The 72,089-nt window shown below is 41.3% G+C and overlaps 2 protein-coding genes across 3 annotated transcripts in view; both read left to right on the top strand.

Annotated features, from left to right (window-relative positions):
- Positions 1-9,996, top strand: part of PARVB (parvin beta) — a 25,872-nt gene extending 15,876 nt beyond the window's left edge. The window contains exons 8-13 of one of the 2 annotated variants that reach the window (XM_075275117.1): positions 2,583-2,602; positions 2,754-2,815; positions 2,903-2,971; positions 3,146-3,247; positions 6,192-6,264; positions 8,918-9,996. In XM_075275117.1, the coding sequence (XP_075131218.1) occupies positions 2,583-2,602; positions 2,754-2,815; positions 2,903-2,971; positions 3,146-3,247; positions 6,192-6,264; positions 8,918-8,994 (403 nt within the window). In that variant the 3' untranslated portion in view covers positions 8,995-9,996. The remainder of the gene's footprint in view (positions 1-2,582; positions 2,603-2,753; positions 2,816-2,902; positions 2,972-3,145; positions 3,248-6,191; positions 6,265-8,917) is intronic. The other variant, XM_075275118.1, reaches the window with a different exon arrangement.
- Positions 9,997-15,413: 5,417 nt separating this feature from the next.
- PARVG (parvin gamma) lies at positions 15,414-50,439 on the top strand. The gene is made up of 12 exons (XM_075276462.1): positions 15,414-15,477; positions 16,895-16,959; positions 19,774-19,876; positions 21,249-21,389; positions 26,097-26,212; positions 27,343-27,398; positions 28,923-28,942; positions 29,522-29,583; positions 30,651-30,719; positions 45,879-45,980; positions 49,295-49,367; positions 50,066-50,439. The coding sequence occupies exons 1-12, from the start codon at positions 15,414-15,416 to the stop codon at positions 50,149-50,151; spliced, it is 957 nt and encodes a 318-aa protein (XP_075132563.1). The 3' UTR covers positions 50,152-50,439.
- The last annotated feature ends 21,650 nt before the right edge of the window (positions 50,440-72,089 follow it).

Here is a 72,089-nt window from a genome sequence, read left to right on the forward strand (position 1 = left end):
CACTGAGACATGACTAAAATATAATTGCTTTATAACTAATCTCCAGCCAGCCGAGGCTCCGTAATGATGAGCGGCTGATCCTCAGGTGTGAACTGCGCACGACAGTCACAGGTTGCTGCTGCCGACTTCTATTATTACATAGACATTACTGCCTGCCCTAAAGTTATGGCCCTGATGTCTGCCCTCAGTATGATAGCAACCGGGGCTAGACACACGGAACCTACGGTATTATATACACTGCTTACCCATGTGTGGTGGATCCAGGATATGAGGGCGAGAAGCTGAACTATATAGGTTATATGATGGAGAGAAGCTGAGCTCTGGGATATATAGGGTTATATGATAGAGGAGAGAAGCTGAGCTCTGTGATATATAGGGTTATATGATGGAGAGAAGCTGAGCTCTGTGATATATAGGTTATATGATAGAAGAGAGAAGCTGAGCTCTGTGATATATAGGGTTATATGATAGAGGAGAGAAGCTGAGCTCTGTGATATATAGGGTTATATGATGGAGAGAAGCTGAGCTCTGTGATATATAGGTTATATGATAGAAGAGAGAAGCTGAGCTCTGTGATATATAGGGTTATATGATAGAGGGAGAGAAGCTGAGCTCTGTGATATATAAGGTTATATGATAGAGGAGAGAAGCTGAGCTCTGTGATATATAGGGTTATATGATAGAGGGAGAGAAGCTGAGCTCTGTGATATATAGGGTTATATGATAGAGGAGAGAAGCTGAGCTCTGTGATATATAGGGTTATATGATAGAGGGAGAGAAGCTGAGCTCTGTGATATATAGGGTTATATGATAGAGGAGAGAAGCTGAGCTCTGTGATATATAGGGTTATAGGATAGAGGAGAGAAGCTGAGCTCTGTGATATATAGGGTTATATGATAGAGGGAGAGAAGCTGAGCTCTGTGATATATAGGGTTATAGGATAGAGGAGAGAAGCTGAGCTCTGTGATATATATAGGATTGTATGATAGAGGAGAGAAGCTGAGTTCTGTGATATATAGGGTTATAGGATAGAGGAGAGAAGCTGAGCTTTGTGATATATAGGATTATATGATAGAGGAGAGAAACTGAGCTCTGTGATATATAGGGTTATATGATAGAGGAGAGAAGCTGAGCTCTGTGATATATAGGGTTATAGGATAGAGGAGAGAAGCTGAGCTCTGTGATATATAGGGTTATATGATAGAGGGAGAGAAGCTGAGCTCTGTGATATATAGGGTTATAGGATAGAGGAGAGAAGCTGAGCTCTGTGATATATATAGGATTGTATGATAGAGGAGAGAAGCTGAGTTCTGTGATATATAGGGTTATAGGATAGAGGAGAGAAGCTGAGCTCTGTGATATATATAGGATTGTATGATAGAGGAGAGAAGCTGAGTTCTGTGATATATAGGGTTATAGGATAGAGGAGAGAAGCTGAGCTTTGTGATATATAGGATTATATGATAGAGGAGAGAAACTGAGCTCTGTGATATATAGGGTTATATGATAGAGGAGAGAAGCTGAGCTCTGTGATATATAGGGTTATAGGATAGAGGAGAGAAGCTGAGCTCTGTGATATATAGGGTTATATGATAGAGGGAGAGAAGCTGAGCTCTGTGATATATAGGGTTATAGGATAGAGGAGAGAAGCTGAGCTCTGTGATATATATAGGATTGTATGATAGAGGAGAGAAGCTGAGTTCTGTGATATATAGGGTTATAGGATAGAGGAGAGAAGCTGAGCTTTGTGATATATAGGATTATATGATAGAGGAGAGAAACTGAGCTCTGTGATATATAGGTTATATGATAGAGGAGAGAAGCTGAGCTGTGTGATATATAGGGTTATATGATAAAGGAGAGAAGCTGAGCTCTGTGATATATAGGTTATATGATAGAAGAGAGAAGCTGAGCTCTGTGATATATAGGGTTATATGATAGAGGAGAGAAGCTGAGCTCTGTAATATATAGGTTATATGATAGAAGAGAGAAGCTGAGCTCTGTGATATATAGGTTATATGATAGAGGAGAGAAGCTGAGCTCTGTGATATATAGGGTTATAGGATAGAGGCGAGAAGCTGAGCTCTGTGATATATAGGGTTATATGATAGAGGAGAGAAGCTGAGCTCTGTAATATATAGGTTATATGATAGAAGAGAGAAGCTGAGCTCTGTGATATATAGGGTTATATGATACAGGGAGAGAAGCTGAGCTCTGTGATATATAGGTTATATGATAGAGGAGAGAAGCTGAGCTCTGTGATATATAGGGTTATAGGATAGAGGCGAGAAGCTGAGCTCTGTGATATATAGGGTTATATGATAGAGGAGAGAAGCTGAGCTCTGTAATATATAGGTTATATGATAGAAGAGAGAAGCTGAGCTCTGTGATATATAGGGTTATATGATAGAGGAGAGAAGCTGAGCTCTGTGATATATAGGGTTATATGATAGAGGGAGAGAAGCTGAGCTCTGTGATATATAGGTTATATGATAGAAGAGAGAAGCTGAGCCGTTCTTGCCTTTTTTCATTTATCTTTTTTATTTGAGTTTTTAATTTTTTTCTTTTTCCTTTTTCTATAGGATGATGATGGGAAAATTTGGTGAGTTTTCTGTGTATTTTTATTTGTGAATTACAATGGACTTAATTATTTGGCTCTCCTGGTGTGGAGACACTACTACACTGTCAGGGCATGCTGGGAGTTGTAGTTCTATAACAGCTCATTGGAATATTGCTCTTTTCCCTCCTTCCAGAGCGGGACGCCTTTGACACCCTCTTTGACCACGCTCCTGATAAGCTCAGTGTTGTTAAGAAGGTAAATACTTTATCGTTCCGACTCTGAGACTTTGTTTCCTCTGATGAGATCATGAACAGTTTGATGATGTCATCACTTAATTTGCAGTCGCTGATCACCTTTGTTAATAAACACCTCAACAAGCTGAACCTGGAGGTCACGGAGCTGGAGACGCAGGTGAGGGCTTCACCTTTATTTGAGGTGCAGTACCAGGCATGGTCTATAGTGCAGAGTGGCGCTGTTTCAAGTAAACCGTTACGTTTTTGATTAGAAAATGCCGATTTTGACAAATTTTGACAAAAACATATATAAAATCATGTTCTGATATATACCCTGTAATTTTGCCCACAGTTTGCAGATGGTGTTTACTTAGTCCTCCTTATGGGTCTTCTGGAGAACTATTTTGTCCCCCTACACAACTTCTTCCTGACCCCAGAAGGCTTTGATCAGAAGGTGAGCAGTGTATAGAAGAAACTTACTGTATCATTGTATAATCTTTAGTTGCTAACTTCTGATTTGTAGCCCAGAGCTGGAGGTTACTGCCACCAGAACCAGCATATCACCCCGGCCCTGCAGATAGATAGGTTAGTGTCACCAGAACCAGCATATCACCCCAGCACTGCAGATAGATAGGTTAGTGTCACCAGAACCAGCATATCACCCCAGCCCTGCAGATAGATAGGTTACTGCCACCAGAACCAGCATATCACCCCAGCCCTGCAGATAGATAGGTTACTGCCACCAGAACCAGCATATCACCCCGGCCCTGCAGATAGATAGGTTAGTGTCACCAGAACCAGCATATCACCCCAGCCCTGCAGATAGATAGGTTAGTGTCACCAGAACCAGCATATCACCCCAGTCCTGCAGATAGATAGGTTACTGCCACCAGAACCAGCATATCACCCCAGCCCTGCAGATAGATAGGTTACTGCCACCAGAACCAGCATATCACCCCAGCCCTGCAGATAGGTAGGTTACTGCCACCAGAACCAGCATATCACCCCAGCCCTGCAGATAGATAGGTTAGTGTCACCAGAACCAGCATATCACCCCAGCCCTGCAGATAGATAGGTTACTGCCACCAGAACCAGCATATCACCCCAGCCCTGCAGATAGGTAGGTTACTGCCACCAGAACCAGCATATCACCCCAGCCCTGCAGATAGGTAGGTTACTGCCACCAGAACCAGCATATCACCCCAGCCCTGCAGATAGATAGGTTAGTGTCACCAGAACCAGCATATCACCCCAGCCCTGCAGATAGATAGGTTACTGCCACCAGAACCAGCATATCACCCCAGCCCTGCAGATAGGTAGGTTACTGCCACCAGAACCAGCATATCACCCCAGCCCTGCAGATAGATAGGTTACTGTCACCAGAACCAGCATATCACCCCAGCCCTGCAGATAGATAGGTTACTGCCACCAGAGCCAGCATATCACCCCAGCCCTGCAGATAGATAGGTTAGTGTCACCAGACCCCAGCATATCACCCCAGCCCTGCAGATAGATAGGTTACTGCCACCAGAACCAGCATATCACCCCAGCCCTGCAGATAGGTAGGTTACTGCCACCAGAACCAGCATATCACCCCAGCCCTGCAGATAGATAGGTTACTGTCACCAGAACCAGCATATCACCCCAGCCCTGCAGATAGATAGGTTACTGCCACCAGAACCAGCATATCACCCCAGCCCTGCAGATAGATAGGTTAGTGTCACCAGAACCAGCATATCACCCCAGCCCTGCAGATAGATAGGTTACTGCCACCAGAACCAGCATATCACCCCAGCCCTGCAGATAGGTAGGTTACTGCCACCAGAACCAGCATATCACCCCAGCCCTGCAGATAGATAGGTTACTGTCACCAGAACCAGCATATCACCCCAGCCCTGCAGATAGATAGGTTACTGCCACCAGAACCAGCATATCACCCCAGCCCTGCAGATAGATAGGTTAGTGTCACCAGACCCCAGCATATCACCCCAGCCCTGCAGATAGATAGGTTAGTGTCACCAGAACCAGCATATCACCCCAGCCCTGCAGATAGATAGGTTAGTGTCACCAGAACCAGCATATCACCCCAGCCCTGCAGATAGATAGGTTACTGCCACCAGAACCAGCATATCACCCCAGCCCTGCAGATAGATAGGTTACTGCCACCAGAACCAGCATATCACCCCAGCCCTGCAGATAGATAGGTTAGTGTCACCAGACCCAGCATATCACCCCAGCCCTGCAGATAGATAGGTTAGTGTCACCAGACACAGCATCAAAACCACTGATTCACAAGGGGAAAACCGCATTAGATTCAGGTGACCCTAACCTATGTATCTGTGGGGTAAAATCCAGGGTTTTGGTGACACTACCTTTAACACTGATGTTTGGGCCAGGATAGGGGTAAGGTGACCTCCACCATTGAGCTTTGTGTTTGTTGGTGTAATTTACAGAGTTAAAGGTAATGAAAGGTGGGTTGTCGAGAAATTGCCCGCAATTACCTGTAAAACGTTCTGTACCAAGAGGCCAATTTTCTCGACTTCACATTTTCGCGTCATTTGAAAACACTTATAAAAAATGTAAAACAAATTATAGATGTAAATGAAATATTTGCCGGTAACCGCGGCTCGGAGCTTAGAATTGCGCATCAAACTTTCGTACATCAGAGGGTGACATTTTAATTTGTCAGAGGTGACATTCAGCGTGTGACTACCTAATCAGCACTTCACGCTACGTGCCAGGCGAGGGGGCTGCGTGTCGGGGGCGGGCAGGAAAATAACATGTTTATCTGTAATTAAGGCCAATTTTGAAAGTTTTTTTTCCGAGTTCTGCAATTTTATTTTGTATTATTTTGGCCTGTGTTCTACATAGAAAAGAATCAGTCTGAAGCCTCATTTCTTCAAATGCTATGTTGCGACGTCCCTCAGTTACGCCTCCTGGACATCTGGGCGTTACCATTTCTCTTGCCAAAAGGGGGGTATCTTTACACACCATGACCCTGTCCATTCAGGGCCGGCAGCATGAAAGAAAACGCTATTGACAAAGGGAACCATAAGTTTCAATTGAGTTATGCGTTTCCAGTAGGAATAACAGAGGACCGTTCGAATGTATAGGTTTTTCAGAAGTTTTTATGAACCCAATTCACTTCTATGGATTCGACTGAGTGTGCAGCAATCTTAGTCGGACCTGCAGAAGTCGTTGGCGGGGTGGTCACACATAAGAGCCCTCACTCCATTGTTTCCCGATCCCTAAAGGCTCCAGTGGACGTCTCCTTAGAGATTAGACTCGAGATTCCCGTCTTGATAGAAAAGTCTGTAGGATGTAGAGGAGGGCTGCCCGGGGGGGACAAAGGCGAGGGGTCACATCATGTTCACCATATGCACCGTATCTCACTACAGGTCCACAACGTTGCCTTTTCCTTTGAGTTGATGCAAGATGGAGGTCTCAAGCAGCCAAAAGCAAGGCCAGAAGGTATGGATGTCTTACCAATGGGATTATTAAAGGGATCCTATCATTAAAACTCAATTTTTTCTGCCTACCATGTAGGAATAGCCTTAAGAAGGCCTATTCTTCTCCTACCTTTAGAGGTCTTCTCTGCGCGGCCGTTCGGTATATAATCCAGTTTTCGTCAGTATGCAAATGAGTTCTCTCGCAGCACTGGGGGCGGTTGCCAGCACTCAAACAACACTGGGGCCGTCCCCAATCCTGTGAGAGAACTTTCCAGCGCCGCCTCCATCTTCTTCAGGAACGGGCTCTCTGTGTGTCTTCTTCCGGAGCTGGGTTCAAACTTCTAGGCCTCGGACAGAGCCGACTGCGCATGCCCACAGGCCACAAGAAAATGTCCGCTTACTTACTGTGTAAGAGGGCATGCGCAGTTGGCTCGGCCCAAGGCCTAGAAGTTTGACCACCTGCGCTGGAAGAAGACGTGTGAAGAGCCCGTTCCTGAAGAAGATGGAGGCGGTGCTGGAGAGAGTTCTCTCGCAGCATTGGGGACTCCCCCAGTGCTGTTTGAGCGCTGGTGACCGCCCCCAGTGCTGCGAGAGAACTCATTTGCATACTGATGAAAACCGTGATTTCTACCGAACAGCAGCGCGGAGAAGACACCTAAAGGTAGGAGAAGAATAGCCTTTCTTAAGGCTATTCCTACGTGTGATCGACAAACAATTTGATTTTAATGGTAGAATCCCATATTCTGGATTACTGGATGCAGAGGTGTGACTTGATGCAAAATCTGTAACAAGGGCTTGTCCAAGATTAAAAAAACATGGCTGCCTTCTTCCAAAAACAGCGCCATCTTTGTCCATGGATTGTATGTGGTATTGCTGTCCAGATCTATTTAATAAAAATGCTGCAATACCAGACCCAACCTTTGAGCAACTGTGGCGCTGTTTCTATAAAAAAAAAAACAAAAAAAAAAAACATTCATTTTCTTTATTTAATCCGGTCACTTTAAGCATTGCATTATCTTATAGTAAAACCTGTAAAGAGCGCAATGTAATCCGCCCCGTCTTGGTGTCTCGGTATTCTGTCCCTGTTCTGGCGTCATCTCATTAAATTTGGGTTATTATTCTGATTTTTCAGGTTGCCCTGAGGTGGCGAGGATTATAAATCAATGTGATAATGGACTCCGCTCCTCACAACAAAGCCTGACAATTCCATTTCCATTCTCCCTTGAGAGGCTGAAACGCTAAATTTTACAACAATCTGATTGGTTCAATCTGTTGTCAGGGTTACATAAATATTCCCGCTATAACCTTGGCCTTCTCCAAGTTTGTCAGCAAACCTCAGATGACGTAGTTTTATTACAGCAGTCTTCTCATTAAAGGGATTGTCCTCTTAGGGCCTTTCTTTAAGATCAGCTGATCGACACTTCAGGGAAAGACAGGCCAGGCCATGGCCAACCGTTTTCCCTGCAGCGGCCACTACAGGAGAGAGATGGTATTACATGACATCAGTTCACAAGAATAACAATCCTTGTAATAAAGGATGTCTAGAGCCCCTTTTATGTCATCCATATACCGTAATTGGTATATGGACAGGAGTCATGAAGACCATGGCGCAGGTTTTTTATTTATTTATTTTTTAAACCGGCCTAAAACCGATATGGTTTTAGTTGTCCCTTAGCAACCAATTACAACACCACTTTCATTTTGTTTTCCGCCCCTGAAAAATGAAAGCTGAATTTTGATTGGTTGCTATGAACAACTAAAACCATATTAAAAATTTGCCCCAGCCTCTAATTTTTTTTAAATTTTTTTTTTTTTTGTAATTTGACCCCAACTTTAAATGATCACCTGCTTTTAGTCAAACTTAGAGAACCTTTCACCAACTCCACCTCTCTGCATCCTTTAATAGTCACCGCTCCACTAATTCCAGCGCAGTTGGAATTTTTTCTCTAGCCCCCACCGTTCCTGAGCAATCGCTCTGTTCAGCACCCAGTATGCTAATTAGGCTCTCTACAGTCGGATAGGCAGTCCTGGCCTGGAGTAGATGGTCTTAGACCCGCCCACTGATAGTAGAAGTCCTGATGAGTCTATTGGATGCTGAGGGGAACAAGACAAATTGCTCAGGAATGGTGGGGGCTAGAGAAAAAATTCCAGCTGCACCAGAATCAGTGAAGCGGCGCCTATTGAAACATGGAAGGGGTTGGGGTTGACCAAGGTGGGTTAAAAATCCTCTGTAATAGTATAAACAAATATAATGATCTTTTGTAAGCTATATTTTTTTTAGAGAAATTTTTCTCCACTCTTGTGGGTTTTTCATCCCCTTCCCTCCTAAGTGGTTTACACTTACCTGCTAAGTCAGTCTGTGTCTCCGAAGACAGACTGAATTATCAGATTACATGGTCCTATAGAAGTCTATTAAGAGGAGAGGAGGAGCCTGTGAGACAGGAGGAGGAGAGACACTGGTAAACCAAGGCTGCTGGAGCTAATTGTAAGTTTTCTATCTTACCCCAAGTGATCTTTTCCACAAGGATTCTGAATTATTGAGCGTTAGGGAGCAGAACCTCTTGTTTTCTCAATGTGCTGTCATTGGACAACATTAACCACTTTGCAATGCTTAACGTCACCTGTAGAGGCGCTGCAGGGAAATTAAAATACATTTATTTTCCTTTTATTTACAGACATAGTAAATCTGGATTTGAAGTCCACGATGAGAGTGTTATACAACCTGTTCACAAAGTACAAGAACATTGAATGAGACGCCGGCCGTAGAACGTCCAAAAGCCACTTGCCTGCTGTTTTTTGGGGGGATTTTTTTGTTAATAGGTCTAAATTTTTCACTGTGGGTTTTCCTTCACTGGATTTTTTCCAGATTTATAGATATCACATACTTTAACACTATAGTCTAATGCCAGGCCCAAATCCTGAGAATTGCCAATTTTGTTGAGAAACTTTTTGTATATACGGTAGTTTTTTTTTCTTTTTCAGTTGTTACTGCTTTATGGCGTGCTGGGAACTATATGCCTAAACTATATGTGTAAGGGTTAATGAGATGTCCATGACCGACATCTCCAGGGGCTTCAAGGCTCTTCAAATCTTGCTGGACAATGTCTCCTGAAATTTTTGACTATATACTGTATAAGAAAATGGCCGCTACTCGAGTCTGATGGGTCTTGTAGAAGTTTTCATTGCAGGTCTGCACCTTATTCCAGTCGGCTCGAGTTCTGCACTATTAGGATTCTGAGAGCCTAAAGCCAAAGAGACATTCAGGTCAGATGAATGTCCGTGACGGCTGAATAATTGATCGACCGTCTTAATATTACTTAGTAACATCTGCGGGTAGTGCTGAGTCTTCCTGTCCGACATAAATTTCCTTTTCTTCGTCATGGTGAGCGTAAGCTAGTGTCCTCATTGTGACAAGTGACTACTCCAACGCCACTAGGCCGAATACTTCATTGTGGCATCTTGTAATGTCACGCCCAGGCAGCTGTATCCAAATATGAGGTCATAGTGTCCACTGGAAGCCAGAATGAACAATGGCGGTTTACACTGAGAGTCTAATATATTGCTATGTAAAGTGTATGGTTACCTGAATGTCATCTTACAATTATGTAGAAGTAATCTAATTTACATCCTGTATTATACTCCAGAGCTGCACTCACTATTCTGCTGGTACAGTCACTGTGTACATACATTACTTATCCTGTATTATACTCCAGAGCTGCGCTCACTATTCTGCTGGTACAGTCACTGTGTACATACATTACTTATCCTGTATTATACTCCAGAGCTGCGCTCACTATTCTGCTGGTGCAGTCACTGTGTACATACATTACATTACTTATCCTGTATTATACCCCAGAGCTGCGCTCACTATTCTGCTGGTGCAGTCACTGTGTACATACATTACATTACTTATCCTGAGTTACATCCTGTATTACACTCCAGAGCTGCGCTCACTATTCTGCTGGTACAATCACTGTGTACATACATTACATTACTTATCCTGTATTACACTCCAGAGCTGCACTCACTATTCTGCTGGTACAATCACTGTGTACATACATTACATTACTTATCCTGTATTACACTCCAGAGCTGCGCTCACTATTCTGCTGGTACAATCACTGTGTACATACATTACATTACTTATCCTGTATTACACTCCAGAGCTGCACTCACTATTCTGCTGGTACAATCACTGTGTACATACATTACATTACTTATCCTGTATTATACCCCAGAGCTGCGCTCACTATTCTGCTGGTACAATCACTGTGTACATACATTACATTACTTATCCTGTATTACACTCCAGAGCTGCGCTCACTATTCTGCTGGTACAATCACTGTGTACATACATTACATTACTTATCCTGTATTACACTCCAGAGCTGCACTCACTATTCTGCTGGTACAATCACTGTGTACATACATTACATTACTTATCCTGTATTATACTCCAGAGCTGCGCTCACTATTCTGCTGATTGTTATGGGAAACAGTCAGCAAGCTTATTAAAAAACACACCTCTAGCACCTTCAATAAACCTAGGAGAACAGTTACTACTTTATACATATGATATACTATACAGTGATCTGATTTGTAAAGTCATGTTCTAGAAGAAACAACCCTTTGTAGTCATTGAATGTGAGATTTCAGCTCTGAAGCCATCATTCCAGTAATTGCAGCTCTGGAGTATAATACATACTCAGTACTGTGGTGTATGTACAGCGTGACTGTTGGTAGAGCTTTATCTCCTTTCTGAATTCTTATATGATATTTGCACATGGACATCTTGTACCTTTTAAGGAACATTTTCTACTAAAATCCCCATCAGTAAATTCAAGTCCTTCAGGTCAAAAGCTTACAACCAATATGGCTGCACTTCCTGTTGTCCTAGCAGACCTGGTCATTGCAATTCCACAGGAAACACTAACCTACCGGTATTTCACTAATGAGAACATGATTAGAAAAACAGTGCCACCCTCATCCTCAGGTTGTGTGTGGTATTGCAGGTCATTGTGTTTTACTTCAATAGAGCTGAGCTGCAGTACCACATACAACCTCTAAACAGGCGAGGCAGCCATGTTTGTGTAATCTTATCCAACCTCTTAAAACTGGATTGCTGGGACAGTCCTATTGGTTGTCACCCAATTTTCCCACGTATAGCCGTTACTAAAGAATCCCTTGAATCTGTAAAGGATCAATAAAGCTTGAAGATTAGAAAGAAGAGTCATCTTTTTCCATCAAAATAGCGCCTCTTCAGTACACTGGCTGTGCTTGGTATTACAGCCAGTGAATCAGAGCTGAACTGCATTACCATCTACAGCCCGTGCTGTAACTTGGTGGAGGGGAGGACAGAAGACCCAAAAATAGAACAAAAATCAATTTCAAGATGACTTTTGCTTCTAATACCGGAATTACTGAATATATTAGAATCCGTGTTTTGCTAATTTGTACCAAAGAACCGTGAGCTACTGTATACCTATAATGTATTACTACTATACCTGTGTGCCTGATGGAAACCATAAGGAATCACTCCGGGTCTCTGCTTTGGGTGGACCCACCTTTTATTTCCACTGTTTTGGCTATTTATATCACTGGTTTTGTTTTTTCTTGTCTTTTTGTACTAAGCGTCCATGTATTTATTCACTGGAATTTTAATGGTGACTATAATAAAATATGAAGTTCTAGGAAAAACCTTGTATGCTTTATTTTTTTAAATATTAAATTCTGATGGAAACCATCAGCAATCTGCTTTTGTTAGATCTGCTGTTAAAGGATATAATGGCAGATTACACGTAAGGCCGCACCACGTTGATGTGCCACGTTGACTGGGTGGCGGGTTACCATCTTAGAGGATCTTGGGATCAAAAGCTTAGTGATTGGACCTATCTCCACTGTCAGAGACCAGCCTGATGGTTGCTGCAGGTCTAGTCCATGTAGCCTGATGTTGACCCCCCCCCCCAAATGCTAACTGTTCATGAGGAACGCAAAGTAGCCATGTTCTTTGACTACGTCCTTCAAGGGATCCACGTCGGAATAGCCTTAAGAAAGGATATTCTTCTCCTACCTTTCATTGTCTTCTCCGCGTCGCCGTTCCGTAGGAATCCAGGTTTTTGACGGTATGCAAATGAGTTCCCTCGCAGCACTGGGAGCGGGCCCCAGCGCTCAAACAGCACTGGGGGCGTCCTCAATGCTGTGAGAGAATTCTCTCCAGCGCCGCCTCTATCTTTGTCAGCAACGTCCTCTTCTTCCGGCGCAGTTTTCAGACTTCAGAACAGATTGCGCGTGCCCACAGGCCACGAGAAAATGGCCACTTACAATACTGTGTAAGCGGCCATTTTCTTGTGGCCTGTGGGCAAGCACAGTCTGCTCTGCCCGAGGCCTAAAAGTCTGAAACCTGCACCGGAAGAAGACGGGTGAAGAGGACGTTGCAGAAGAAGATGGAGGCGGTGCTGGAGAGGGTTCTCTAGCAGCATTGGGGACGCCCCCAGTGCTGCGAGAGAACTCATTTGCATACCGACAAAAACTGGGATTCCTACGGAACGGTGGCGCGGTGAAGACAACGAAAGGTAGCAGAAGAATAGCCTTTCTTAAGGCTATTCCGACGTGAAAAACATGAGATGGGATCCCTTTAACGGAATCTTTCAATCTGGTAAGGGTTGCGATTCATGGTTGTAGGCCGCTGACCTCCTCCACCCCCTTACACACGGCACATCGGGGTGGGGAAACCTTCTTTGCGATGTCCTTTGCTCTAAGAGAGGTCTGAGAGAGCAAATCTCCATTTTGTGATGCGAAAGGCTGATCCTGCTTGCTGATGGTCTCTAATTTGGAATTCATTTTTTTATTCTCTACACCTAGACCATCCTTGTAAGTCAGTAAATTTACTTTTACTAACCAATAGGTCTTCCCCGTAAAAAAAAGCGTCTTTCTAGATTAATTTGTGACGTCTTGTAACGCTGGCGGAAATATCTGAAGGAAATGTAAATCTAAATCAATCCGGTAACATCAGTTGGGGAAGAAAATCTAAAGAAAAGACGATGTAGTCAGCAAAACCGCCACAGATGTGAGTTCTGTCGATACATGGAAGATACAGAATGTTCCGCTGCCTCATCAAAATGGCCGCACATCAAGAGGCGCGCTCCGTTTGAGGCTTCAGTCAGTCTTTGACGTAGTCCGCTACTTTGGGGATAATTGACTTATTTAACGCTATTTACGAAGCCGCGCCATGAAAGCGATTTGCTACACTCTGATGTTTATCACTGGGCTTTGGGCCTAGTTAGTTTTCAGCTTGCCTAGCAACTAGTCGGTGACTTGCCGTAATCCCTCCGTGGTTAGGCCCGCCACTTGAGGCGAGATGCATCAGTACTGGAGCCAGGGTGGATTTTAGGTTTTTCTGACCCCCACAAGACGCGTTTTGTGCATATCTCATCTCCTCTCCTTATTTATATCATAACTTGAGAAGGATCCCTTTCCAATATGGCGGCACATCCACTTTTCCTAAAATGGCCGCCACAACACGCCTACATTGTAGGGGGAAATCCCCATTAAACCATATTTGCCACCGCCAAGTGGCTCCCAACCAATGGGGAAGAATTGGTAGATCTGGGATGGCGTGTCCAGATTTCACCCCCCGTCTCCTCAGGGTTGTATGTTCTTCTCCACCATATCCATTGGCTGCCATGATCGGGATGGTCTAAATATGGACACGGATGTGATGATCATGATGTCTAATAGACTTGTCTTACAACTTGAATTTCATGGATTGGGGTAGCCCCCTATATTTCGGTAGCGATAGCCCCTCTATAAGAGCAGTGGTAGACCCTATATGTCCATGTAGTACATGGATGACCGTTCACTTGACCCTTGACATGTAACATGGTCTTCCCGGATTATAATGGCAATAAGTGCCAGGGGTGAGAGAAATCAGACCTATGGTGATCTTTTAGCACTTCAGTTCATCAACAGGTGGCGCTCCACTGCATCTGGCACAGTATGAAATTTTTTCTCTAGCCCCCATCCTTCCTGAGCAATCAATGCTGATTAGACACTCTCAGGTGGGCAGTTCCCAGGCAGTCTGCTCCATCCTAGGACCGCCCACCTGACAGTAGAGCACCTCATTAGCATATTGGGCGCTGGATCTAACAGCACTGATTGCTCAGGAATGGTGGGGGCTAGAGGAAAAATTCCAACTGTTCCAGAATCAGTGTAGCGTCATCTATTAAATGATGTGAAGAGTGGAGGTGGTGAAAGGTCCCCTTTAACAGTGGGTTTTCTTCTGACTATGTTGTGAGGCTGCTCCGAGACTGTATATCTTGTTTCGTCAGATTTGTTCTGCGGATTTCTCATTTACATCTGAATGGGGAAGTCTGAGATCTGGCCTCAACCACAACCTATTTCACTGTCACTTGCAGCACAGGACGAGGAAGTGACGACTTAAAGCCTAAATTCAGGTCACATGTTCATTTCCTAGATATTGCAGCGATATACTAACTACATATCAGCCGACCCCTGGCGTGGACGCAGCAGCTGCTTAAAGGCCTCCATCCGTGATTGATGTAGAGGTTTTGGGCCGTTGAGGTAAGACATTTGCAAAAAAGGTTATAGCCGTTAATAGACTTAACAGTATCTGCTTAAAGGAGGTCTCTAATTTTAGAACTCCTATGAGGGAATTCTTATAGAGGGGTCTGTTCATGTCATATTTATAGCATATACACATGACAGACTTATAGCCATAGTGCCTGCAAAGAGTGTCTCCTGATCTGGAGGACCCAGCTCGTCCGTGCATTGCACAGCCAATCTATTGATTTTAATTGGTAGGCGTAATGCTTTGTTTGACCTGCGGGAGTGCTGTAGGAGGATGAGACACTTGCTAAATCCTCCAGCAGATTATAGATGATTCATGGGATTCTCAGCAATGAGACACCAGTGCGATGTAAAGCCCAGTATCCGTAAATCTCCCTTTCAGTCATTTTTCTTAAAGGGGTTTTCCAGGCTTTATAATTGATGACCTATGTTTAGGAATCAAAAATCGTAAAAATCCAAATAATGTTGCGTAAATATACTGCATATACATTATCACACTGTTTTTTGGCTGCCTACATTTGACCCTTCTGGAGAAGGATTGTAGTTGAGATCATTCTGACCAATTGGACCCTCCCACAGACCAAAATGGATCCAGAATATCAGTCTGGAGACTCCCAGCAAACCTTATTTGATGTCGCAACTGCCACAGGTAACGGCAACTAATCCAATCAATGTCAATTTATTGTATATTAGTATTCTGCATGTGATAATTATTTTGTTTTGCTGATTTTTGGAAAATTAGATGCAAAAAGTCTAGGGGGTGTGTCTATTTGGTAAGAAATAGACACACCCCCTAGACTTTTTGCTCCTACTATTTGGTAACAAATAGCCACACCCCCTAGACTTTTTGCTCCTACTATTTGGTAACAAATAGACACACCCCCTAGACTTTTTGCTCCTACTATTTGGTAACAAATAGCCACACCCCCTAGACTTTTTGCTCCTACTATTTGGTAACAAATAGACACACCCCCTAGATTTTTTGCACCTACAATTTGGCAACAAATAGACACACCCCCTAGATTTTTTGCACCTACTATTTGGCAACAAATAGCCACACCCTCTAGACTTTTTGCACCTACTATTTGGTAACAAATGGACACACCCCCTAGACTTTTTGCACCTAATATTTGGTAACAAATAGACGCACCCCCTAGACTTTTTGCTCCTACTATTTGGTAACAAATAGACGCACCCCCTAGACTTTTTGCTCCTACTATTTGGTAACAAATAGACGCACCCCCTAGACTTTTTGCTCCTACTATTTGGTAACAAATAGACGCACCCCCTAGACTTTTTGCTCCTACTATTTGGTAACAAATAGACGCACCCCCTAGACTTTTTGCTCCTACTATTTGGTAACAAATAGACGCACCCCCTAGACTTTTTGCTCCTACTATTTGGTAACAAATAGACCCACCCCCTAGACTTTCTGCACCTACTATTTGGTAACAAATAGACACACCCCCTAGACTTTCTGCACCTACTATTTGGTAACAAATAGACACACCCCCTAGACTTTCCGCACCTACTATTTGGTAACAAATAGACGCACCCCCTAGACTTTCCGCACCTACTATTTGGTAACAAATAGACGCACCCCCTAGACTTTTTGCACCTACTATTTGGTAACAAATAGACACACCCCCTAGACTTTTTGCACCTACTATTTGGTAACAAATAGACACACCCCCTAGACTTTTTGCACCTACTATTTGGTAACAAATAAACACACCCCCTAGACTTTCTGCACCTACTATTTGGTAACAAATAAACACACCCCCTAGACTTTCTGCACCTACTACTTGGTAACAAATAGACGCACCCCCTAGACTTTTTGCACCTACTATTTGGTAACAAATAGACGCACCCCCTAGACTTTCTGCACCTACTATTTGGTAACAAATAGACGCACCCCCTAGACTTTTTCCTCTCTACATGAGACAACACCAATATTATGGAGAGAACATGTTACACGGGGGCCCCATTACCTATTTTGTATTAGGGGCCCGCACCTCTGGAAGTCACCATGTAAATACAGTCATGTATATGCTCTCTGTGTGCAGGTGATGTGCAAAAGATTTTGCAACCGAGCTCAGAGAATGATCCGAAACTTCAGGAACTGAAGACGGTATGTTGTGTATTCTCTGTATATAATGTTCATTATACTATGTATCCACTTGCCAAAAATATACTGATACGTAAGTCAGTGTCCCTTTAAGGTCCTGAAAGAGTGACACCACATGTCAGCCGGACCACATGTTGCAATCAGAGGAGATCTGAGATGTCTCGGTGTGACAGTGACACTATGGTTTCCGATAGAAGGATCGGCGACTGACATCCATACTAGTTGTGTAATCCTATCATCAGTGTGCGCCTGCAGTGGACCCATGTTGCGACATGCTCCAGTGTATACCACATAGAGGACCATATGGCGGCACACAGACTGCCCACTGGTCCACACATTCAGTCACTGTATAGGATGGATTTGTGACGCCTCTCAGTGTCTTAGGATTCCACCGCCATCTTGTACCCGGGGCCGTGTGCTAATTTCCGATTCATTATCCAGACTTGTGTTTTGCGGTTTTATCAGTACGTGATTTAGAATTGGGACAAAGAAGATGTGGAGGAATGAAATGTAAATGTATCCGGATTATTAAAACACGATCGGCTCTTCATAGTCTCACAATGGCTGGAATGACGACGTGATATCTTCAATGTGACCTTCTGTCATGATCTGCTCGCGGTGCATTCCCTCTCCGGCCATTGTTATACACTATGACGCTCGCTGGCTCTGGATAGACTTGTAAAGGGCTGCACACTACGCCAAGGACATATTACTAGGACATGGCATCTATATGGGATCGGGATCAATCCAAGATTAGTAATTTTTTTGCAAATCTTGTCCCCAATACGACCGCCATCATGTGGTTATACACAGTGCCATCTCAGTACTCCCCTTTACACAGATTTGATAAAATTCTTACTGCCACCAGGGGGAGCTCTCTCCTTAAAGCATACCTCCAAACCATTCCAGTTCCAGTGGGACAGTCCTAGTTTTCAGGTGTGTTCCCACTGTCCAAGGCAGTCCATACACCCGGCCATTCCCATGCTCCATCATCACTGTCTCCTTACCCCTAGCAGCTGAGTATGAGGCAGAAACACTAGTGTAACTAGCTTACAGTGATAAAGATGCAAGCGGGCCTACAAGCCAGGGAGCCTACAGGTCCCCCTCACCTCACTGGGGCATCTTTGATCTCCTTTCTGATTTCCTTTGATGCCTGGCAGTCTGTACATTGTAAATGTATCACCCCTGCTGTCTGGTGCATTGGAGTGAGGCAGGGGAAGAAGATTTATGATGCACAGCCTTCCACTGTCAGAAAGGAGAAATTAACATTTTAATGGAGGAGAAAGAGGAAAAATTACTTTCAACAATAATGGAGAGCTTGTATGTACAGAGGAGTCGTCAACAAGTTATCATGGTGGTCTGGGCCCAGAGAGATAAGGAAAGGGGAATGTGAATGCAGCAAAAATGTGGCGTAGACGGGCCCAAGCCAAAATTTAGCACCTGGGCCTGTGAGCCTATAGAGACACCCCTGGTGTGTCTTCACGCACTTCCCTATGTCCTCTGCCTCAGCCCCAGTTACAGATTTCAAGTAGGGTTGAGCCGTTCTTCACTTTTCAGGATCGATTTTGAAATCCGATTTCCGATCATTTTTAATTCGAACCCGATCTCGATCCCAATTCCGATCCCAATGCAAGTCAATGGGATTTTTTTTTACTAATCGGAGATCAGATTTTAAAAACAATCCTATTCACTGTACAGCATGGAATCTAACCATTGAACGCTTTAATTGTTAGAATCCACGCTGTGTAGTGATTTTTTTTAAAATCCTCTGGCTACTCAGTCCCCCCTGGTGTCTACTTACCTGCAGAGATGGCTGGTCCGGTGCCCAGTGTTCTCGTTCTTCTTCACCTCGCTGGCCCCTGCCTCCCAGGTTAGGAGAGTGTGGGCAGGTACTGGGAGGGGAGATGTCACAAGCCACAAGCCCCGCCTTCTTCCTAGCTCTTTAACACTAACCTGGGAGGCAGAGGCAGCGAGGTGAAGAAGAACGAGAACACCGGGCACCGGACCAGCCATCTCTGCAGGTAAGTAGCTACTAGAGAAGTTAGCTAGTCTCCCAATACAATGAATGGATGCCGCCGGCGCGCATGGGGGTTAAGGCTGTGTGCCGGCTGCTTCCATTCATTCCTATGGAGCTGCAGCGGAGCCTTCACACGGAGTATACACACTGCTCAGAATGAGCGGATGGTATACTCAGTGTGAAGGCTAACATTGTTAGCTTTTCCCACAATGCTTGGCCAGTAGCAAAGCATTGTGGGAAATAATCACCGATCTCGATCCCACCTAAAAACATCGTGTTTGGAATTCCGATTGTGATCGTGAAATTTTCTCGATCACCGATCGGAATCCGATCTTTTCCGAACACGATCGCTCAACCCTAATTTCAGGGCATGCTGGGAGTTGTACCTTTACCAAATTCTTGTGAGCCCATAAACATGTCCCTCTATGCAGATGTATACGGATATTACAGAAGACTTGCCTTCTCCTTCAGAAACTTTGGAGTCTTCCAACCAATCCAGAAGTCAATCCAACATGGACATAGATTCCATACCGTGACCCCTTCCTAAAATTGTAACCAGTGCTGGGCTGACGTTCCTTGGGCCTACCAGATAAAATGATTCTGGGGCCCAACCGCTAGGAAATAACCATAGTATGCTTCGAAATTGGGTGTCTTCTGCTGGACCATTAATGTATTGGATCCTGGGCCAACTGTAGGATCTTCTGGTCCTCTAGTGGGCCAGTCTAACATCGATTGCCGCTCCCCATCACTCTGTGTTGACCTTCTTCATTCCCTGTAGACATTTCTGTTCTTCTCTTCAGTTCCTTATTGACTGGATGAACAATGAGTTAAAGCAGGAGCACATCGTGGTGAAGAGCCTGGAGGAGGACCTCTTCGATGGTTTAATTCTGCACCACCTTTTGCGTAAGATATTTTTACACCCTGTTATTGTCTGCCAGCGCTCAAGCTGTTAGTATAGATTAATGGAGGACTTGGCTGAGATTGCGATCTCTGAGTTGTTTACCGTGTGCGCTCGCTACGTGTGAAGTGCTCTCTCCACTCTGCCTTCCTTTACAACAAAGGGTTCCTCTTTATTTTTCGCTTTCTGTCTGGCACATGCAAGATGTCCTTTTTGAGATTTCTTCCGCACTTTAAGTAACTGTTCATAAAACTACACACAGATGGATTCCGTCCCCGATGGGCTTGGGGCCAATTTCATATCAGAAGTTTTGATCAGAAGTTTTTTTGAGGGACTCAGGGAAATTAAAAGTAAGCTGTGCCACCATCTGAGGTACATGCAGACCTCATAGAGATGGTAGGGCTCAAACTCAGGATCTTGAAGACGACCCCAGGATAGGGGATAAGTCTCTGAGAGCTGAGGGACCCAAGCAATTGTAAAAATGTTGGTCCCATGTACCCATAACTGAAAAGAGCGATGGACATACATGATCACTAGTGGTTCATTCATCTTTATGGCCAAAAAAGGTGGGAAGTTTGGGATGGCCATAGAGAAGTTGGGCATGTACCCCTGTTTGCATGACCATTCATGATGGTACAGGAGTCAGAGGATGCATCTGTCATTTGCTCACCTCTCCTGTCCTTTGCTTTTCCTCTTCTGTCCTTAGCTCTCCTGTCCTCTGCTCACCTCTCCTGTCCTTTGCTCACCTCTACTGTCCTTTGCTCACCTCTCCTGTCCTTAGCTCACCTCTCCTGTAATCTGCTCACCTCTCCTGTCATTTATTCACCTTTCCTGCCCTTTACTCTCCTGTCCTTTACTCACCTCTCCTGTCCTTAGCTCACCTCTCCGGTCCTTTGCTCACCTCTCCGGTCCTTTGCTCACCTCTCCTGTCCTTCTCTCACATCTCCTGTCCTTTGCTTTTCTTCTTCTGTCCTTAGCTCTGCTGACCTTTGCTCACCTCTCCTATCATTTACTCACCTTTCCTGTCCTTAGCTCAACTCACCTATCCTTTGCTCACCTCTCCTATCCTTTACTCACCTCTCCAATCATTTACTTACCTCTCCTGTCCTATCATCTCCTCTCTTGTCCTTTGCTTTCTTCTTCTGTCCTTAGCTCTCCTGTTCTTTGCTGACCTTTCCTCTCATTTGCTCTCTTCTCCTATCCTTTGCCCTCCTCTCTTGGGTTGTCTGGAGTCAGAAAAACATGGCTTATATTTTTTCGCAAACAGCACCACTTGTGTCCATAGGGCTGTGCCTGGTATTGCAGCCCAGCCTCCTTTATAACAGTAGGGGAAGCCTACGAGAAATCTGAAAATTTATATTTCCTTTTCCTTCACAGAAAAAATTGCAAACGTTGTGATAGACGTAGAAGAAATCACACTATCCACCGTCAACCAGAAACGGAAGCTGGGACTGATACTGGAAGCCGTGTCGTCACAGCTGCAACTGGAGCAAAGCCAGCAAAAGTGGGATGTGAACTGTAGGTACCTGGTTTTTTTTCTAGGATGTGCCGATGTCCTAGCAGAAATCCTAGATCGGTCCTTAAAAAGTCTCCTCTTGTCTTTTTTCACACAGTTCTGTCCCAATTAATGAGCCATATTGAGTTCTATTGAAATGTAAATTGGAGGAGAAGTTAGCTACTTCCTCCCTCGCTGTTACTGCCCTACTGCACTTCCGGGGGCCAACCCCTTTAAATACGTTTCTCTATTAAAGGCAATCCATAATGGTGATGTCCCATCCTTAGGCCATTAGTAGCCTGGAGATACAGTGGGGCGTATTTACTAAACTACCATTGTCTGGCACCATAAACTCTACAAATCCTCAAGATCATGCCTTAAAGAGAACCTTTCAATACATCTAATGACTTTTACGTTTGAATAGTCGCAGCTCCACTGATTCTGACGCAGTTGGAATTTTCTCTCTAGCTCCCACCATTCCTGAGTAACTGGTGTTGTCAGTTTCAGCACCTCCTATACTAACTAGGCTCTGTACTGTAAGGTGGGCGGTCCTAGTCTCGACCAGAGACCCAGGGACCGCCCACTTAACAGTTCAGAGCCTAAGTAGCTTTTCAGGTGCTGAAACTAACACTGGGTTGCTCAAGAACGGTAGGGGCTAGAGAAAAAATTCCAACTACACTGGAATCAGTGAAGCGGTGCCTTTTTAAGTATGTAAAGAGTTAGAGTTGGTGAAAGGCCCCTTTAAGTCATGTATGGTTTAACAATTTAAAGCAGAATATCACTATGCTCTTCTCACAACATCTAGCACCCTTTCCCTCACCCTACCCTCAAAGTTCATCAGAACTTTTGGTTATTTTTAAACTTGAAGCAGCAAGCGCACGCCGCCTCCTAGCAAAGTGCCGCCATCGCTGCTTTCTATGGAAATGTCATTGGAAGCGGAGCTGAGAAATGGCTGTAATATGTTATTACAGAGGTAGCACTGTTTGTTCTCTCCTTGAATATCGAGCGGGTAAAAGCAGTAAATGGATGCGGAGTATCAAATGGACATTTTAACCGCCTTTGTTACATCTCCACAATTCTCCATTTACGGAACTTAAGAGCTTCGCTGCAGTAATAATATGTAATATAAACTCCCTGTACATCGGTTGCAGCAGATGCCCACATAAAGTCATGTTAATTGCTGGCGCACACGTATGGCGAGATGGTCCCTGCCAGAAAAAAGCGGTACATTAAAGCCATATTGGATATAAACAGAGACCGGGAGTGGAAATTCTGTATATAACTTGGATTTTAGAACGTACACTAAGTAAATACACTGACGCCCACCGGGCCCTTATATCCTGTCCAACATTTATACAGATTCTAATGAAAGGGGCCCTATGGGTTTAGCTTTTATGTTCAGAATGAACACTAAGGGTTAAGTATTTTTGCAATTTACTTAAATATTCAGTCCCAGAGTCAGGATTACTGAGATCGGCCCCATACGGGCAATGGCTCGTGATAAAAGCCGCCGCACCCCAACTTTTGTGAATGAATCTACTCACATAAAGGTTGATGTACATGGGTCATCTAGATGGGTCAGGGTTCTACAGGTGGTCCTATAGTAAAGTATAAGTTAACCCAAACACACTAATATGGCTGTACAGTTCAATATTCCTGAAACTTTTTAAGCTCGCTGAATCACCTACAGAACCTCATGGGATGATCCACTTTGTCACATATTTGCATAAGCTCCACCCCCGAGGTTCCTTTTCACAAAATAAAGATGTGGCTAGCAAGCACACCCTTACCTCTTGTTTTTTTGTTTCCAATATTAGTGCCACACATGTCTGCAGATTTTATAATGATGCCCACCGGGCCCTTATATACAATGTTTGCACAATGAAATTCTAATTAATCAATCTACTTAAAGGGTCCTTAGGATTTAGCATTTGCTAGTAGTACTGGATACTACGGGTTAAAAAATTTTGCAGTCTACTTAAAAATTCAGGATCACAGAGACTGGACCAATATGGGCAATGGGTCGTGAACATGGCCACTTCACCCCAACTTCTGTGAGGAAGTGACATATATTGATTCCTGTGGGTTGGCCTTATAGTAAAGGTTAAAATTAGGCCCCTTTCTGGTACAACGTGACCCGACCACTCCTATATTGCTTAAAGTTTCAAAGCCTATTTATGTGAGATATTAAACCATGTCCTGAATCACCTTTGAAACACGTACAAAACCTCATAGAAAGATTCACTTTGACTTTCATTTTCTGAAGCTCCACCCCTGAGGTTCCTTTTCTCAAACTCAGGATATGCACCTCTAACTACTTCTTTTCTTTTCTGTCTGCAGGCGGTATGTGGCAATGCAACTATACTTATAGCATTGAGTGGTAAATTCTAACAGACTAAACAAATTTATGCAGCTTTTGGTGGGTTGCAGAAACTTGACAAAGTTTTGTTATGGTGTCTGTTGTGGGAGTTGGCATGTCACCTTTTTTTGTGACCAGGGCTGCTTATTTGTGGGACATTTTAAGCCTTGCCCTGTGTCACCCAGAAATACAGAACTTCATAGGAAGATCTAGTTTGACACTCATTTGCATAAGCTCCACCCCTGAGGTTCCTTTTCACAAAATGGGGATTTGGAGAAGCATGAACAGCCCTAACTTCCTATTTTTTCCCCCCAAATTAGTGCTACACTGCTCTGCAAGTAGTGTGTGGCACCAAAGATCAGTCTTTGTCAGAATTCTGACAAACCACACAAAAATGTCATGGCTGACAGTGGATTTTTTGTAGCATACCTACTATAGAGGTATGCTAAAAAGCTATTGTCCCTGTAGTGGGATACGTATGACACCAAAAAGCTTCCCATTTTTCGTGATTTGGGACAGCCTAAGGGATATACGACGTGTATGGCCACACCATGTTCTAGTGTGCCCTGCCTCTTGACCCTAACACAGTCAAAGTGGCTATCTTCAGCCACCACTAGGGGGAACTCTCCACAGACAGTTTTACACAGCTACTGAGCTACCATAGAGGATAGTACTAGCTGTATCAATCCAAATACAGTGAGCTCCCCCTAGTGGTACCTGCATGCAACTGGTATTATACTTTTGATATCTTTGGGACAATTAAAGGATATATCAAAAATCCTTTGCGACAATCACGTACAATATAACAGAACTCTTCGGAAAAGATTCAGGTCGTAGCAGCAGTCGCAGACGAAACCGGTCGGGCGGCAAACAATTTGTGAAACGTCGGCTGTCAAATCCAGACAAGCCGAAATGAACATGTAACTGTGGAAAGACGGATGAGAGATGAATCAAAATCCAGATCAACAGATGGCTCACTTCACCCAGTAATGTGAACGCTGCGCCGTCATATCACACCGAGCCGGAAAAAAAAGAGCAGGGGATATTATACAATAGAACGGCGGATAATTATAGTTTCCCTGACAACCGAGCAGCCTCGACGTCAGCCCCGAGCAAATTTCAACTCAAAAATATTGTGAAAGAAAGACAAAAATATCGTCTTCTTAGCTAAACAAATACTAAGACATAGTACACAAGACGCTTCCCTCCGTCTCACAAGCCTCAATGCACAATCTGTAACAGGCCTTTCCACTATCAAGTCATTTCTATTCAGTTTTATTCTATCCATGGCTTAGTCTGTGTATGTGTCAGTCTAAACTGCAGCTCTGGTATTCTATTCATGAAGCAGGAAACTCAGGATAAGCAATGTTATGCATGCTACCAGTCTTCAGCTATGATGCAGCAATGTCTGGAGAAGACAGATAGGTGGCAGCAGAGTAGCGATTCTGGAGTAATGACTAGAATTACTACTTATGTAGCAGAGCTGAAGTGGGCGTTGCTGGTGTAGCAGAGCTGAAGTGGTCAATGCCACTGGCAAATCTACTACATCATCTTATATAAAGTTCACTGCTAGATCATGCTCGAGATGATTTTTAGTCCTCAAACAGTTACACAGAGGAACTCCGGGAAATAGCATTCCTACTGAACACATGGCTTCTTAAAGAGGACCTCCACCTCTCCTGACATGTCTATTTTGGTGAATTCTTGTATTCTGCATAAAATAAGAATTTAAAAACATTTTTTATTAGACATTTGCATCATTCCTCTATTATTCCTCCTGGAAATTCATGAACAAATTGACAGCTGGGTGTTATCAGTTAGGGGTGTGTCTCTACACACATTGGCATTTTCCAATCAGTGCAAAGACAACCGCTTTGACTAAAGAAATGATAATCAATATTTTTCCAGGAGGAATAACAGAGGGGAATTGGGGAATACAAGTATTAAGTATAACAGAGATGTGGGGGCGCCACTCCACCGATTCTGGAGCAGTTGGAATTTTTTCTCTAGCCCCTACCATTCCTGAACAATCGGTTTAGTTAGTTTTGGTACCTGATATGTTAACTAGACTCCCTAATGTCAAGTGGGTGATATCAGGCAGGAGCAGGCGGAGGATGCATCCTCTACCACCACTCACTTGTCCTTAGGGAGTCTAGATACTGATGGTTCGGCAACGGTAGGGGCTAGAGAAAAAATTCCAACTGTGCCGGAATCAGTGGAACGGGCTCTATTAAAGGATGCAAAGAACTGGAGGTTGTGAATGGTCGCTTTAATCTGTGTCTTCCGCACATAAAATTTAACCCCTAGAACTCTCTTGCTGTGAGACCTGGACATTACAGACATGTGATCCACATATATTTCTTTCTTCCAGTGATCCACAGTAAGGACCTTCTTGCTACATTACACCTCCTGGTTGCCCTTGCCCTTCATTTTAAGCCTGACCTAGCGCTTCCTCAGAATGTGTCTGTAGAAGTGATCATTGTGGAGGTAAGAGTACTCCTTTAATAAGATACTAGTATCTACCTCATTGCCGGGGTGCCAGGCCTTGAGGTGGGGGGTGGGGTATCCAGCACTGAATTGACTTCTTGTCTTCACCCCATCATTAAAGAGATCCACCAACTTATTGTATCTGTTCTAGAAGATACTTATATTCTCCATGGAATTACAATTCAGAAGCAGCTTTTCCTAAAATTCGTCATTGTGCTGTTCCTCTGTTGTTCCTCCTGGAAATGCCTGAATAAAATGCATGAATTAAGAGGTGCTTGATTAAGATGGCACTGATTGGACAATATCTGCATATCTCCAACTAACAAAAACCCAATTGTAAATGTATATCTAAATTTCCAGGTGGAATTATAGAGGAGTGACACAAGAAGTGGTGGGGGCTAGAGAGAAAATGCCAACGGCGCTGAAATCAGAGGAACGGAGCAGATTGAAAGATGCAAAGAGTTGGAGTTGGCAGAGGTGATGAAAGGCCCCCTTTAAAACTCTGTGTGTTACCATTCCTCTGTTATTCCGCCTGGAAATATACAGTAGTTCCTCTGTAATATAAAATGCTCTGGAACTGTAATGTCATAGGGGATACATTTATTATGTCAGAATAGGGGCGGGTAGCAATTCTTTTCACCCACCATTAGAGGGGGCACTTTACATACATATCTATGCTACACGCTTGTCATGTCAGTATGACCCTTACCTAGTCATCGTAAGGGGAAATCTACAGAGATTCAAATGCAGCTCTTCATGTGACTAGAGTAGAAGACTGTATTAGAGTCTAGGAAAGTTGGGTGGGTGACAACCCCTTTGGACCTGAAAAGGCGGTCATAATAATGTCACCCATCTTTCCCATAAGCAGGACTGGTAGATAGAACTGCTATCCCTGATATATCTATACCTCGCTCACCCACAATGCACAGAACCTGAGTGTCTATGGAGGTTTAGGGCGTTATACACACTGGTGAGTCCATGTGCAGATAGTTAGCCGGTCCTGTAAAGGTCATGTGTTAGTGCGGATCCCGCGTGTCACTGGCGATGGCGTTTTCTTCCTCTGCCAATTACATTTGACATTTTCTTTGGCTGACACTGAGCGGACTCATGTTCTCTGTCCAATATCATAGCCAACAAAAGCTGGGATGAAAACCGGAAAAGCCATAGAATTTATTACCCGAAGCAGGTGAGAATCTATCTATCTATCTATCTATCTATCTATCTATCTATCTATCTATCTATCTAATATCTATCTATCTATCTATCTATCTCCTATCTATCTATCTATCTATCTATCTATCTATCTATCTATCTATCTATCTATCTATCATCTATCTCCTATCTATCTATCTATCTATCTATCTATCTATCTATCTATCTATCTCCTATCTATCTATCTATCTATCTATCTCCTATCTATCTATCTATCTATCTATCTATCTATCTATCTATCATCTATCTCCTATCTATCTATCTATCTATCTATCTATCTATCTATCTATCTCCTATCTATCTATCTATCTATCTATCTATCTATCTATCTATCTATCTATCTATCATCTATCTCCTATCTATCTATCTATCTATCTATCTATCTATCTATCTATCTATCTATCTATCTATCTATCATCTATCTCCTATCTATCTCCTATCTATCTATCTAATATCTATCTATCTATCTATCTATCTATCTATCTATCTATCTATCTCCTATCTATCTCCTATCTATCTATCTATCTATCTATCTATCTATCTATCTATCTATCTATCTATCTATCTTCTATCTCCTATCTATCTATCTATCTATCTATCTCCTATCTATCTATCTATCTATCTATCTATCTATCTATCTATCTATCATCTATCTATCTATCTATCTATCTATCTATCTATCTCCTATCTATCTATCTATCTATCTATCTATCTATCTATCTATCTATCTCCTATCTATCTATCTATCTATCTATCTATCTATCTATCTCCTATCTATCTATCTATCTATCTATCTATCTATCTCCTATCTATCTATCTATCTATCTATCTATCTATCTATCTATCTATCTATCTATCTTCTATGATGGTTTCCCTGCAAATACAGGGGCTATTAGGAGTAAGGGTATGTTCACACAGAGTTTTTTGAAGACTGAATAAATCTTTTTCAGGATCTAGGAAACCTTTTTTGCCACCGCATTGTGTTTTTTCCGTCCCCAGTGATTTCAGTGGGTTTTTCAAGGCACCTGATCATAGGTCATGTCGTCTTTTTTTCCCTATAGCTGAAAAATCAGAGAAAAAAATCTGCTACTGACTCCTGTTGAGTTGAATGGAAGGCAGATTCCGTCTCAAAATCAGCCTGCAAAAAAGCTCTGTGTGAACATGCCCTAAGAGATCTGTCAACAGCAACTTGTTGATGGTTTCCTTGTAAATCCAGGAGCTATACCATACGTATATAGTAACATTGTTACATTTTATCTCAATCAACAACAACTTGTTGATGGTTTCCTTGCCAAGCCAGGAACTCTACGATACAAATATTGCAACATTGTTACATTTCACTTTAAAAACATCTCCCCGGCCCCCCGCCCGCCCTTGTTTTCGTGACACCTGTATCTGTAGGATATTTATTCCTTTTGACCCTTTGACTGATATTTTCCACCTTGTTCTTCTCATTAAATTGCGTTTTGCATGCGAATGGTTCCGGCGGTTGTTTCAGCGAGGAGGACGCGGCTCCCAGTAAGTGATATTATGTTTAATTCATGGCCCCTTACATGCAGCCCGATTGGATAGAGCTAAATGCATTGACCCTGCAGGAAGGAGCGGAGTCTCATTGTGAGACGCCGGACCGGTCCACGGTTGCCTTGGCAACGGTACGGGATGCTGAAAAGGCGGTTTAGGGTGCAGCGGGACGGAGCGGAGCAGACAATAATCGACACAGATGTGAGAAATGGCCGAGAACATATTTAACCTGTCAGGCTGCCATGTCTCTGCTTTTAGAGCAAGTCTGGCTGTGGGAGACGACAAGAATTTAGAGAACGGGTACGGATACGAAGAGGCGGAGAGATGTAGCAGAGCCGATCGTGTCGTTTAAAGGGGCACTCTAGTTTTATGTCAATTAAAGGGGTTATGACTTGGTGAGGGGTGGGGGTCCAACTCCGAAGACCCCCGTCACTCCTGAGAACTGGGAACCCCACTCCGATTCACTATAGGGGCAAGGCACCCCCTGTTCTCAATCTCAGTGGTGGGACCCCTAGTCTTTCCTAGGCTTCACATCCGTGTTGCCATTTATACACTTTCTTATCTCTTCTTTTCTAGAGAAGGATGGATTCGATCAACTTTTTGAACTCAATCCAGAAAAAGTAAATGATGTAAAACAGGTAAAATAAATTCAACAAAAATAGGAGCATTTCGTTATAGTTTTTACAGCGAATTTTCACCCTTTTAAGTCACTTTTTACTAAATCTAAATCCCGTTCTGATTCATTTCCTAGGATATCAAAGCAAGATAATACTGGTAAATGATAAATTCTGGCTACTTGTGACCACCACTAGGGGGAGCTTAGGAGTTTACTGCCTACTGAGTTCATACCACTAGCTCCCTCTAGTGGTGGCGGCTGGTAGACAAAATTTGATCAGAACAGATTTTCCAAGAGTAAAATATTGATGACCTATCCTTAATATTATATTTGCAGGGGTTCGATACCCAGGACCCCCACAAATCAGCTCTTTAAGCAGCAGCAACTTTCTGCTTCCACTTCACAGGCTGTGTAATGTCGCGTTCATTGGTTACATGGTGTGTCAATTGAATAGGGCTGAGCTGCAATACCAAACACAGCCACTATAGAACCTACGGCGCTGTGCTTAGTACGCAGTGAAGAGGTCAGAGAGCTGTGACTGAGTGACCAGTCCGAGGGGATTACAATGGTCCGATATAGTCCGATAATTTATAGAACATGTCTTATCGAGATCCGTGAATATATATTGGAACTACCCATTGAAGTCCTTGAAGGCACTCAGATAGATGTGACTTATGTCTTCTCTTATTTGCCTCCTCCTGCCAGTAATCAAATCAATACAATAGAAGTCTATGGAGAGGGGAGGGGAAGGAAGTAGAGATACATCTGCACTATAAGGAGACAATTCTCGTTCACAATACAGCTGGAGTATCAGGAATTATTATCCAGTCTTCTCTTGATAGAAATGACTCATTTAATTCTGTAGATGGCCTAATATATCGTCCTCCTCCCCCTCCCCTCTCCGTAGACTTTACTATAAACTGAACTGCTTGTGTACAGAGTATGGACTGAAATCACCAGACCAATACTCAGACACAGGCACCTTCCTTTAGTGAAGTACATTGTTCCCTTCACTTGCACTTTAGATTTCTGAAAAAATTACATTGATTTTTGCTTACACTTTTAGTCATGTGACCTTCTTGCTTTCAGGCAATGCTGAATTTTGTGAATAAGCAGTTGTTCAATTTGAGCCTCACGGTGACCGATCTGGATACCCAGGTAGGGTGGTAATGCATTGTCATTGACTTAGATCATTGTGAAACCCTTAAAGGGGTCCTCCAACTACACTAGTTTAAGGAAAAATCTGATTAATACTGGAACACGAGCTGGAAAATGGCATCAAGTGACTGCAACAATCTGCTTTCCCCTATACTTGCCTACTGGGTGGGAGTAGCCCGAATTTACATTCACTTGAATAGGGCTGCAATACCAGACACAGACCACGGGCCAGAGTGGCGCTGTTTCTAGAAATAAAGCTGACCCTTATTTTAATATCTTACACAACCCCAACATTATTTATTTCTGTTTCATCTACCCATTCTGGGAAGCTTCTGTATGAAATATAGATGAGCGTCTTTGGAGAAGCTTTGTGCCGACATCAAAGTGTATTAGGAGTCGGTAAACAATTTTATCTTTAATGTATGTAATGCATTAAAATTACCAACAATTTCTATTCAAAGTGAGGCCAAGTCCCCGGCAGACGAGATCTCAGTAAATTACAAATTAATTCAGAGAAGGGAGAAATTCATCAATTATACAAGATTTCCTGAAGGACCTTTCAGGAAATATTTAAAATTCATTGATCAAACCAAAATGTATATAATAGACAGCACAAGGAACGCAACGGAGGTTTATCATATCTTATAAAGTGGCGAAGTTTTGTATCATGTAGTGAGGATGACAATATAAAGTATAGCGAAGTTGTGGACAAGTACTATAATACTGCCCCCTATGTACAAGAATATAACTACTATAATACTGCTCCTATGTACAAGAATATAACTACTATAATACTACTCCTATGTAGAAGAATATAACTACTATAATACTGCTCCTATGTACAAGAATATAACTACTATAATACTGCCCCCTATGTACAAGAATATAACTACTATAATACTGCTCCTATGTACAAGAATATAACTACTATAATACTGCCCCCTATGTACAAGAATATAACTACTATAATACTGCTCCTATGTAGAAGAATATAACTACTATAATACTACTCCTATGTACAAGAATATAACTGCTATAATACTACCTCCTATGTACAAGAATATAACTACTATAATACTGCTCCTATGTACAAGAATATAACTACTATAATACTGCTCCTATGTAGAAGAATATAACTACTATAATACTACCTCCTATGTACAAGAATATAACTACTATAATACTACTCCTATGTACAAGAATATAACTACTATAATACTGCTCCTATGTAGAAGAATATAACTACTATAATACTACTCCTATGTACAAGAATATAACTACTATAATACTACCTCCTATGTACAAGAATATAACTACTATAATACTGCTCCTATGTACAAGAATATAACTACTATAATACTGCTCCTATATACAAGAATATAACTACTATAATACTGCTCCTATGGACAAGAATATAACTACTATAATACTACTCCTATGTACAAGAATATAACTACTATAATACTACTCCTATGTACAAGAATATAACTACTATAATACTGCCCCTATGTACAAGAATATAACTACTATAATACTGCCCCTATGTACAAGAATATAACTACTATAATACTACCCCTATGTACAAGAATATAACTACTATAATACTGCTCCTATGTACAAGAATATAACTACTATAATACTACCTCCTATGTACAAGAATATAACTACTATAATACTGCTCCTATGTACAAGAATATAACTACTATAATACTGCTCCTATGTACAAGAATATAACTACTATAATACTGCTACTATGTACAAGAATATACCTACTATAATACTACCTCCTATGTACAAGAATATAACTACTATAATACTGCCCCTATGTACAAGAATATAACTACTATAATACTACCCCTATGTACAAGAATATAACTACTATAATACTGCTCCTATGTACAAGAATATAACTACTATAATACTACCTCCTATGTACAAGAATATAACTACTATAATACTGCTCCTATATACAAGAATATAACTACTATAATACTGCCCCCTATGTACAAGAATATAACTACTATAATACTACTCCTATGTACAAGAATATAACTACTATAATACTGCCCCTACGTACAAGAATATAACTACTATAATACTGCTCCTATATACAAGAATTTAACTACTATAATACTGCTCCTATGTACAAGAATATAACTACTATAATACTACTCCTATGTACAAGAATATAACTACTATAATACTACTCCTATGTACAAGAATATAACTACTATAATACTACCTCCTATGTACAAGAATATAACTACTATAATACTACTCCTATGTACAAGAATATAACTACTATAATACTGCCCCTATGTACAAGAATATAACTACTATAATACTGCCCCTATGTACAAGAATATAACTACTATAATACTACCCCTATGTACAAGAATATAACTACTATAATACTGCCCCCTATGTACAAGAATATAACTACTATAATACTGCCCCTATGTACAAGAATATAACTACTATAATACTACCCCTATGTACAAGAATATAACTACTATAATACTGCTCCTATGTACAAGAATATAACTACTATAATACTACCTCCTATGTACAAGAATATAACTACTATAATACTGCTCCTATGTACAAGAATATAACTACTATAATACTGCTCCTATGTACAAGAATATAACTACTATAATACTGCTACTATGTACAAGAATATACCTACTATAATACTACCTCCTATGTACAAGAATATAACTACTATAATACTACCTCCTATGTACAAGAATATAACTACTATAATACTGCCCCTATGTACAAGAATATAACTACTATAATACTACCCCTATGTACAAGAATATAACTACTATAATACTGCTCCTATGTACAAGAATATAACTACTATAATACTACCTCCTATGTACAAGAATATAACTACTATAATACTGCTCCTATATACAAGAATATAACTACTATAATACTGCCCCCTATGTACAAGAATATAACTACTATAATACTACTCCTATGTACAAGAATATAACTACTATAATACTACTCCTATGTACAAGAATATAACTACTATAATACTGCTCCTATATACAAGAATATAACTACTATAACACTGCTCCTATGTACAAGAATATAACTACTATAATACTGCTCCTATGTACAAGAATATAACTACTATAATACTACTCCTATGTACAAGAATATTACTACTATAATACTACTCCTATGTACAAGAATATAACTACTATAATACCTCCCCTACGTACAAGAATATAACTACTATAATACTGCTCCTATATACAAGAATTTAACTACTATAATACTGCTCCTATGTACAAGAATATAACTACTATAATACTACTCCTATGTACAAGAATATAACTACTATAATACTGCTCCTATGTACAAGAATATAACTACTATAATACTACCTCCTATGTACAAGAATATAACTACTATAATACTGCTCCTATATACAAGAATATAACTACTATAATACTGCCCCCTATGTACAAGAATATAACTACTATAATACTACTCCTATGTACAAGAATATAACTACTATAATACTACTCCTATGTACAAGAATATAACTACTATAATACTGCTCCTATATACAAGAATATAACTACTATAACACTGCTCCTATGTACAAGAATATAACTACTATAATACTGCTCCTATGTGCAAGAATATAACTACTATAATACTACTCCTATGTACAAGAATATTACTACTATAATACTACTCCTATGTACAAGAATATAACTACTATAATACCTCCCCTACGTACAAGAATATAACTACTATAATACTGCTCCTATATACAAGAATTTAACTACTATAATACTGCTCCTATGTACAAGAATATAACTACTATAATACTACTCCTATGTACAAGAATATAACTACTATAATACTGCTCCTATGTACAAGAATATAACTACTATAATACTACTCCTATGTACAAGAATATAACTACTATAATACTACTACTATGTACAAGAATTTAACTACTATAATACTGCTCCTATGTACAAGAATATAACTACTATAATACTGCTCCTATATACAAGAATTTAACTACTATAATACTGCTCCTATGTACAAGAATATAACTACTATAATACTACTCCTATGTACAAGAATATAACTACTATATTACTGCTCCTATGTACAAGAATATAACTACTATAATACTACTACTATGTACAAGAATTTAACTACTATAATACTGCTCCTATGTACAAGAATATAACTACTATAATACTGCTCCTATGTACAAGAATATAACTACTATAATACTCCTCCTATGTACAAGAATATAACTACTATAATACTACTCCTATGTACAAGAATATAACTACTATAATACTACTCCTATGTACAAGAATATAACTACTATAATACTACTCCTATGTACAAGAATATAACTACTATAATACTACTACTATGTACAAGAATATAACTACTATAATACTGCTCCTATGTACAGGAATATAACTACTATAATACTACTCCTATGTACAAGAATATAACTACTATAATACCTCCCCTACGTACAAGAATATAACTACTATAATACTGCTCCTATATACAAGAATTTAACTACTATAACACTGCTCCTATGTACAAGAATATAACTACTATAATACTGCTCCTATATACAAGAATTTAACTACTATAATACTGCTCCTATGTACAAGAATATAACTACTATAATACTACTCCTATGTACAAGAATATAACTACTATAATACTGCTCCTATGTACAAGAATATAACTACTATAATACTACTCCTATGTACAAGAATATAACTACTATAATACTACTACTATGTACAAGAATTTAACTACTATAATACTGCTCCTATGTACAAGAATATAACTACTATAATACTGCTCCTATGTACAAGAATATAACTACTATAATACTCCTCCTATGTACAAGAATATAACTACTATAATACTACTCCTATGTACAAGAATATAACTACTATAATACTACTCCTATGTACAAGAATATAACTACTATAATACCTCCCCTACGTACAAGAATATAACTACTATAATACTGCTCCTATATACAAGAATATAACTACTATAACACTGCTCCTATGTACAAGAATATAACTACTATAATACTGCTCCTATGTGCAAGAATATAACTACTATAATACTACTCCTATGTACAAGAATATTACTACTATAATACTACTCCTATGTACAAGAATATAACTACTATAATACCTCCCCTACGTACAAGAATATAACTACTATAATACTGCTCCTATATACAAGAATTTAACTACTATAATACTGCTCCTATGTACAAGAATATAACTACTATAATACTACTCCTATGTACAAGAATATAACTACTATAATACTGCTCCTATGTACAAGAATATAACTACTATAATACTACTCCTATGTACAAGAATATAACTACTATAATACTACTACTATGTACAAGAATTTAACTACTATAATACTGCTCCTATGTACAAGAATATAACTACTATAATACTGCTCCTATATACAAGAATTTAACTACTATAATACTGCTCCTATGTACAAGAATATAACTACTATAATACTACTCCTATGTACAAGAATATAACTACTATATTACTGCTCCTATGTACAAGAATATAACTACTATAATACTACTACTATGTACAAGAATTTAACTACTATAATACTGCTCCTATGTACAAGAATATAACTACTATAATACTGCTCCTATGTACAAGAATATAACTACTATAATACTCCTCCTATGTACAAGAATATAACTACTATAATACTACTCCTATGTACAAGAATATAACTACTATAATACTACTCCTATGTACAAGAATATAACTACTATAATACTACTCCTATGTACAAGAATATAACTACTATAATACTACTACTATGTACAAGAATATAACTACTATAATACTGCTCCTATGTACAGGAATATAACTACTATAATACTACTCCTATGTACAAGAATATAACTACTATAATACCTCCCCTACGTACAAGAATATAACTACTATAATACTGCTCCTATATACAAGAATTTAACTACTATAATACTGCTCCTATGTACAAGAATATAACTACTATAATACTACTCCTATGTACAAGAATATAACTACTATAATACTGCTCCTATGTACAAGAATATAACTACTATAATACTACTCCTATGTACAAGAATATAACTACTATAATACTACTACTATGTACAAGAATTTAACTACTATAATACTGCTCCTATGTACAAGAATATAACTACTATAATACTGCTCCTATATACAAGAATTTAACTACTATAATACTGCTCCTATGTACAAGAATATAACTACTATAATACTACTCCTATGTACAAGAATATAACTACTATATTACTGCTCCTATGTACAAGAATATAACTACTATAATACTACTCCTATGTACAAGAATATAACTACTATAATACTGCTCCTATGTACAAGAATATAACTACTATAATACTACCTCCTATGTACAAGAATATAACTACTATAATACTACTCCTATGTACAAGAATATAACTACTATAATACTACTCCTATGTACAAGAATATAACTACTATAATACTGCTCCTATATACAAGAATATAACTTCTATAACACTGCTCCTATGTACAAGAATATAACTACTATAATACTGCTCCTATGTACAAGAATATAACTACTATAATACTACTCCTATGTACAAGAATATTACTACTATAATACTACTCCTATGTACAAGAATATAACTACTATAATACCTCCCCTACGTACAAGAATATAACTACTATAATACTGCTCCTATATACAAGAATTTAACTACTATAATACTGCTCCTATGTACAAGAATATAACTACTATAATACTACTCCTATGTACAAGAATATAACTACTATAATACTGCTCATATGTACAAGAATATAACTACTATAATACTACTCCTATGTACAAGAATATAACTACTATAATACTACTACTATGTACAAGAATTTAACTACTATAATACTGCTCCTATGTACAAGAATATAACTACTATAATACTGCTCCTATATACAAGAATTTAACTACTATAATACTGCTCCTATGTACAAGAATATAACTACTATAATACTACTCCTATGTACAAGAATATAACTACTATATTACTGCCCCTATGTACAAGAATATAACTACTATAATACTACTACTATGTACAAGAATTTAACTACTATAATACTGCTCCTATGTACAAGAATATAACTACTATAATACTGCTCCTATATACAAGAATTTAACTACTATAATACTGCTCCTATGTACAAGAATATAACTACTATAATACTACTCCTATGTACAAGAATATAACTACTATAATACTGCTCCTATGTACAAGAATATAACTACTATAATACTACTCCTATGTACAAGAATATAACTACTATAATACTACTACTATGTACAAGAATTTAACTACTATAATACTGCTCCTATGTACAAGAATATAACTACTATAATACTGCTCCTATGTACAAGAATATAACTACTATAATACTACTCCTATGTACAAGAATATAACTACTATATTACTGCTCCTATGTACAAGAATATAACTACTATAATACTACTCCTATGTACAAGAATATAACTACTATAATACTGCTCCTATGTACAAGAATATAACTACTATAATACTACCTCCTATGTACAAGAATATAACTACTATAATACTACTCCTATGTACAAGAATATAACTACTATAATACTACTCCTATGTACAAGAATATAACTACTATAATACTGCTCCTATATACAAGAATATAACTTCTATAACACTGCTCCTATGTACAAGAATATAACTACTATAATACTGCTCCTATGTACAAGAATATAACTACTATAATACTACTCCTATGTACAAGAATATTACTACTATAATACTACTCCTATGTACAAGAATATAACTACTATAATACCTCCCCTACGTACAAGAATATAACTACTATAATACTGCTCCTATATACAAGAATTTAACTACTATAATACTGCTCCTATGTACAAGAATATAACTACTATAATACTACTCCTATGTACAAGAATATAACTACTATAATACTGCTCATATGTACAAGAATATAACTACTATAATACTACTCCTATGTACAAGAATATAACTACTATAATACTACTACTATGTACAAGAATTTAACTACTATAATACTGCTCCTATGTACAAGAATATAACTACTATAATACTGCTCCTATATACAAGAATTTAACTACTATAATACTGCTCCTATGTACAAGAATATAACTACTATAATACTACTCCTATGTACAAGAATATAACTACTATATTACTGCCCCTATGTACAAGAATATAACTACTATAATACTACTACTATGTACAAGAATTTAACTACTATAATACTGCTCCTATGTACAAGAATATAACTACTATAATACTGCTCCTATGTACAAGAATATAACTACTATAATACTCCTCCTATGTACAAGAATATAACTACTATAATACTACTCCTATGTACAAGAATATAACTACTATAATACTACTCCTATGTACAAGAATATAACTACTATAATACTACTCCTATGTACAAGAATATAACTACTATAATACTACTACTATGTACAAGAATATAACTACTATAATACTGCTCCTATGTACAGGAATATAACTACTATAATACTACTCCTATGTACAAGAATATAACTACTATAATACCTCCCCTACGTACAAGAATATAACTACTATAATACTGCTCCTATATACAAGAATTTAACTACTATAATACTGCTCCTATGTACAAGAATATAACTACTATAATACTACTCCTATGTACAAGAATATAACTACTATAATACTGCTCCTATGTACAAGAATATAACTACTATAATACTACTCCTATGTACAAGAATATAACTACTATAATACTACTACTATGTACAAGAATGTAACTACTATAATACTGCTCCTATGTACAAGAATATAACTACTATAATACTGCTCCTATATACAAGAATTTAACTACTATAATACTGCTCCTATGTACAAGAATATAACTACTATAATACTACTCCTATGTACAAGAATATAACTACTATATTACTGCTCCTATGTACAAGAATATAACTACTATAATACTACTACTATGTACAAGAATTTAACTACTATAATACTGCTCCTATGTACAAGAATATAACTACTATAATACTGCTCCTATGTACAAGAATATAACTACTATAATACTCCTCCTATGTACAAGAATATAACTACTATAATACTACCTCCTATGTACAAGAATATAACTACTATAATACTACTCCTATGTACAAGAATATAACTACTATAATACTACTCCTATGTACAAGAATATAACTACTATAATACTACTCCTATGTACAAGAATATAACTACTATAATACTATATATATAGTATATACTATATACACCCCAGCAATGTGTGAGTACATTCTATCTATCACTTCATTTTTATTAACACACAATTATTTTGTCTTTTTGGACACTTTTTATTTGCAGATTAAGGGGGTTCCTATGGGAGCCCCCTTTTCACCTTCACTTGCAAATTTATTTTTATCTTTTTGGGAGGAGAAGTTCATCTTCTCTCCTATCAATCCGTTTATTGATTCTGTTTTCTGGTATGGGCGCTACATCGATGACCTACTCATCGTGTGGGTCGGAGATGTGGCGCCCATACCAGATTTTATTTCTTTTTTGAACAAAAACAAATATGGCCTTGGTTTCACATATCAACATAGTTTTTCATCAATAAACTTTTTGGATGTTTCGTTGCTGGGGTGTGTGGACTCAAAAAGAGTTATCACTAAATTGTATCGCAAACCCACAGCTGGCAATGCTATTCTTAAGGCAGATAGCTGCCATCCGGCGGCTACTATCAGAGGGATCCCCGTGGGGGAATTAATTCGGGCAAAACGTGCCTGCAATTATGAGGAAGACTATGTACAGGAAAGCCAGGAGGTAATTAACAGACTCCAAAACAGAGGTTACTCTAAGAAAGTATTAAATCAAGCACTAAACACAGTACAATTAAGGAAAAGAGAAAAATTATTTGAAGAAAAAATTAAAATTAACACCAATTCAGAACATGCTATAGTGTTTTCAACAAACTATAGTCCACAATTTAATCTGATAAAGAAAATAATTAAAAACAACTTACCTATTTTGGAACTTGATGACACGGTTAAAAAAATCCTTAAAAATGGGTTTCAGTTTGTTCCCAAGAGAGGTGTATCATTGGGGAGTGATCTGTCCCCTAGCTTCCTAAAATCTCCCAATATTAGTTCTACACCAGACAAAAAAGGATCGTTTAGGTGTGGCAGACCTAAATGTAAGAGTTGTCCCTTTACAGACAATACAGTAGAACTGAGCAGTTTTAAAACAAACTTCAAAGTAAAGTTTAATTCCAACATTAACTGCACTACTAGATATACTGTGTATTGCATTAAATGTTCAGCCTGCAAAATCGATTATGTAGGTAGCACCACCAGACCTTTAAAGGTGAGAATAGCCGAACATATTAGGGACAGCAAGAAGCAAGAAACAGAGGGGATTTCAGGTGCATCGAAACATTTTTCGAGTAAACATGGTGGAGAAATAGACAATTTCTCCTTCTGGGGGATTGAAACAGTCAATGATAACATCAGAGGAGGCAATAAGAAAAATTTTTTACTTAAGAAAGAAGCACTATGGATCCTCCGGTTTGGCTGTTGTCAGCCAGAGGGTATGAATGCCAAGTCTGACTTGGCTTTCATTTTCTGACCAACAAGTCTTATCTTCTATTTCGGATCCCTCTTTTTTAACATGATTTATTTAATATCATTATTTGTTTCAGTGCGGCAAAAAACTTTTTCAAAAGTTTGGGAATGTGTCAAAAAGTTTGAGAACAGAGTAATTCGTATTAGTATTTCTATTGTGGATACAAGGGAGTATTTACTCTTTTTCTCTTTCCCTTATGATATGTTATTTTCCAACATTGATTTATTTTTTAATATTGATTTATCCTTTTGAGTGGTCTGTGTTCTCTGCTCTAGGAAGCCCGAACAAGAACCCGACGCCTATTTTAGGTGCTTGGTTAAAGTTTGTAGTAATAGTTGTACATGCTAGTCTACCTGTTAGGTTAGATCTCGGCCCCTAACTCTGCAAGTCAATTACCTTGGGAGTGGTGAGGCTTGACAAACTTCAACAGGACAGAATTCATATGGAGTAGGGTGCTGCGGTAATCTGTCTCAGTTAATTAGTTAGAGCGGCTAACCTCTTGATATCAATTTTTTGAAGAGGTAATACACTATTCACAATCCTGCAATAGAATAAATTTAAAATAAATTTGCAGGTTTTCTTATTCCTGTTTAAAAGTAAAACTAAGTGAGGTCCTTGAGCACACCAGGAAGGGTTAAATGACCAGCTGGCATTGATTAAAGATTTTGGATCCTCCTTGTTTTAGGCGACTTAGAGTGTATATTAAGATCTCACTGCTTACAATGACTAAGGTAGTTTCACTATGAGTAAGGGACGCCTCGATAGTCCCGAAACGCGTCAGTTTTCTAGCATTATTTAATTCACTATGTCCAGTGTCTATTTTGTTCACACTATGTTTTTTTTGTGTCTAAATGTGTACTTCAGCCTAAGGTGGCAAACAGAATTTTTTAAGAGGATGAAATAAAAGAAGTTTTTTATAAAGCTGTGAGTCGCGGACCCTTATATCGAACCTTTGTTTGATAAGATTACACTTCTAAGAATATAACTACTATAATACTGCTCCTATGTACAAGAATATAACTACTATAATACTACTCCTATGTACAAGAATATAACTACTATAATACTACCTCCTATGTACAAGAATATAACTACTATAATACTGCTCCTATATACAAGAATATAACGACTATAATACTGCTCCTATGTACAAGAATATCACTACTATAATACTACTCCTATGTACAAGAATATAACTACTATAATACTGCTCCTATGTACAAGAATATAACTACTATAATACTACCTCCTATGTACAAGAATATAACTACTATAATACTGCTCCTATGTACAAGAATATAACTACTATAATACTACTCCTATGTACAAGAATATAACTACTATAATACTACTCCTATGTACAAGAATATAACTACTATAATACTACCTCCTATGTACAAGAATATAATTAACTACTATAATACTGCTCCTATGTACAAGAATATAACTACTATAATACTACTTTTATGTACAAGAATATACCTACTATAATACTACTCCTATGTACAAGAATATAACTACTATAATACTACTCCTATGTACAAGAATATAACTACTATAATACTACTCTTATGTACAAGAATATACCTACTATAATACTACTCCTATGTACAAGAATATAACTACTATAATACTACTCCTATGTACAAGAATATAACTACTATAATACTACTCCTATGTACAAGAATATAACTACTATAATACTGCTCCTATGTACAAGAATATAACTACTATAATACTACCTCCTATGTACAAGAATATAACTACTATAATACTACTCCTATGTACAAGAATATAACTACTATAATACTACTATGTACAAGAATATAACTACTATAATACTGCTCCTATGTACAAGAATACTATACTGCTCCTATGTACAAGAATATAACTACTATAATACTACCTCCTATGTACAAGAATATACCTACTATAATACTACTCCTATGTACAAGAATATAACTACTATAATACTGCTCCTATGTACAAGAATATAACTACTATAATACTACTCCTATGTACAAGAATATAACTACTATAATACTACCCCTATGTACAAGAATATAACTACTATAATACTGCTCCTATGTACAAGAATATAACTACTATAATACTGCTCCTATGTACAAGAATATAACTACTATAATACTGCTCCTATGTACAAGAATATAACTACTATAATACTGCTCCTATGTACAAGAATATAACTACTATAATACTGCTCCTATGTACAAGAATATAACTACTATAATACTGCTCCTATGTACAAGAATATAACTACTATAATACTACTCCTATGTACAAGAATATAACTACTATAATACTGCTCCTATGTACAAGAATATAACTACTATAATACTACTCTTATGTACAAGAATATAACTACTATAATACTACTCCTATGTACAAGAATATAACTACTATAATACTACTCCTATGTACAAGAATATAACTACTATAATACTGCTCCTATGTACAAGAATATAACTACTATAATACTACCCCTATGTACAAGAATATAACTACTATAATACTGCTCCTATGTACAAGAATATAACTACTATAATACTGCTCCTATGTACAAGAATATAACTACTATAATACTGCTCCTATGTACAAGAATATAACTACTATAATACTGCTCCTATGTACAAGAATATAACTACTATAATACTGCTCCTATGTACAAGAATATAATTACTATAATACTACTACTATGTACAAGAATATAACTACTATAATACTGCTCCTATGTACAAGAATATAACTACTATAATACTGCTCCTATGTACAAGAATATAACTACTATAATACTGCTCCTATGTACAAGAATATAACTACTATAATACTGCTTCTATGTACAAGAATATAACTACTATAATACTGCTCCTATGTACAAGAATATAACTACTATAATACTGCTCCTATGTACAAGAATATAACTACTATAATACTACCTCCTATGTACAAGAATAAAACTACTATAATACTACTACTATGTAAAAGAATATAACTACTATAATACTGCTCCTATGTACAAGAATATAACTACTATAATACTATTCCTATGTACAAGAATATAACTACTATAATACTACTCCTATGTACAAGAATATAACTACTATAATACTACCTCCTATGTACAAGAATAAAACTACTATAATACTACTACTATGTAAAAGAATATAACTACTATAATACTGCTCCTATGTACAAGAATATAACTACTATAATACTGCTCCTATGTACAAGAATATAACTACTATAATACTGCTCCTATGTACAAGAATATAACTACTATAATACTGCTCCTATGTACAAGAATATAACTACTATAATACTGCTCCTATGTACAAGAATATAACTACTATAATACTGCTCCTATGTACAAGAATATAACTACTATAATACTGCTCCTATGTACAAGAATATAACTACTATAATACTACTCCTATGTACAAGAATATAACTACTATAATACTACCTCCTATGTACAAGAATAAAACTACTATAATACTACTACTATGTACAAGAATATAACTACTATAATACTGCTCCTATGTACAAGAATATAACTACTATAATACTATTCCTATGTACAAGAATATAACTACTATAATACTGCTCCTATGTACAAGAATATAACTACTATAATACTGCTCCTATGTACAAGAATATAACTACTATAATACTGCTCCTATGTACAAGAATATAACTACTATAATACTGCTCCTATGTACAAGAATATAACTACTATAATACTACCTCCTATGTACAAGAATATAACTACTATAATACTATCTCCTATGTACAAGAATATAACTACTATAATACTACTCCTATGTACAAGAATATAACTACTATAATACTATCTCCTATGTACAAGAATATAACTACTATAATACTGCTCCTATGTACAAGAATATAACTACTATAATACTACCTCCTATGTACAAGAATATAACTACTATAATACTACCTCCTATGTACAAGAATATAACTACTATAATACTATCTCCTATGTACAAGAATATAACTACTATAATACTGCTCCTATGTACAAGAATATAACTACTATAATACTACCTCCTATGTACAAGAATATAACTACTATAATACTACCTCCTATGTACAAGAATATAACTACTATAATACTACTCCTATGTACAAGAATATAACTACTATAATACTGCTCCTATGTAGAAGAATATAACTACTATAATACTGCTCCTATGTACAAGAATATAACTACTATAATACTGCTCCTATGTAGAAGAATATAACTACTATAATACTATTCCTATGTACAAGAATATAACTACTATAATACTGCCTCTATTTCTTCATTGTCTTTCCTGTAGTTTGCTGATGGTGTCATTCTCCTTCTATTGATCGGACAACTTGAAGGCTACTTTATAAACCTGTCTTCGTTCTTTTTGACACCCGCATCAAATGAGGACAAGGTATAATGTTCAGTCTCTCATTTTACTACCATTATGTTTATGTAAGTAATTTACTGTGGAAAGTGTCTCTTAGTCTGAAGGACTCAACATGACCACATATTACAAGGACCGCTTACTGATAAAGAGCACGATGATGATGTGATGAGCGAAACACCCTCATTGCTTCAGTATCTTGACAACATAAGCAGCGATTCACAAAGGGTAAAAACAGGCGACCCTAACCTTTGTATCTATCTGCAGGGCTGGGGTGATATGCTGGGTCTGGTGATACTAACCTATCTATCTGCAGGGCTGGGGTGATATGCTGGGTCTGGTGATACTAACCTATCTATCTGCAGGGCTGGGGTGATATGCTGGGTCTGGTGATACTAACCTATCTATCTGCAGGGCTGGGGTGATATGTTGGGTCTGGTGACAGTAACCTATCTATCTGCAGGGCTGGGGTGATATGCTGGGCTGGTGACAGTAACCTATCTATCTGAAGGACTGGGGTGATCTGCCAATCACTGGTCGGGATGAGGCAAACCTTCGGCCAATGCATTAATTTCCTGTTTATAGAAAGGGTCCAAGAACTCAAGACCAGCAGGGAACCCCGACCACAGTGGACCCACAGCACCGCCCACCACTTAAACCACACCCCATTTTGGGCAGAGTCTTCCAGAATAGAGCTGATTTGCTGAGCTTTTTCCTGAATATTTGAGACAATCTTGGCCCATTTAGCGATGGTGGCCACTATGGAATACAACGATGGAAAACAGAATGCAAGAAAACAGATCCCTTTAAGACTCCATTCTAGACTCCCCCTTCCTGACCATCTTGCCGTTAAACACACGTATACATGTAACGCTAGACAGACTATCCTTCAGTAGGTTGTAGTATGGGAACGGCGCTCCGACTTCAGACTGAGACAATCTCGGTGCGCACCGGCGATGACTTCTTCAGGGGGAATTTACATAAATTACATATTTCCACCTGATTGATGAAACATTCATGAGCCTCTGGCGGCGTCTGTGATTCTCCAGACTCAATGGCTTCCCGAACAAACATTTTATTTATTCTGTCGCTCAAATCAAAACATTTGTGCGGATCTAAATATTCTCCCGCTTCCTCCTGTCTGTCAGCGCTGATAGAGGAACCCGAACCTCAAATCAAGCTGTCAGCCGCTCATTCCCTGACTGCAAATCATATAATCAGGCACGGGGAGGGGAGGGGGGAAGCGCCTTGTCTGGAGGAGTCTACACCAGGCTCGGAGAATGGAGCAGATTGAAGGACGTGACGGATGCCTGTCAGTAATTACCGTGATTAGTGAGATCTGGAGGAGGCGATGGCGTCTCAAGGAGGAAAAGTTGCAAAGAAAACTTAGAACTTGTTGATTGGGTTCAGGGGCCGAGGGCCGTCCGCGTCATAATATAGATTAGGGAAGTGGTAGCGCACCTCCCAACATTCAAAGGGCTGAAAGAGGGAAAAAAATAGGTGCCGCGGAGTATTTACGTATAGTAAGCCCCGCCTTCGACCCCGCCCACTTCCACTTTGGGCTTGCCCATTCCTATCTATGTCCCTTTGTGGCCCCCAAACAGGATAAGGTTCCCTATAGTGGCCCTAAAACGGTGTAACAGCCCATTGAAATTTCTATAGTATAAAGCCCCCTCATTCTGGACCCCACATTATAATTTCCTACATAATATAATGCCCCACATTATAATGCCCCCTGTATATACCCCATATTATTATAGACCCCCACCTTATATTGGCCCACAGAATATACCCCAACATTATAATGTCCACCTAAATATGCCCTGACATTATAATGTCCCCCTGAATAGACCCCCACCTTATATTGGCCCCCTCAATATGCCCCCACATTATAATGTCACCCTAAATATGTCTCCGCCTTATATTGTCCCCATGAATTTGCCACAACATTATAATGTCTCCCTAAATGTGCCCCCACATTATAATGTCACCCTGACTATGACCTCAAATTATAATGTCCTCCTGAATATATCCCATGTTATAATGTTGCCAGAATACGCCCTCACATTATAATATTCTCCTAAATATACCCCCATCTTATAATGTTCCCCTAAATATGCCCCGACATTATAATGTCCCCTTGACTATGACCTCAAATTATAATGTCCTCCTGAATATATCCCATGTTATAATGTCCCCGGAATATGCCCTCACATTGTAATATTCCCCTAAATATACCCCCACCTTATATTGTCCCCCTGAATTTGCCCCAACATTATAATACCCCCCTGACTATGACCTCAAATTATAATGTCCCCCTGAATATATCCCACATTATAATGTCCCCAGAATATGCCCCCACCCTTATAATGTCCCTCTTTAGTATGTGCCCACATTATAATATCCCCCCTCACAGTATAATGTGCCCCCCCTGGTGCTTCTACAGTATTGCTATTGCCCCCTCCTACTACCCCCAATTATCAAGCCCAATAAACTAATACTTACTGTAGGGATCAGCAGGGGTGACGTTAGTGATGTCCCTACGTCGCTCCTAGTCACAAGGAGACTCCTGCTTCACCTGGGCACAGATGGGTTGAATTCGGGACTTACCTCCTGGTGATTGGGACAACACCTGGAATCTGGGACCGTCTCTCTGAATCTGGGACGGTTGGGAGCGCAAGATATTAGTCTGACTTAAACTTAAGCAGCTGTTCAAGAAAGAAGGAGTTGACTGTAGGATGTCAACACACCCGAGCTTTGGTTCTCAAAGGAAGATAAGCTTCTACCTGAGGAGTCTGGGACCGGCTTACTCCCCTCTCCTCAGCCTGTGTGAAGGTGGGGTCGGGACGAGTAGCTGTTGACTCACAGTTTTCTAAAAATGTGTGGGCAGTTTAGGAGATGGCTATGGATGGGACCCAGACTTGGTGGCTTCATGGGTGGTGACACTTAGACAATGCCTGTCCCACAGAGGGACTGCCATGTTAGCAGATATTGTGATGGGTATTGGTCGAGGGTCATGAAAAGATCGGCGCATGCGCGGCCACCTCTCCAATGGACCTCATTGTTTAGATAGGTTTCAGAGGTTGGACCCGCATCCCACCTACGGTATATAAATTTCCATGATAGGATACCCCTTTAACCCCTTTAACTGTGCCGCACCAAAACCTCATGGACCTCGTGGTCTCCAGGGCCTGATCCATTGAGCTGATGGTTAATGTGCATAAGACTTAAGTTTTATCTGGGTGCTACTTATGTATGATCTAGTTGTATAGTGGTTGTTTTACATGATATTTCCTATATTTTACGTTTTCTTCTTTTTTATATATATGTTTCTCCCACAGCTCCACAACGTTTCTCTCGCCCTCAATCTCCTCTTAGAGGGAGGGATCTTGCAAAACCCTGTTGAGCCTACAGGTCAGTACGCCTTACAACGACTAAGATATAGATATATTGTATTATCTCATCACTTCCCTTTTAGATATTATCAGTTTATAGGGAAAATACCCTTTTCTCCTCCTGGAAACCGTCAGCAAGTTGCTCCTATTTACATTATTAGTACCTATGAGACATTTATACATCGTTTGTGGCTCCCATGGGTATTCTAATAAAGGCTTTCTAACAAAGGCATATAATATGATCCGTTATAAGCGGCTAGCCTGCTTGCTGACGGTTTCCAAGTCAAACAATTTTTAATTAGATGCATTGGTTCAACCCTCGCGTTAATGGCTCCTGGCGGGGGCGTAACTTGATGTGGTCCCACCTGGGCCTGGTGCTTTAGGGGGCCCCATCACGTGTCTCTTTCTATATGCAGAACCCAGTGTCCAGTTGGGGGGCGTGATACAGATTCAGGGCCCTTTAGGTTATGCCCTGGCTATATACATTTACAAGGAGGTTGTTAAGGGGTTAATAGAACAACCAAAACAAAAACAGTTCTCAAAAACTCCCGAATAGCCAGCGTTGCGATCTCCTATAAGACTGTACACAAGGAATGACAATCTGGTAGAATAAGATAAGTTATCGCACCCGCCGTCTGCTGACATTTTACCTTGAATTCTAAAGTTATTTTTAATCTGAATTTTTTTTTTCCTTCTCTTTTCTTCTCCCGTCCCCAGAGATTGTGAACGGAGATATAAAACCCACCCTGCGCGTCTTGTACAGCCTGTTCCTCAAACATAAAAAAGCCTCCAAACCTTCTTGAAGACGGATTTGCAGAAAGTCTCGTCACCTGAGAGATTCTTATTTGTCTAATTTTAGATTTCAAAAAGTTTTTCAATTTTTTTTTTCTTGCTGAACACATGGGAGCTGATGATGGTTTCCTTCAAGAGATGGAAAGACGTTTCGATCAGGGTGATGAATGAGCCTCGGGTTTCTTGCTCCGGTCTCGGAGTCTAAACAGATCTGAGCAGATACATAAAAAATATATTTAGTTGTTAAACCAAGTAGGACAGCAGCTGCGCGGCGAGAAACCTCTCAACGTGCCGCAGTACCAAGAAAATAAATCTATTTTTACTCCCGACTGTGTCCTTGATAAAACTCATTGTTGCTGAGTGAGATAAATATATAGCTGTAATATATATGTTGTGGGCTAAGCTAGGCGAATGCATTAGAAATGGACCGTGCGGCTTAACACGGTCGTATTGTGTTTTCCTGAAGATGCCACTAGGGGGAGCTCACTGCACAGTCATTTTTACAACTCTTCTGAGTTCACATGTGACTCTGGATGTCCATGTGCTGGGAGCTCCCTCTAGTGGTGGCTGCAGGAATTCAAAGTTTTTTTCTTTGGGATGGGGGCAGTTGAGGTACAAAAATAACCAAATAAATTTAACTTGTCACGGTTTGAAAAGGGGTCCAGAAGTGAGGCAGTGTCCAAATTTGGCTACCTGAAATGTAGCTGGCTCCCAGACTACTAGGTGGCGCTGCCAGTATTACGACTGATCGAGGGGAAGTCGAAGTCAGTTGGCGTACAGGCAGCAACGGGGACAGCAGAGTTTCCAGAGGGGCCATGTTTGGTAAGTTGGAGTGGGAGAATAGGAGGAGCTCGCTCACCTGTAGTCTACCCCACTCAGTTTGTTACTGGATACCAATTTGTCAAGCATAGCTGGTCATCCGTGTCTGTGTTCCTCAGATCCAGCACATTACACGAGCGCCGTGACCCCTTTACTATTTACATTGAATGCGACCATGCAATGTAACGACAGCCTGGTGGCATAGAAGTGAATGGGTAAAGACTTGACCCCTTCAAACAGCTGATCAGCAAGGGTCCCAGGCATCACATCCCCCCCAATCTTTTAGGGATCACCTATCCTAAGGATAGGCCAATAACAAAAAAGAACGTTAACCCATTTAAAGTAGGCAACAAGTTGTAACACTGAACATCCGATGAATTTCTAGGTGAGCACGTTTTTGAGTCCCTTTGGCCTAACAACAGCCAGAGAGCCTTAGGATGTAAACCATTGCTGTACATTATGCAGATATTCTAATAGAAGACCTTTAAGTCCCACCTTTTAGGAATCAGAGTTCAGACTGAGGTCCGGGCTGGCAGAGTTTGTGCGAGGTCAGTAGTCAGGCAAAAGGTCAGGGCTGGTAGCACAGGTTCGGTGGTCACAGGAACAGGCCAGAGCCAAATATGGGTATTCAGTAGACTATAGGACAGTAGATGACGACAAGATCAGGGAACAACCTGGGGTTAGGCACAGTCAGGTCAGAACACAATATAAGACCTTAGCAGGACACAAGCAAATTAGGAATTATGGAGCTAACACGTAACCCAGGTGTCATATCCACCAGAGATCATATACTGGTGGACAGAGGCCGCTGGTGTTACAGGTGGCCCCTAAAATAGTATGTGACCTGTGTAGCCCCCCTATATTATACCACTGATCCACCGATGGTGGAGAAGGTTATAAAGGGAAGAATAGGACAACCCCTGCTTATCAATGTAGCCAATAGAGGGCTAGTAAATGGGAATGGCCCCACCCACATAGCCCCTGGAAGACGCCTCGCCCATCACAAGCTCCCTAGATTAGCACCCGGGAGGGCCTGGAATCTGCGACTACCAATCCTACATTTTTGTTGCCCCTTCCCTGTAAAATTCTCCAGATTTTTCGTCGTCCCGATAACCCGACTAGTGGGGTTATTTCTCCTTAAGTGAAACCATTGGGTCCGTGCCAGCACCTGACAGCGGGCGTCATGTCTAATTCTGTTGGGTAACGCAGCATATAATCCAGGAGGGGTCTGCGTCCGCTTACAACAATCCACTTCACGTTCATGGTTCACGAAACGCAGACAAAAGACAGTCCTGCGCCTCGCACTGCTCCGGGATATTTTTACGTGTTGGGGGAATAAAAATAGACCAGTGACATTTACATGTGGAACGCTCCACACGCCAGAGAGGAAGACGTCCCCATCTGTTCTCTATTATAGTAAAACTCTGTCTGACAAAACAGAAGTCTTTATTTATTTGGTTGGTAACAACGATGAAAAGCTTCAGTTTCTCCTGTTCCTGATCTGCTCGGTCACCTTCGTGCAACATGAGTGCCGCCACGTGAGGAGCAAGAAGTGAGACTGTAATAGTAAATGTTATTTCTGCCTGTTGTCACCACTAGGTGGAGCTCATTACATAAAGATTTATGTGACTCATACTGAACTCAATACTAGCAAAGTGGCCTACAGTTCATAGTTTGGTGATGTGCCTGGATCTTCTGAGTTGGACCCTAAGACTTTAGGTCCCATCCAGTAACAGATGATGTCATGTCCACTATAGCCCCATATACCACCACGTCACTATATACCACCACGTCAGCATATACCATCACACTTCTATATACCACCACGTCACTATATACCACCACATCACCATATATCACCGTCACCATATACCACCACGTCACCATATACCACCACGTCAACATATACCACCACATCACCATATACCACCACGTCACCATATATAACCACGTCACCATATACCACCACATCACCATATATCACCACGTCACCATATACCACCACGTCACCATATATCACCACGTCACCATATACCACCACGTCACCATATATCACCACGTCACCATATACCACCACGTCACCATATATCACCACGTCACCATATACCACCACGTCACCATATATCACCGTCACCATATATCACCACGTCATCATATACCAGCACGTCAACATATACCACCACGTCACCATATACCACCACGTCACCATATATCACCACGTCACCATATACCACCACGTCACCATATATCACCGTCACCATATATCACCACGTCACCATATACCACCACGTCACCATATATCACCACGTCACCATATACCACAACGTCACCATATACCACAACGTCACCATATACCAGCACGTCACCATATACCACCACGTCAACATATACCACCACGTCACCATATACCACCACGTCACCATATACCACCACATCACCATATATCACCGTCACCATATACCACCACGTCACCATATACCACAACGTCACCATATACCAACACGTCACCATATACCACCACGTCACTATATACCACCAGGTCACCATATATCACCGTTACCATATACCACCACGTCACCATATATCACCACGTCACCATATACCACCACGTCACCATATACCACCACGTCACCATATACCACCACGTCACCATATACCACAACGTCACCATATACCACAACGTCACCATATACCACCACGTCACCATATACCACAACGTCACCATATACCACCACGTCACCATATACCACCACGTCACCATATACCACCACGTCACCATATATCACCGTCACCATATACCACCATGTCACCATATACCACCACGTCACCATATACCACAACGTCACCATATACCACAACGTCACCATATACCAGCACGTCACCATATACCAGCACGTCAACATATACCACCACGTCACCATATACCACCACATCACCATATATCACCACGTCACCATATACCACCACGTCACCATATACCAGCACGTCACTATATACCACCACGTCACCATATATAACCACGTCACCATATACCACCACATCACCATATATCACCACGTCACCATATACCACCACGTCACCATATACCAGCACGTCACTATATACCACCACGTCACCATATACCACCACGTCACCATATACCACAACGTCACCATATACCACAACGTCACCATATACCAGCACGTCACCATATACCACCACGTCACCATATACCACCACATCACCATATATCACCGTCACCATATACCACTACATCACCATATATTACCACGTCACCATATACCACAACGTCACCATATACCACCACGTCACCATATACCACAACGTCACCATATACCAGCACGTCAACATATACCACCACGTCACCATATACCACCACGTCACCATATACCACCACGTCACCATATACCACAACGTCACCATATACCAGCACGTCACCATATACCACCACGTCACCATATATCACCGTCACCATATACCACCACGTCACCATATACCACAACGTCACCATATACCAGCACGTCACCATATACCAACACGTCAACATATACCACCACGTCACCATATACCACCACGTCACCATATATAACCACGTCACCATATACCACCACATCACCATATATCACCACGTCACCATATACCACCACGTCACCATATACCACCACGTCACCATATATCACCACGTCACCATATACCACCATGTCACCATATATCACCACGTCACCATATACCACCATGTCACCATATACCACCACGTCACCATATATCACCACGTCACATATACCACCACGTCACCATATACCACCACGTCACCATATACCACAACGTCACCATATACCAGCACGTCACCATATACCACCACGTCACTATATACCACCAGGTCACCATATATCACCGTTACCATATACCACCACGTCACCATATATCACCACGTCACCATATACCACCACGTCACCATATACCACCACGTCACCATATACCACAACGTCACCATATACCAACACGTCACCATATACCACCACGTCACTATATACCACCAGGTCACCATATATCACCGTTACCATATACCACCACGTCACCATATATCACCACGTCACCATATACCACCACGTCACCATATACCACCATGCCACCATATATCACCATGTCACCATATACCACCATGTCACCATATATCACCACGTCACCATATACCACCACGTCACCATATACCACCACGTCACCATATATCACCACATCACCATATATCACCACGTCACCATATACCACCACGTCACAATATACCGCAACATCACCTTCTGAGTGACCTTCTATACAAGTAAGCTGAGTGAACCTCTGAAGATTCATTTAGGTTCGGGTGGCTCGGGGTCCCAGATTCATTTTGGGTTAAACAGGCTTGAATAAAGCCAGAAGTGAAATAATGATTCTGTGGTGACTCTTCCGACCCCAGAGTATAATAGTAGGGGCGCAGAGTCTCTCTCGGCCTCCTCCGTACGGTAATGGCGTCCATCGCGCAACAGAAGACGCCTGAATTTGTAGGCCACTATCGTCTGTTTCCTAGGGGTTGTTGACCAAGGAACTTCAGCTCTGGGCAGTTTTTGAGCACTTTACAGTACCCTCGTATTCTATGGAGACTATACAGAAGGTCCCCAACCTATGGTTGACTTCACAATGTCGAGCACGTGCATCTCCTTATGGTATAGGAGCCATGTCGGCAGTAGCTGTTATTTTCCAGAGATCGTAGTGATATTTCTTAATTTGTAAGACAAACACATCTTTTAATAATTTCCCAGTATTCGGCGGTTTCCAAGATGTCGCTCAGCCAGCGGGGCCTGTTTTATTGACCATGTGTCATATCGGGTTCCTTTGTTGTCTATAGTAGAAGCTATACCATACAATCCATGTCCTGTCTGCAAAGTACATTAGAAAGATACGGTTTCCAAGTTTTTCCTGTGCACTGTGTATACAGTATTACCGCTTGGATGCGGTATATGGGTTTTGGCTGAGGAGATTAGAAAAAAAAAAGCTTCGAGGTCTTTTCTTTGGCAGGACCAGTAATGGAGACCAGAGCTTCTGGCACATCAATCTAATATTACTTCAGAACTTGAAGAATCAGGTCGAAAACTTGAGACATTTACAGCCCTGTTAAAAACGATCACGTTACGTCTCCTGGAAAACATATGGAATTCTCTACTCCAAACGTATTAAAAGTGAAGGGAGTTTCTGAATGTGATTATGTTTTCGTGCTTGGTGCCATTTAGGGTTTCTCAAGTGCTAGGTCTGGTTTTTGAGGAATCTCCAAGGATCCTACAAACTCTGTCCACAAGAAGACTGTTAACCCTATTGACGTGATTGATTTCAGACAAAAGTTTAGTTATGCAACCTATTCCAAAAGGTTGTCGGGGAGTTTACAGAAATTTTCCTGATCCGGTGGACTCTTGAAGATGGACCTAGGGTTTCCGGCCTGGTTCCGGGAGAGCTGGTTTCCATCACGAAGAGTTGGACTCCTTGGTCCATCATTAATCTAAACTCCCTGAAGAACCCTTTTAAGGCACCAAATAGAAGAGCTAAGAAGGTCCTTTGCTCCTTCTTCAACCCTACGATGACTACTACTACTCCGTTGTCCAGGGACAGTAGAGATATCATGACATGGTATTTCTAGGGGGACTTGCTCCTGGAGTCAGGAAAGATCAGATTAAATCAACTCATGTGGGACTACATTCTTAGATAGTTTGGTTTGCTCTGGTTAAAGGGGTTGTCAGGATATACAGTTTTTGGCAATGGAACCAGGGAATGTGAACCCCCCACCAAATAAAAAAACTCCATACTCATCTGTCCCTTCTGTTCCCATGTCTCCCACCACAATCTGGTCCTGATGCTCCAGGGTCTTGTTCCCACAAAGTCCTTGCCTCATGTGACCGCTGATCCCAATCAGTGGCTCCAGTGGCCTAAGGAAAGGAACTGGGATGTCTTGTGTTCTTTCCTTAGGCTACTGATAGACCTCAATGATCACATGCGGTGAGGACATCCGCTGGAGCAAGACCTCAGAGTAGCAGGATCGCGGTGGGAGATACAACTGCATTGGGACAGATGAGTATGTTTTTTTCCCCCATCTTCCCCGGCCTCCTTGCTAAAACCTGTATATTCTTGACAAACCCAAGACTAAACCTTAACTAAAGGTTAAAGCACACAGTTGCTAGAGTTGGAGCACCATATCTCATATATTTTTAGGAATGGACAACACAGTTCTATCTCCATGTTCCTCCAGATATTTGTAGGTATTACATGTTGCACTAGTCAAAGGCTGGTGGTTCACATTGATGAGTACCAACCAAAGTTTCCGACTGGTGGCCCAAAGAGGAAGGTTTCTCACAGTTCCCAGAGTTGGAGAACAATATCGCGTATATTTTTAGGTTTGGGTAACACTGTCTTATCTCCATGTTCCTCCAGATTCCTGTGGGTATCACATGTTGCACTAGTCAAAGGCTAGTGGTACACATTGATAAGCGCCAACCCAATGTTTGGACAGGTGGACTGAAGAAGAAACCAACAGTTCCCAGAGTTGGAGCACAATATCACGTATATTTTTAGGTTTTGGTTAACACTGTCTTATCTCCATGTTCCTCCAGATTCCTGTGGGTATCACATGTTGCACTAGTCAAAGGCTGGTGGTACACATTGATAAGTGCCAACCCAAAGTTTGGACAGGTGGACTGAAGAAGAAGCCAACAGTTCCCAGAGGTGGAGCACAATATCACATAGATTTTTAGGGTTGGATACCGTCTTATCTCTATGTTCCACCAGATATCAGTGAGTATCACATGTTGCACCAGTCACATTGATAAGTGCCAACCCAATGTTTGGACAGGTGGACTGAAGAAGAATCCAACAGTTCCCAGAGGTGGAGCACAATATCACATACATTTTTAGGGTCGGATATCATTGTCTTATCATCAGGTTCTTTCAGAAACCTGTGGGTATTACTTGTTGTACTAGTCAAGGGCTGGTGGTACACATTGATAAGTGTCAACAGCACTTTTGGACATGTGGCCCGTAGAGGACCATTGCTGACATTTCCAAAGAGCTGCAGCACAAATTTACGACCAAGTACTAATTTTTTTCTTGTTGACTTCGTGCCAGAGCGTTGAATTGGAGTCCATTGTGTATTCTTTTTACATTCTTCTCCTAGTTCAGGCATCCAAAACTAGTTTTTGAAGGCTTTTATGATAATATCACAATACTCTTCCAGACAGAACACGCATCCAACAACGTTGAAAACCTGAACAATAACAAAAGGATCATAGATATGGAGCAGATCAACAAGTCTAAAAATTTATAATAACACAAGTTGTTTCATATGTCAGAAGAGAGAATGTTTCCTTTGGCACGGGCCTTCAGAAATGTTCCTCAGCAATCTTCAGAGGATCCCGTGGCTAACCAGTTTCTCGCAGCTTCTCCAACACAAACCCAATTAAACTTCTAATCCCAGGTACATATCTTTTAAATGCATCCAATCGAAGGCCAAAGAGGCACTTGCTCCGAGGTCTACACCGCACCCTGGACGGTGTCTGCTTTGTGGGGAGGATGTGATACGTTTCGATGGGCCAATGTACACACAATACGAGAAATATGTTCTTTTACAAGAGGGATTTTCCGTTTTTATGGCTTTATTTTTTGCAGAGCTTCCCCCTATATTTTTTACACTAATGGTTTGCAGATTTTCGTAGCCTCCACTTAAGCAGATCTGGAGAATGTTGTTTTGCGCCTCATACATATGGGTTGCTTTTCTCAATAGACCACCCTGCGTTCATCATTGGGTCAACATAAGTCATCATCCTTCATCGCCTTCTTGCCAGAACTGTAGCGTATGTTTTCGAATGGTCTAAAGTTGGGGTTTATTTGGTATAAATGGAATAAAAAGTGAAAAATTCATATCAGTTTTGGGCAAAATGGTACAATTTATAGTATTTTATGTAAAGAAACTGATAATAGGCATAGTCTTGGGTGAGCAAGGCACTGACTTGGGTTGGCATGGCAGTTGTGGTTTGCGCATTATTGTTCACCCAGGTCAATAAGGTCCATATGGGAGATTTAGTGTCCACAATTGCTCTGACATGTTCCCTTCATATGCGGTTACAAAGAGTGTCTCTCACTCGGGAGGACCCGTCTTGTCCGGCATTACTAAAGAACCTACTGATTTAATGGACATGGTGTAATGCTTCATTTGCCCTGTGGTGGCGCTGTTGGGAAATTCAACACGTACTCTCAGGTTTTTCTACAGTTTACAGTCGATCACTGTTGGTCACCTCTGCTTCGTATCAAGGAACTCTTCTAAAAGGTAAAGATTGTCCAAAGCAAAGAACCTCTCAAGGTCATACTTAACCAAAAATTGGGAGAACACCCACATATAAGTGAGCAAATCTAACATGAAGATCAAGAGTCAGGACCAGTATAGAGCCAAACAAGTTCACTTTCTTGCATCTAGTCAGATGTAGGACACCATCATAGTCAAAAAGTTGGAGAAATAGAAATGGTCACCACAAGGAGTGATAGTGGTAGGTTCTCCTTCCTAGTGCACCACCTACTTGTCCAAAAACAGGTCAGGAACTAGGAAGTATGTCTGGAGGTAGAATTCCCATTGCTGATCCAAAGTTTCCTTCCTTTGGCCCAGTTTAGACCATGAAAATTTTGGTAAACATTTTGGTAAAATTCATATCTTCCTTAAGTTTTTGAGCAGCTACATTACTATACGGTTCCTCTTCCACAGTGACTGTAAGACTTGCAGAAATATATGTGATTTTGCACGCTTCGTACATTCTCACCTCCCAGAATACAGCAGATTGATATAATACCGAAATCCAATAAAGTGCCGGTTTACAACCTCACCTACCCGAATCCCTTTGTAGACTCAGAAACGCCGTAATCTCGTTTTCGTGATAGAATTCACAACAACATCCTCAGTTTGAGACTGGGTCATAATTTCGCACAGCGTCGCGTCTTTGTACTGATGTTACATCAACTCAAAAATAATTGTATTTTTCCCAGAGGGAAATTGTGGAGGATTCTGGGATTACAGAGAAGAACGAGGGTAAATACGGTGATTTTTTTTGTAGGGCTACCTCTAAGACAGGGAGAGAGTGTGGGACTCACCCATAGTTATAGGGAAAAAAATTGTACAGGGTCTGGTCCCATTCATGGTGATAACTTTGCAGACACTTCTATGGGTATCCTTTGCGCGGCCCATATCTCCAGGATAACCATGGTCTATATGCAGTAATACATGTGGAAAGAAAGACCTGTCAATCATAACGAAGACGGAGTGGAGACTTGAAGTATAGGATCAGTCTTACCATTGGAGGCCTCTTCCAGTAGACATCTTGACATAGACATATGTCTTCATGGTGGTGCCTGATGGTTCCCAGACAGAAGTGTTGGATTTCTGCAAAACTGGGTATTCAGTCTCAGGCAGATATGTAGATGATTATGGGTGTGGTTTGATTAGACAAGAGGGCGTAAAAGTTCCCTATAAGACAGCTCTCAGAAGCTACTTTTGGGTAGTGTACCTCTTGGTGACAGATCAATGATGTGTGTTGATAGACTTTGTAATTGAAGATAGGGGAGAGGATGGGGGATAGGAAGGGGATGCGGCTGCAGTCTCTTTATCATATTTGGTATGTACCGTATTTTTCGGACTATAAGACGCACTTTTTTCCCCCAAATTTGGGGGGAAAAGAAGGGTGCGTCTTATAGTCCGAATGTGGTGCCTGGCATCCGCTGTAATAGAGAGGCGGAAGCCGGCAAGTGATAGACGCCGGCATAGGTGCCGGGGCCTGAGACATCGCTGCGCTCCTCTGCCCTGCATGAAGCCAGCAGTGGCAGGGGCGATGCTATTCCGCTCCTCCGTCCCCCCGCCGCTGGCTTCATTCAGGGCAGAGGAGCGTAGCGATGTCTCAGGCCCCGGCACCTGTGCCAGCGTCTATCCCTCGCCGGCATCCGCCTCTCTAGTACAGCGGATGCCGGGTCAGTATCGGTGGCCCCTTCTCCCCTGGGGCCGGTCCCCACCGGCCCCGTACCTGTGAAGTTGCAGGCCGGCTCCTGCGCGGCGATATCGCAGGAGCCGACCTGTTCGGGTGACAGCCGGGAGCCTAATGAGGCTCCCAGGCCTGTCACTGCTATATTAGTATTACGGCTGGGTCTATGACCAGCCGTAATACTAATATACAGAATGTCCCATAGACGGCAATACAGTTGTATTGCCGTCTATGGGACTTGCAATCAAGTGACCGCAGGCTCAAGCCACCGGGGGGGGGGGGGGGGGGGGGGAAATAAAATAGTAAAATAAAATAAAAAAAAGCTTTAAAAATATGAAATAAATAAAAGTTCTAAATCACCTCCTGTCCCTAGAATATATATATAAAAGTAGAAAATCATATATCATAAACCACCGGGGTTTTTTCAATACAAGGTGATCTAAGAAATAGATATTCCCCAAAATGGTATAACTAAAAAGTACTTCTGGCCCCGCAAAAAAAAACCCACTCTATGCGTCCCCGTACAGCTGCAGGGTCACCTGTCAATGTGGCCTTGCAGCTGTTGCAAAACTACAACTCCCATACATTAAATGTTTTACCAGTTTTTGCTTCAAAATTTTTTTCCCCTATTTTCCTCCTCTAAAACCTAGGTGCGTCTTATAGTCCGAAAAATACGGTAAGTAAATTTTGCCAGTTCCAGCAAAGTTATAAAATAATATAACATTTACCCAAATGTAAAGAGGGAATGAAAAGACGCCAAATAGGAAGGTTACATATGACACGTCTCCCTGTACTACATACAAAACTCATCTACAGCTTTCTTCATTCTCGATAGCGGACGAGGTGGATAAGGTGACAAATCCAGTTTCCAGCTCAGCATCCTAATCCTTTGGAGACGTTGTTAGTGTCGTCGCTGTGTATCGGGGGATCGTACGGTATATTTTATGTTGCATTTACATCAAAGGCACGCATTAGATAGAAGCGAAGACGATTCCACTTGGTCACCATTAAAAAATTGATATAATGTTCTCTTTGAAACACAATCTCCCCGTTGAAAGAGCGGGAGGAAGGTGTGCAGCGTCAGGAGGCGCGGGAGGGGGACCTGCCGGAGTATGGCAGGCTTCCTTAGAATAACGAAAGACTAAAAAGGTGAAGAGCAATTTCACTGGAGATGACGTTACTATGGTGATGGAGCGGATTTCTCTTAAAGATTACGCGCTTTAAGTCGATGCATTGTTAGCGGTGAATGCGATGCTACTTAAGAAGTCGGGATGCTGGGACGGAGAGGAGGAACCTCTGGTGGATGCTTGGTCTGTTGACTTCTCCTGCTGTCTAATTCATCCTTGGAAGTGGTTACTACCAGGCAAGAGTGGACACGACACTAGGGGGTCATTGGAAGATTATTCTGGGATTTGCCGGCATTTCGGGATTTGAAAGGATTTTTACCAAAGGCAGGTGTCATCGAGGCTACCTAAGACCGATGGATAAATCGACTCATACTGAGCCGGGTTCAACCCTAATATTCCAAATTGTTGGGTCTTTTTACGAAATCCAACAATTTGGAATTTCTCTTGGACGAACTCAAATTTACCCAAAGTATAATGAGTGGAGACCCAGGGGAGGTGACAAAAATTGTATAACACTTATACTCACCTTCCGTTACCTCCTCGTGGCATCTGGTGTCTTCTGATAAGGACCCAAATCCATTAGCCAAAGCGGAATGTCTCTATAAGGAGTGTCTCCCTTTGGAGGACCTGACATGTCCATGTGTAATGGTGGACTTTGGTGTACCACTACCCATGTGGGTGGCCATCTCCGTTCACCTTTGCCTACAGATTGCTCCTCCATGATATGACCCTCACTGCGCTGCTACCCAGAAACTCTGCACTTGTGAGTCACCTGTAGATCCACCGAAAGATAACGGGCACCAGGCTTCACGGATACTGCGGTCTCCTCTTTTCTGTAGATGTTAGGAGACAGTCACTTTTCACAGGGTCAACAGACTGTGGGACGTTTAAGTAGCACTTACGTAACAGCCAACGTGCTTCTGCTTTGGCCAGGAATGCACTGTCCGCCATTGTAGTCTCCAGGTCTCCAGGTTCCGACTCAACAGGTTCAAGGAACTGGCTGGCGTTGCGGCATGATAGTCCCTCTCCTTGGCTGTGCTAGATTTTGTCTTCACCATGCGACCCTCCAGTACTGAGCAGACCTCCTCTTACAAGTTGTCTCTCCATCTTGCCTCAAGCCATCGCCATCCCCTAGAGGGCATGGGAGTTATCCTTATGTAGGGTACGATGTCCATGATGTCAGTCAAGTTGAACCACAGAAGAGTAACAGCTTCTCTTGGGTCTTAGAGTAGAAGAGTGCAAGGGTCACCGCGCTTCTCCAGGTGTTTAGATCCGTTTGGGTATAGATGTTAGGTGATCGTCACATATGCACGTAGGGGGCATTTTGGGTGACTGAGTGTGGATGGCAGCGTATAACCGTTAGGGACACAAGGTCGAATTAATAGATAGCAGGTAGGTAATAGGTTATACCCAATTAACTAGATCGGTTCCGCGATCACTTAGAAGAGAATGAAACGGTGAGTATTTTATTTGATAACGCGTTTCGGGGCAATATAGTGCCACAAGTGGCTTAACCCCTTCATCAGATCTGTTGCCATCTCTGAAGTCAGTTTCAGTGTTGTTTTCCAAAATTACTTCCCAAGGAATTTTCAGCAGTGTCTCCTTAGCATCTTAGTGTCTTCTCTCGTTCCCCAGGCTGAGAAAGCTATCGGAGTGATGAACTCCTTGTTCTTAGGTGTGAGCTAAAACACACACTGCCCTGTGCGGAGGAGTGAGGCCTAACATAACCTATTGCATTGGTGAAGTACTATAATTTGTACCTGAGAACATTGAGTTCATCACTCCGATAGCTTTCTCAGCCTGGGGAAGGAGCAAGCTATGAAACTGACTTCAGAGATGGCAACAGATCTGATGAAGGGGTTAAGCCACTTGTGTGACTTTATGGCCCCGAAACGCGTTATCAAATAAAATGCTCACCGTCAGAATCAACTTACTGTTTCATTCTCTTCTGAGTGAGCGCGGAACCGATCTAGTTAATTGGGTATAACCCATTACTTACCTGCTATCTCTTGGGTCTTACTTATTTTAGGAAATGATTGCGCAATCGAGTTCCCAAAAGTAATAGAACACTGACCGTGCGATGACCTCCACGAATTAAAGCCACCAGACCATGTATAAAGCACATCATATTACATAGTGCTAGTACATCATGGCACATAACCCATAACCAACTCTACTACCCCAAGATATGATGCACTTGCTTGGCTAGCACCGGGCGCTCCATATACTACCGGCCGCAGTCGGGACAGGGTATTTAACCCTTCCCTTGAAGGAAGCTAATTAATTCAAGGTGTACACCACACCCTGATGATTTCAATAAGAAGTGTGTAATGCTTTATTTCTCCTGTGGTGGCGCTGTAGGGAAATTAAACCATTGTTACCGGGTTCTCTCCCAGTTTACAATGATCGGTAGGTGGGCCAGAAGCAGGACATCCTATTAGAGATAGGTCAACCTCATGGGATTTGTTTCCTTGGGTTCACGTGACTGTTTTGTTTTGGGTTATAATACTCTCTTCAGTCTCCCCCCTGGAGAGGTGAGATAAAATAATGAACACTTATACTCACCTCGCCTTGGCTTCTGATTGTTCCTTGGATTCTCCTTTTGGACTCCATAAGCAACCCCAAGACAGTTGAGGGTATAACTATTGTAGAGCATGAAGCGACCTTACAGTATAATAGTGATTCATGGATGACAAACCCCAAAAGTTTGGAGTTGAGCCAAAACTTTTGGAAAATTCTGGTTGACAGTCCCTCGGCTTCCAATGGTTCACCATGTTGTCTTCTGGCCTCCATGAGGAAGCCCAGGAGAAGTGAGATGAGGTAAGTATAAGTGTAGAAGATTCTGAAGAGACCACAGAAAATAATTGTGGTTTGTAGGTGTCGAATCCCAAAATTTTGTGGTTTGGGTTGAGCCCCAAATTTTTGGAAAATTAGATCTAATTTGTTTCAGTCTCAAGTTCATCTCTACCTGTGATCAGTTTGCCTGTCCATTCCAACAAAATGGGATTGCCCAAAATGGACAAGCCACAGTGTCTTGAGTGTTCCTTATAGGTCAAGATCACATGCAGATTTTCCTGATCCTTATCCTGACTGTGTGAACGTACCTTTAAGGAACAAAGGTGCAATATTGCTCAACTATACCCTGGGATAACCCCGGAAAGTTCCTTGCTAGAGCTTGGCAGCGGCGAGCCCCTCTCAATAGTGGAAATCCCTTTTAATTAGAATAAATAAGTCGGCGACTAGTGTTCGAGTCTGTTTTTGCTTTCTCTATCTGTAATTTAATCACGTTACGTTATTATTACAGATCAGATTTTATTACTGGCTGTGAAACAGCTTGTGAAGCGGCTTCTCATGAGATAATGTTGTCGAAATCCTGCCCAGAGCCCTAAAGGATCCTTCGGTCCCTCTGGGTTTAAGTGTTTTCAGTCAAGAATAAAATATGTACTCAGCCGAGCCGCCGATATTCACACAGTGGATATTAGTAATAGACACCGACACCCGGCAGAGGGGATTCAACTGGAAAACCAATGAAGTGCAAAATGTAGCGTGAAATATTTATACTGTCTGTGCCTTGCTAGGTAGATACCTGTAGAGAAGCTCAACCGAGAGGTTACAGCTGGAGAGGGGGCACCGTAGCCAAACTGTACTCCGTCATCCTAGGATATATCCGTTCTTGACAATTTGCTACTGATGGCAAGCCTGTGAAGGATTAAGCTTGGTGGGGCCCATCCCACATCTCCAAAGATGGAGAGTAGGCCTCAGATATGTCCATGCCTGTATAGATGGAGGGTAGGCCTCAGGTATGTCCTAGGAGCCCTTGAAGCGTATAGAGAGAAGGGCTAGGACTGGAGGGCGGGGTGACTAGCAGGTTTACTTTTAAAATCATTGGAGACTCCTTGGCGGTCTTTTTCTGATTGGCCCCCAGTTTCAAAGGGCGGGTCACTATAAAATTGAGGTCACGTGGATGTGGAAGCACCTTCTCACAGTGTCGGCTGCAGAGAGGATCTCCCTCCCACCCTGCCCTCACGGTGGTTTGTTTTTATCGATGGCTAACTGTTCTTTTCTTTAGGTTTTCGTTGTCACAGCTGGCGGAAGGTTTCCATGCCCCGGAGATGAGATGGTCCGCATGCCCGCGGTCGGAAGGCGGTCTGGCATTTCGGGCGAAAGCCAGGAGCAAGGTTCCAGGGCATGGAGTTTGTTTGGGGTTTTATGTTTACACTTATTATGCAAATGTTAGCATAATTTTTCTCAAGTTGTAAATTAATAAATAAGCTGTGGCCAACCTCCCAGTTTTTTCCCACTAAGCAGTATGTTTGTCCTTATTAAATAGGAGTCTATTTGGTTAAGAGTTATATAGGTTGTTCCTCCAGTCATGCTCTGTATAGATGGAGAGTAGGCCTCGGGTATGTCCATGCTCTGTATAGATGGAGGGTAGGCCTTAGATATGTCCATGCTCTGTATAGATGGAGGGTAGGCCTTAGACATGTCCATGCTCTGTATAGATGGAGGGTAGGCCTCAGACATGTCCATGCTCTGTATAGATGGAGGGTAGGCCTCAGACATGTCCATGCTCTGTATAGATGGAGGGTAGGCCTTAGACATGTCCATGCTTTGTATAGATGGAGAGTAGGCCTCAGACATGTCCATGCTCTGTATAGATGGAGGGTAGGCCTTAGATATGTCCATGCTCTGTATAGATGGAGGGTAGGCCTCAGACATGTCCATGCCTGTATAGATGGAGAGTAGGCCTCAGGTATGTCCATGTCTGTATAGATGGAGAGTAGGCCTCAGACATGTCTATGCTCTGTATAGATGGAGGGTAGGCCTCAGGTATGTCCATGTCTGTATAGATGGAGAGTAGGCCTCAGACATGTCTATGCTCTGTATAGATGGAGGGTAGGCCTCAGACATGTCCATGCTCTGTATAGATGGAGAGTAGGCCTTAGATATGTCCATGCTCTGTATAGATGGAGGGTAGGCCTCAGACATGTCCATGCTCTGTATAGATGGAGAGTAGGCCTCAGACATGTCCATGTTCTGTATAGATGGAGAGTAGGCCTTAGACATGTCCATGTTCTGTATAGATGGAGGGTAGGCCTCAGACATGTCCATGCTTTGTATAGATGGAGAGTAGGCCTCAGACATGTCTATGCTCTGTATAGATGGAGAGTAGGCCTCAGACATGTCTATGCTCTGTATAGATGGAGAGTAGGCCTCAGACATGTCTATGCTCTGTATAGATGGAGAGTAGGCCTCAGACATGTCCATGCTCTGTATAGATGGAGAGTAGGCCTTAGATATGTCCATGCTCTGTATAGATGGAGGGTAGGCCTCAGACATGTCCATGCTCTGTATAGATGGAGAGTAGGCCTCAGACATGTCCATGTTCTGTATAGATGGAGAGTAGGCCTTAGACATGTCCATGCTTTGTATAGATGGAGAGTAGGCCTCAGACATGTCCATGCTTTGTATAGATGGAGAGTAGGCCTTAGATATGTCCATGCTTTGTATAGATGGAGAGTAGGCCTGAGACATGTCCATGCTTTGTATAGATGGAGAGTAGGCCTGAGACATGTCCATGCTTTGTATAGATGGAGGGTAGGCCTTAGACATGTCCATGCTCTGTATAGATGGAGGGTAGGCCTCAGACATGTCCATGCCTGTATAGATGGAGAGTAGGCCTCAGGTATGTCCATGTCTGTATAGATGGAGAGTAGGCCTCAGACATGTCTATGCTCTGTATAGATGGAGGGTAGGCCTCAGGTATGTCCATGTCTGTATAGATGGAGAGTAGGCCTCAGACATGTCTATGCTCTGTATAGATGGAGGGTAGGCCTCAGACATGTCCATGCTTTGTATAGATGGAGAGTAGGCCTCAGACATGTCCATGCTCTGTATAGATGGAGAGTAGGCCTTAGATATGTCCATGCTCTGTATAGATGGAGGGTAGGCCTTAGACATGTCCATGCTCTGTATAGATGGAGAGTAGGCCTTAGACATGTCCATGCTTTGTATAGATGGAGAGTAGGCCTCAGATATGTCCATGTTCTGTATAGATGGAGAGTAGGCCTCGGGTATGTCCATGCTCTGTATAGATGGAGGGTAGGCCTCAGACATGTCCATGCTCTGTATAGATGGAGGGTAGGCCTCAGACATGTCCATGCTCTGTATAGATGGAGGGTAGGCCTCAGACATGTCCATGCTCTGTATAGATGGAGGGTAGGCCTCAGACATGTCCATGCTCTGTATAGATGGAGGGTAGGCCTCAGACATGTCCATGCTCTGTATAGATGGAGGGTAGGCCTCAGACATGTCCATGCTCTGTATAGATGGAGGGTAGGCCTCAGACATGTCCATGCTCTGTATAGATGGAGAGTAGGCCTGAGACATGTCCATGCTTTGTATAGATGGAGAGTAGGCCTCAGACATGTCCATGCTCTGTATAGATGGAGAGTAGGCCTTAGATATGTCCATGCTTTGTATAGATGGAGGGTAGGCCTCAGGTATGTCCATGCTCTGTATAGCTGGAGGGTAGGCCTTAGACATGTCCATGCTCTGTATAGCTGGAGGGTAGGCCTTAGACATGTCCATGCTCTGTATAGATGGAGGGTAGGCCTCAGACATGTCCATGCTTTGTATAGATGGAGAGTAGGCCTCAGACATGTCCATGCTCTGTATAGATGGAGAGTAGGCCTCAGACATGTCCATGCTCTGTATAGATGGAGGGTAGGCCTCAGACATGTCCATGCTCTGTATAGATGGAGAGTAGGCCTCAGGTATGTCCATGTCTGTATAGATGGAGAGTAGGCCTCAGACATGTCCATGCTTTGTATAGATGGAGAGTAGGCCTCAGACATGTCTATGCTCTGTATAGATGGAGAGTAGGCCTCAGACATGTCTATGCTCTGTATAGATGGAGAGTAGGCCTCAGACATGTCTATGCTCTGTATAGATGGAGAGTAGGCCTTAGATATGTCCATGCTCTGTATAGATGGAGGGTAGGCCTCAGACATGTCCATGCTCTGTATAGATGGAGAGTAGGCCTCAGACATGTCCATGTTCTGTATAGATGGAGAGTAGGCCTTAGACATGTCCATGCTTTGTATAGATGGAGAGTAGGCCTCAGACATGTCCATGCTTTGTATAGATGGAGAGTAGGCCTTAGATATGTCCATGCTTTGTATAGATGGAGAGTAGGCCTGAGACATGTCCATGCTTTGTATAGATGGAGAGTAGGCCTGAGACATGTCCATGCTTTGTATAGATGGAGGGTAGGCCTTAGACATGTCCATGCTCTGTATAGATGGAGGGTAGGCCTTAGACATGTCCATGCTCTGTATAGATGGAGGGTAGGCCTCAGACATGTCCATGCCTGTATAGATGGAGAGTAGGCCTCAGGTATGTCCATGTCTGTATAGATGGAGAGTAGGCCTCAGACATGTCTATGCTCTGTATAGATGGAGGGTAGGCCTCAGGTATGTCCATGTCTGTATAGATGGAGAGTAGGCCTCAGACATGTCTATGCTCTGTATAGATGGAGGGTAGGCCTCAGACATGTCCATGCTTTGTATAGATGGAGAGTAGGCCTCAGACATGTCCATGCTCTGTATAGATGGAGAGTAGGCCTTAGATATGTCCATGCTCTGTATAGATGGAGGGTAGGCCTTAGACATGTCCATGCTCTGTATAGATGGAGAGTAGGCCTTAGACATGTCCATGCTTTGTATAGATGGAGAGTAGGCCTCAGATATGTCCATGTTCTGTATAGATGGAGAGTAGGCCTCGGGTATGTCCATGCTCTGTATAGATGGAGGGTAGGCCTCAGACATGTCCATGCTCTGTATAGATGGAGGGTAGGCCTCAGACATGTCCATGCTCTGTATAGATGGAGGGTAGGCCTCAGACATGTCCATGCTCTGTATAGATGGAGGGTAGGCCTCAGACATGTCCATGCTCTGTATAGATGGAGGGTAGGCCTCAGACATGTCCATGCTCTGTATAGATGGAGGGTAGGCCTCAGACATGTCCATGCTCTGTATAGATGGAGGGTAGGCCTCAGACATGTCCATGCTCTGTATAGATGGAGAGTAGGCCTGAGACATGTCCATGCTTTGTATAGATGGAGAGTAGGCCTCAGACATGTCCATGCTCTGTATAGATGGAGAGTAGGCCTTAGATATGTCCATGCTTTGTATAGATGGAGGGTAGGCCTCAGGTATGTCCATGCTCTGTATAGCTGGAGGGTAGGCCTTAGACATGTCCATGCTCTGTATAGCTGGAGGGTAGGCCTTAGACATGTCCATGCTCTGTATAGATGGAGGGTAGGCCTCAGACATGTCCATGCTTTGTATAGATGGAGAGTAGGCCTCAGACATGTCCATGCTCTGTATAGATGGAGAGTAGGCCTCAGACATGTCCATGCTCTGTATAGATGGAGGGTAGGCCTCAGACATGTCCATGCTCTGTATAGATGGAGAGTAGGCCTCAGGTATGTCCATGTCTGTATAGATGGAGAGTAGGCCTCAGACATGTCCATGCTCTGTATAGATGGAGAGTAGGCCTCAGACATGTCCATGCTTTGTATAGATGGAGAGTAGGCCTCAGACATGTCCATGCTCTGTATAGATGGAGAGTAGGCCTCAGGTATGTCCATGTCTGTATAGATGGAGGGTAGGCCTCAGACACGTCCCTGCTCTGTATAGATGGAGGGTAGGCCTCAGATATGTCCATGTTCCATGAATAGCTGCCTATAGAATAATTTCCTCCGGTGTTCGCTCAGGAACCCTAGCCCGCCACCGGTTGCGTTGCCCTATAACTCTGCTCGGAGCAGTAATGGTTCCTCTGTGCGCTGTTCTTGGTCACATCAATGGCGGGATATTACACGTACACACATTGTATAAAACAATTGCTTCCAGCGATGGCAGAATGGCTGATTTGCTTTCTTGTAAGGTGTGAAATGCCGCAGTCGGCCCCAGGTCCTGGTTTCTCATATTTTGATAGATCCATCTCTTTGCTGTCAGCGCTCAATGACTGAATTATTTAGCGCAGTTTATAACGGTATTAATAGAGGTAAACAAGGGGAGATGTTTCCGGCAGGGCGCCCCGGGGGTACCACATATCGGTGTGGGAGCAATATGTCCTATATAATACAGGATATCTGTGTCTGGCTCCGGTGTCCTGTGATGTACAGAACCTAATATAGCGCAATGTAGTAACTGGCGGCAGTGTCCTCCTAAGGCGACATTCACATGAGACGCCGCCAATGTCCGCATAGAGTCCTGCACACCCGACTTTTTCATCTGCCACTTTCAGTTTATACACAATATAACAATATAGTCAAAGGAGTCTGTCGGGCTCTGTATGTAACAGCTATTTGTGCGATCTGTCCGTTGTTCTGGTTCTCTAACGGACCAGAACAACGGACAGCCAGCACTAGTGTAAACCTAGTGTAAGAAGGACCCTTAAAGGATAACCCTTTCCACTTGAAATGTAATATAACCTTACCAGTGCATTCTGTAATGATCTCAGTTTCTTCATATCTTATACTCCAATCCCATCCAGAGCTGCATTCAAAATTCTGCAGCTAATCTCTTAGCTTTTAGACTCATGCACACAAACAAATCATATGCATGGGCCCTATACAGTGGGAACTTATAGTATCTCTATATTTCTAGTACTGACAGAGCCAGAAAATCTTAAAACGCAGCTCTGGATGTGAATGGAGTATGAGGCACCATGAAACTTAAAATCTGCCCAAGGTAAGTAAACTGATTGCGCAAACTTACTGCATGTGATATGTGGCCATACTATAAGGGCCTTGGCCTAATACCATTTTTTGGCTAAAAGGTTTGGTTTTTTTAAGACTCCAACTTTTTGTGTTGTTTTGACTAGGGGCTAAGCTTTCAGATGCTGGTTCGCTATGAATCACACGCTGGTTTTGTTTTTCTCCTTCCTCTGTGAATTTGGCTGGGG

The sequence above is a fragment of the Leptodactylus fuscus genome, chromosome 5, assembly GCF_031893055.1.
Source record: "Leptodactylus fuscus isolate aLepFus1 chromosome 5, aLepFus1.hap2, whole genome shotgun sequence".
Lineage (NCBI taxonomy): Eukaryota > Metazoa > Chordata > Amphibia > Anura > Leptodactylidae > Leptodactylus > Leptodactylus fuscus.

What these genes read in the sequence shown, in the direction of transcription:
- PARVG (XM_075276462.1), top strand. Translation starts at nt 15,414, where the DNA reads ATGGATCCAGAATATCAGTCTGGAGACTCCCAGCAAACCTTATTTGAT. An exon ending in TGATGTCGCAACTGCCACAG is followed by an intron (nt 15,478 to 16,894) that starts GTAACGGCAACT and finishes CTCTGTGTGCAG; the next exon opens with GTGATGTGCAAAAGATTTTG. An exon ending in AACTTCAGGAACTGAAGACG is followed by an intron (nt 16,960 to 19,773) that starts GTATGTTGTGTA and finishes TCTTCTCTTCAG; the next exon opens with TTCCTTATTGACTGGATGAA.